The following is a 72,089-nucleotide window of genomic DNA, read 5'->3' as shown; positions in this document are numbered from 1 at the left end:
TCATATCAGAGGACATACATCACAAAGGGGATGGGAGTGAGGCAGGTAGGAGTAGCCTAAAAACAGAGGGCCCAAAGAATAAAAAAAGTGAGGAATCCAGGATTTGGAACCTCCCAGCAGGTGGCCGAGAGCACAGAAGCTATGGGATGCAGGCAGGAGTTAACTAACACCAGAGAGCCCACATCATGAAACTGTGAGCAACCCAGGCATTGGGACCTCAGAGCAGAAAGCCCACATCCCCATGGGGATGGGAACCTGACAGGAGTGTCCTGGCATCACTGGGCTCACATCAGAAAACGTGGGGAGCCCAGCAGTTAGAGCCTGATGCTAGAGGGCCGTCATCACCGAGGGCAGGAGGCTCCCAGCAGGTTCCATGTGCCAACAGAGGGCCCACGTCGCCAAGGTGATGTGTGCAAGTCAGGCAGGATTGACCTCACAGCAGAGGGCCTACCTCACAGAAGAGTGAGGAACCCAGCCAGGATAAGACTGTCACCAGAAGGCCCACATCACCAAGGGGATGGGAACCAGGCAGGAGTGTCCTCACACCAGTGGGGCCACATCATTGAAAGTTGCCTAACCCAGCACATGTGGCCTCAAACCAGAAGACCCACATCACGAAGGGGTTGCGAGTGAGGCAGGCAGGAGGAGCATCAAAACACAGGACCCATAGAATACAAAAGTTGAGGAATCGAGCAGTTGGAACCTCCCAGCAGGCAGCCAAGACCACAGAGGCTATGGGATCCAGGCCACAGTGAACTAACACCAGAGAGCCCACATCATGAAATTGTGATCAACCCAGCCGTTGGAACCTCAGAGCAGAAGGCCCACATCCCCATGGGGATGGGAACCTAAGAGGAGTGCTTGAGCAACACTGGGCTCACTAAGAAAAGTTGGGGAGCCCAGCAGTTAGGGCCTGACGTCAGAGGGCCCTCATCACAGAGCTGAGGAGGTTCCCAGCAGGGTCCAATTGCCACCAGAGGGCTCATGTCAACAAGGCGAGGTGAGCAACCCAGGCAAGAGTTACCTGATAGTAGAGGGCCCACCTCACAGATGGGTGAGGAACCCAGCCAGGATCAGACTCTCACCAGAGGGCCCACATCACAAAGGGGATGGGACCCAGTCAGGATTATCCTCACACCAGTGGGGCCTCATCATCTTAAGGTGAGGAACCCAGCACATGTGTCCTCAAACCAGAGGACCCACATCACCAAGGGCCTTGGAGTGAGGCAGGCAGGAGTAGCCTCACAACACAGGGCACATAATATAAAAAACGTGAGGATTCCAGCATTTAGACCTTCCAGCAGGCGGCCCAGAACACCGAGGCTATGGGATCCAGGCCACAGTGAACTCACAGCAGAGGGCCCACATCACAAAACTGTGAGCAACCCAGGAGTTGAGACCTCAGCGCAGAAGGACCACATCCCCATGGGAATGGGAACCTGGCTGGAGTGTCCTCGCACCACTGGGCGCACATCAGAAAATGTGGGGAGCCCACCATTTAGGGCCTGACGCCAGAGGGCCGTCATCACCGAGAGGAGGAGGCGCCCTGCACGCTCCAACTGCCACCAGAGGGCTCACGTCTCCAAGGTGACGTGTGCCAGCCAGGCAGGAGTGACCTCACAGCAGAGGGCCTACCTCACAGAACGTTGAGGAACCCAGCCAGGATTAGACTCTCGCCAGAGGGCCCACCTCACCAAGGGGATGGGAACCAGGCAGGAGTGTCCTCACACGAGTGGGGTCACATCATCGAAAGGTGAGGAACGCAGCACATGTGGCCTCAAGCCATAGGACAGTCATCACCAAGGGGCTGGCAGTGAGGCAGGCAGGAGGAGCCTCACAACAGAGGGCACATAGAATAAAAAAGTTGAGGAATCCAGCAGTTGGAACCTCCCAGCAGGCGGCTCAGAGCACCGATGATAAGGGATCCTTGCCGGAGTGAACTCACAGCAGAGGGCCCACATCATGGTACTGTGAGCAAGCCAGCCGTTTTGACCTCAGAGCAGAAGGCCCATATCGCCATGGGGATGGGAACCTGGCAAGAGTCTCCTCACTCACTTGGCGCACATCAGAAAATGTGGGGAGCCCAGCAGTTATGGCCTAAGGCAAGAGGGCCCTCATCACCGAGGGGAGGAGGATCCCAGCACACTCCAACTGCCACCAGAGGGCCCACGTCGCCAAGGTGACGTGTGCCAGACAGGCATGATTGACCTCACAGCAGAGGGTCCACCTCACAGAAGGGTGAGGAACCCAGCCAGGATCAGACTCTCACCTGAGGGCCCACATCAGCAAGGGGATGGGAACCAGTCAGGACTGTCTTCCCTCCAGTGGGGTCACATCATCGAAAGGTGCGGAACCCAGCACATGTGGCCTCAAATCAGAGGACACATATCACAAAGGGAATGGGAGTGAGGCAGGCAGGAGTAGCCTAAAAACAGAGGGCCCAAAGAATAAGAAAGGTGAGGAATCCAGCAGTTGGAACCTCCCAGCAGGCGGCCCAGAGCACAGAAGCTATGGGATGCAGGCAGGAGTGAACTAATACCAGAGAGCCCACATCATGAAACTGTGAGCAACCCAGGCTTTGGGACCTCAGAGCAGAAGGCCCACATCCCAATGGGGATGTGAACCTGGCTGGAGTGTCCTCGCACCACTGGGCGCACATCACAAAATGTGGGGAGCCCAGCAGTTAGGGCCTGACGCCAGAGGGCCCTCATCACCGAGGAGAGGAGGCTCCCAGCAGGCTCCAAGTGCCACCAGAGGGCTCATGTCCACAAGGCGAGGTGAGCAAGCCAGGCAGGAGTGACCTCACAGCAGACGGCCCACCTCACAGATGGGTGAGGAACCCAGCCAGGATCAGACTCTCAACAGAGGGCCCACATCACCAAGGGGATGTGAACCAGGCAGGAGTCTCCTAAGACCATTGGTCCCACATCATCGAAAGGTGAGGAACCCAGCACATGTGGCCTCAAACCAGACGACACACATCACGAAGGGGCTGGGAGTGAGGCAGGCAGGAGGATCCTCACAACAGAGGGCCCAAAAAATTAAAAAAGTGAGGAATCCAGCAGTTGGAACCTCCCAGCAGGCGGCCAAGAGCACAGAGGCTATGGGATCCAGGCCTCTGTGAACACCAGAGAGCCCACATCATGAAAATGTGAACAACCCAGCCGTTGGGACCTCAGAGCAGAAGGCCCACATCTCCATGGAGATGGGATCCTAAGAGGAGTGCCAAAGCATCACTGGGCTCCCTAAGAAAAGTTGGTGAGCCCAGCAGTTAGGGCCTGACGCAAGAGGGCCCTCATCACCGGGGGGAGGAGATTCCCAGCACGCTCCAACTGCCACCACACGGCTGACTTCACCAAGGCAATGTGTGCCAGCCATGCAGGAGTGACCTATCAGCAGAGGGTCTCCCTCACAGGTGGGTGAGGAACAAAGCCAGGAACAGACTCTCACCAGGGGGTCCACATAACCACGTGGATGAGAACCAGGCAGGAGTGTCCTCACACTAGTGGGGCCACATCATCGAAAGGTGAGGAACCCAGAAAAGGTGGCCACAAACCAGAGGACCCACATCACCAAGGGGTTGAGAGTGAGGTAGGTGTCTGGACGGGCATATTTAACACTCATTTCCCACCAGGAAGAGAAATTAACCAAAGGCTCAGCGTGCCCTGCCAGAAGCAGATTAGGGCCTGAAGCAGTCTTGCGGGTTTGCGGCCAGCTCACAAGAAAGCGAGTTGAAGAAAGGAGCTCAGGGGCCCTGTAATTCACAAACCTGGAGAGTTATAAATGACAGATAACGTCCAAAAATATATTGAAGTAAGGCTGCGAAGAGGACTTGAAAGTGGGGCAGAATTTCAGGAAACCGATTTCAGGAGGTAGACTGGATTTGCATTTAAAGCATAGGAAAAGAGGCAGAACATCGACAATGATGCACTTGGCCAAAAAGGGCGTATGCGTTTTTTCCTGAATATATTCAGGAAAAAACGCATACGCACTTTTTGGCCAACCAAGCAAGCTTGCAAAGGAAATCTGCACTACAATGAAGTCTCACTGCCCCCCGGTCAAAAGGGCTATCTGAAAAAAGTGTAAAATCCAGAAAGGCAGGACAGGCCATAGAGAACGGGAGCCTTGTTATGCTGATGGGCGGGATGTAAATTGCCAACAGCCACTCTGGAGAAGTGTATGGTGTTTCCTGAAACATCCAAAAAACAAAGCAACAGAGCCTAGGGCACTTCCACTTATGGTCCTATAGCTTAGGGAAATTAAAATCAAAAAGACACAGCCACCCCAAAGTTTGGGCCGGCTCTGTTTACAAGAACCTCGTTTAGGGTACAAGTTCAATATCACAGAAAGCGAAAAATGGATAAAGAAGTTGTGGTACTTACGTACAATGCAATATCACTCAGCAATGAAATCTATGTCATCAGGCCCGTAGCAGCATAATGAGTGGATTCAGGTACGATGATTCTAAGTGAAATAAGTCACACAGAAAAAGAAACATCATAAGATATCACTACTACACGGAATGTAAACTTGGCCAGACAAGAACTGAATTACAAAACAGAACAGGGCCTCAAATGTAGAAAACCAACTTATGCTTGCTTAAGGGGAAAGGTGAGTTGGGGTGCTTCATAAAACCAGAGATTGAAATTAGCACAGATACCGTTCCATAAGGCAAATATGTAATAGACAAGAGCTACTCCTTGCTCAACGAAGTGGACTCAACACCCCATATTAAACGCCTAAGAATATACCTGACTAGTAAGAATCTTAAAACCTATGGATTTATATGTCTCCGAAAGAGAATCAAGCGTGTGTACAGCGGCATAAGCGCAGCAGTGATAGGATTGGTGAGGTTCGGTGAGCAAATGCAGACCCTTTCAAGTCATATTGCATGGTACCCATTCCATGGGTCTCAACTCTCCAGGTTTAAGGGATTCTTCCTTCAGCTAAAACATGCATGTGGAACCCAGAGTATGATCCACCGTGTGATCGGAAAACGTGTTCAAATGTGTCTCAGTTTTCGTCCCCTGGTACTCGGGTGCAACATTCCAGATGCTTTACTAACACTGTCCCCACTTGGAGTGTCAGTGACTTTAACCTCCTGTTTGGCCCAGTTTGCAATTTCTGTGGAAAATGAACAGGAATAGGGAGAACCAATGAGAGACTAGGTGGAGGTGTCCGGACGGGCAAATTTAACTCTCATTTCCGACCAGGAAGAGGAATTAACCAAAGGCTCAGCGTGCCATGCCGGAACCACACTAGGGCCCGAAGCAATCCTGCGGTGTTGCGGCCAGCTCACAAGAAAGCGAGTTGAAGAAAGGAGCTCAGGGGCACTGTAATTCACAAACCTGCAGAGTTATAAATGACAGCCATCTTCCAAAAATATATTAAAGTAAGGCTGCCAAGAGGAGTTGAAAGTGGGGCAGAATTGCAGGAAACCGATTTCAGGAGGTAGACAGGAATTGCATGTAAAGCATAGGAAAAGAGGCAGAATGTCCACAATGATGCACTTGGCCAAAAAGGGCGTATGCGTTTTTTCCTGAATATATTCAGGAAAAAACGCATACGCCCTTTTTGGTCAACCAAGCAAGCTTGCAAAGGAAATCTGCACTACAATGAAGTCTCACTGCCCCCCGGTCAAAAGGGCCATCTGAAAAAAGTGTAAAATCCAGAAAGGCAGGACAGGCCATGGAGAACTGGGAGCCTTGTTATGCTGATGGGCGGGATGTAAATTGCCAACAGCCACTCTGGAGAAGTGTATGGTGTTTCCTGAAACATCCAAAAAACCAAGCAACAGAGCCTAGGGCATTTCCACTTATGGTCGTATAGCTTAGGGAAATAATAATCAAAAAGACACAGCCTCCCCAAAGTTTGGGATGGCTCTGTTTACAAGAACCTCGTTTACGGTACAAGTTGAATATCACAGAAAGCGAAAAATGGATAAAGAAATTGTGGTACTTACGTACAATGCAATATCACTCAGCAAAGAAATCTATGTCATCAGGCCCGTGACAGCATAATGAGTGGATTCAGGTATCATGATTCTAAGAGAAATAAGTCACACAGAAAAAGAAACATCATAAGATATCACTACTACACGGAATGTAAACTTGGCTACACAGGAACTGAATTACAAAACAGAACAGGGTGTCAAATGTAGAAAACCAACTTATGCTTGCTTAAGGGGAAAGGTGAGTTGGGGTGCGGCATAAAATCAGAGATTGAAATTAGCACAGATACTGTTCCATAAGCCAAATATGTAATAGACAAGAGCTACTCCTTGCTCAACGAAGTGGACTCAACACCCCATATTAAACGCCTAAGAATCTACCTGACTAGTAAGAATCTTAAAACCTATCGATTTATATGTCTCCGAAAGAGAATCAAGTGTGTGTACAGTGTCATAAACGCAGCAGTGATAGGATTGGTGAGGTTCGGTTAGCAAATGCAGACTCTTTGAAGTCATATTGCATGGTACCCATTCCATGGGTCTCAACTCTCCATGTTTAAGGGATTCTTCCTTCAGCTAAAACATGCATGTGGAACCCAGAGTATGATCCACCGTGTGATCGGGAAACGTGTTCAAATGTGTCTCAGTTTTCGTCCCCTGGTACTCGGGTGCAACATTCCAGACGCTTTACTAACACTCTCCCCACTTGGAGAGTCAGTGCCTTTAACCTCCTGTTTGGCCCAGTTTGCAATTTCTTCGGAAGATGAACAGGAATAAGGAGAAGCAATGGGAGACTATCTGTAGGTGTCTGGACGGGCAAATTTAACTCTCATTTCCCACCAGGAAGATAAATGAACCAAAGGCTTCGTGTGCCATGCTGGAACTAGATTAGGGCCTGAGGAGATCCTGCGGTGTTGCGGCCAGCTCACAAGAAAGTGAGTTGAAGAAAGGAGCTCAGGGGCACTGTAATTCAGAAACCTGCGGAGTTATAAATGACAGCTATCATCCAAAATTATACTGAAGTAAGGCTGCGAAGAGGACTTGAATGTGGGGCAGAATTGCTGGAAACTGATTTCAGAACGTACACGGGAGTAGCTCTTAAAGCATAGGAAAAGAGACAGAACTTGGAAAATAATGCACTTGGCAAAAAAGGGCATATGTGTTTTATCCAGAGCTCTCATAACTGAGGGGAGGAGATTCCCAGCAGGCTCCAAGTGCCACCTGAGGGCTCACATTGCCAAGGCAACTTGAGCATGCCAGGCAGGAGTTACCTCACAGCAGAGGTCCCACCTCACAGAAGGGTGAGAAACCCAGCCAACATCAGACTCTCACCAGAGGGCCCACATCACCAAGGGGATGGGAACCAGGCAGGAGTGTCTTCACATCAGTGGGGCCACATCATCGAAAGCTGAGGTACTCAGCACATGTGTCCTCAAACCAGAGGACCCACATCACCAAGGACCTCGGAGTGAGGCAGGCAGGATTAGCCTCACAACACTGGGCACATAGAATAAAAAAGTGAGGAATCCAGCAGTTGGAACCTCCCAGCAGGCGGCCCAGAGCACCGAGGCTATGGGATCCAGGCCACAGTGAACTCACAGAAGAGGGCCCATGTCATGAAACTGAGCAACCCAGCCATTGGGACCTCAGAGCAGGAGGCCCACATCCCCATGGGGATGGAATTCTGGTAGGAGTGTCCTCGCACCACTGAGAATGTATCAGAAAATTTTGGACGACCAGCAGTTAGGGCCTGACGCCAGAGGGCACTCATCACCGAGAAGAGGAGGCTCCCAGCAGGCTCCAACTGCCACCAGAGGGCTGACGTCACCAAGGCGATGTGTGCCAACCAGGCACGAATGACCTCACAGCAGAGGGCCCACCTCACAGAAGGGTGAGGAACACAGCCAGGATCAGACTCTCACCAGAGGGCCCACATCACCAAGGGGATGGGAACCAGGCAGGAGTGTCCCCACACCAGTGGGACAACATCATCGAAAGGTGAGGATCCCAGCACATGTGTCCTCAAACCAGAGGAACCACATCACCAAGGGGTTCGGAATGAGGCTGGCAGGACTGGCCTCATAACACAGGGTCCATAGAATATAAAAGTTGAGGAATCCAGCAGTTGGAACCTCCCAGCAAGTGGCCCAGAGCACCGAGGCTATGGGATCCAGGCCGCAGTGAACTCACAGCAGAGGGCCCACATCATGAACCTGTGAGCAGCCCAGCTGTTGGGACCTCAGAACAGAAGGCCCACATCCCCATTGGGATGGGAACCTGGCAGGAGTGGCTTTGCACCACTTAGCACATATCAGAAAATGTTAGGAGCCCAGCAGTTAGGGCCTGATGCCAGGGGGCCCTCATAACTGAGGGGAGGAGACTCCCAGCAGGTTCCAACTGCCAACAGAGGGACCACGTCTACAAGGTGGCATGCGCCAGCCAGGCAGTAGTGACCTCACAGCAGAGGGCCTATCTCACAGAAGGGTGAGGAACCGAGGCAGGATGAGACTCTCACCAGAGGGCCCACAACACCAAGGGGATGGGAACCAGTCAGGACTGTCCTCCCACCAGTGGGGCCACATCATTGAAAGGTGAGGAACCCAGCACATGTGGCCTCATATCAGAGGACATACATCACAAAGGGGATGGGAGTGAGGCAGGTAGGAGTAGCCTAAAAACAGAGGGCCCAAAGAATAAAAAAAGTGAGGAATCCAGCATTTGGAACCTCCCAGCAGGCGGCCGAGAGCACAGAAGCTATGGGATGCAGGCAGGAGTTAACTAACACCAGAGAGCCCACATCATGAAACTGTGAGCAACCCAGGCATTGGGACCTCAGAGCAGAAAGCCCACATCCCCATGGGGATGGGAACCTGACAGGAGTGTCCTGGCATCACTGGGCTCACATCAGAAAACGTGGGGAGCCCAGCAGTTAGAGCCTGATGCTAGAGGGCCGTCATCACCGAGGGCAGGAGGCTCCCAGCAGGTTCCATGTGCCAACAGAGGGCCCACGTCGCCAAGGTGATGTGTGCAAGTCAGGCAGGATTGACCTCACAGCAGAGGGCCTACCTCACAGAAGAGTGAGGAACCCAGCCAGGATAAGACTGTCACCAGAAGGCCCACATCACCAAGGGGATGGGAACCAGACAGGAGTGTCCTCACACCAGTGGGGCCACATCATTGAAAGTTGCCTAACCCAGCACATGTGGCCTCAAACCAGAAGACCCACATCACGAAGGGGTTGCGAGTGAGGCAGGCAGGAGGAGCATCACAACACAGGACCCATAGAATACAAAAGTTGAGGAATCGAGCAGTTGGAACCTCCCAGCAGGCAGCCAAGACCACAGAGGCTATGGGATCCAGGCCACAGTGAACTAACACCAGAGAGCCCACATCATGAAATTGTGATCAACCCAGCCGTTGGAACCTCAGAGCAGAAGGCCCACATCCCCATGGGGATGGGAACCTAAGAGGAGTGCTTGAGCAACACTGGGCTCACTAAGAAAAGTTGGGGAGCCCAGCAGTTAGGGCCTGACGTCAGAGGGCCCTCATCACAGAGCTGAGGAGGCTCCCAGCAGGGTCCAATTGCCACCAGAGGGCTCATGTCAACAAGGCAAGGTGAGCAACCCAGGCAAGAGTTACCTGATAGTAGAGGGCCCACCTCACAGATGGGTGAGGAACCCAGCCAGGATCAGACTCTCACCAGAGGGCCCACATCACAAAGGGGATGGGACCCAGTCAGGATTATCCTCACACCAGTGGGGCCTCATCATCTTAAGGTGAGGAACCCAGCACATGTGTCCTCAAACCAGAGGACCCACATCACCAAGGGCCTTGGAGTGAGGCAGGCAGGAGTAGCCTCACAACACAGGGCACATAATATAAAAAACGTGAGGATTCCAGCATTTAGACCTTCCAGCAGGCGGCCCAGAACACCGAGGCTATGGGATCCAGGCCACAGTGAACTCACAGCAGAGGGCCCACATCACAAAACTGTGAGCAACCCAGGAGTTGAGACCTCAGCGCAGAAGGACCACATCCCCATGGGAATGGGAACCTGGCTGGAGTGTCCTCGCACCACTGGGCGCACATCAGAAAATGTGGGGAGCCCACCATTTAGGGCCTGACGCCAGAGGGCCGTCATCACCGAGAGGAGGAGGCGCCCTGCACGCTCCAACTGCCACCAGAGGGCTCACGTCTCCAAGGTGACGTGTGCCAGCCAGGCAGGAGTGACCTCACAGCAGAGGGCCTACCTCACAGAACGTTGAGGAACCCAGCCAGGATTAGACTCTCGCCAGAGGGCCCACCTCACCAAGGGGATGGGAACCAGGCAGGAGTGTCCTCACACGAGTGGGGTCACATCATCGAAAGGTGAGGAACGCAGCACATGTGGCCTCAAGCCATAGGACAGTCATCACCAAGGGGCTGGCAGTGAGGCAGGCAGGAGGAGCCTCACAACAGAGGGCACATAGAATAAAAAAGTTGAGGAATCCAGCAGTTGGAACCTCCCAGCAGGCGGCTCAGAGCACCGATGATAAGGGATCCTTGCCGGAGTGAACTCACAGCAGAGGGCCCACATCTTGGTACTGTGAGCAAGCCAGCCGTTTTGACCTCAGAGCAGAAGGCCCATATCGCCATGGGGATGGGAACCTGGCAAGAGTCTCCTCACTCACTTGGCGCACATCAGAAAATGTGGGGAGCCCAGCAGTTATGGCCTAAGGCAAGAGGGCCCTCATCACCGAGGGGAGGAGGATCCCAGCACACTCCAACTGCCACCAGAGGGCCCACGTCGCCAAGGTGACGTGTGCCAGACAGGCATGACTGACCTCACAGCAGAGGGCCCACCTCACAGAAGGGTGAGGAACCCAGCCAGGATCAGACTCTCACCTGAGGGCCCACATCAGCAAGGGGATGGGAACCAGTCAGGACTGTCTTCCCTCCAGTGGGGTCACATCATCGAAAGGTGCGGAACCCAGCACATGTGGCCTCAAATCAGAGGACACATATCACAAAGGGAATGGGAGTGAGGCAGGCAGGAGTAGCCTAAAAACAGAGGGCCCAAAGAATAAGAAAGGTGAGGAATCCAGCAGTTGGAACCTCCCAGCAGGCGGCCCAGAGCACAGAAGCTATGGGATGCAGGCAGGAGTGAACTAATACCAGAGAGCCCACATCATGAAACTGTGAGCAACCCAGGCTTTGGGACCTCAGAGCAGAAGGCCCACATCCCAATGGGGATGTGAACCTGGCTGGAGTGTCCTCGCACCACTGGGCGCACATCACAAAATGTGGGGAGCCCAGCAGTTAGGGCCTGACGCCAGAGGGCCCTCATCACCCAGGAGAGGAGGCTCCCAGCAGGCTCCAAGTGCCACCAGAGGGCTCATGTCCACAAGGCGAGGTGAGCAAGCCAGGCAGGAGTGACCTCACAGCAGACGGCCCACCTCACAGATGGGTTAGGAACCCAGCCAGGATCAGACTCTCAACAGAGGGCCCACATCACCAAGGGGATGTGAACCAGGCAGGAGTCTCCTAAGACCATTGGTCCCACATCATCGAAAGGTGAGGAACCCAGCACATGTGGCCTCAAACCAGACGACACACATCACGAAGGGACTGGGAGTGAGGCAGGCAGGAGGATCCTCACAACAGAGGGCCCAAAAAATTAAAAAAGTGAGGAATCCAGCAGTTGGAACCTCCCAGCAGGCGGCCAAGAGCACAGAGGCTATGGGATCCAGGCCTCTGTGAACACCAGAGAGCCCACATCATGAAAATGTGAACAACCCAGCCGTTGGGACCTCAGAGCAGAAGGCCCACATCTCCATGGAGATGGGATCCTAAGAGGAGTGCCAAAGCATCACTGGGCTCCCTAAGAAAAGTTGGTGAGCCCAGCAGTTAGGGCCTGACGCAAGAGGGCCCTCATCACCGGGGGGAGGAGATTCCCAGCACGCTCCAACTGCCACCACACGGCTGACTTCACCAAGGCAATGTGTGCCAGCCATGCAGGAGTGACCTATCAGCAGAGGGTCTCCCTCACAGGTGGGTGAGGAACAAAGCCAGGAACAGACTCTCACCAGGGGGTCCACATAACCACGTGGATGAGAACCAGGCAGGAGTGTCCTCACACTAGTGGGGCCACATCATCGAAAGGTGAGGAACCCAGAAAAGGTGGCCACAAACCAGAGGACCCACATCACCAAGGGGTTGAGAGTGAGGTAGGTGTCTGGACGGGCATATTTAACACTCATTTCCCACCAGGAAGAGAAATTAACCAAAGGCTCAGCATGCCCTGCCAGAAGCAGATTAGGGCCTGAAGCAGTCTTGCAGGTTTGCGGCCAGCTCACAAGAAAGCGAGTTGAAGAAAGGAGCTCAGGGGCCCTGTAATTCACAAACCTGGAGAGTTATAAATGACAGATAACGTCCAAAAATATATTGAAGTAAGGCTGCGAAGAGGACTTGAAAGCGGGGCAGAATTTCAGGAAACCGATTTCAGGAGGTAGACTGGATTTGCATTTAAAGCATAGGAAAAGAGGCAGAACATCGACAATGATGCACTTGGCAACAAAGGGCGTATGAGTTTGTTCCTGAATATATTCAGGAAAAAACACATACGCCCTTTTTGGCAAACCAAGCAAGCTTGCAATGGAAATCCGAACTATGAGTGTCACTTCCCCCCGGTCTAAAGGGCCATCTGAGAAAAGTGTAAAATCCAGAAAGGCAAGACAGGCCATGGGGAAAAAGGAGCCTTGTTATGCTGATGGGCGGGATGTAAATTGCCAACAGCCACTCTGGAGAAGTGTATGGTGTTTCCTGATACATCTGAAAAACCAAGCAACAGAGTCTAGGGCATTTCCACTAATGGTCCTATAGCTTAGGGAAATTAAAATCAAAAAGACACAGCCACCCCAAAATTTGGGACGGCTCTGTTTACAGGAACCTCTTCTACAGTACGAGTTAAATATCCCAGAGAACAAATAATTGATAAAGAAGTTGCGGTACTTACGTACAACAGAATACCACTCAGCAATGAAATCTGTGTCACCAGGCCTGTACCAGCATAATGAGTGGATTGAGGCATGATGATTCTAAGTGAAATAAGTCACACAGAAAAAGAAACATCATAAGGTATCACTAATGCACGGAATGTAAACTTGGCTACACATGAACTGAATTACAAAACAGAACAGGGTCTCAAGATTAGAAAACCAACTTATGCTTGCTTAAGGGGAAAGGTGAGTTAAGGGGGTGCTGCATAAAACCAGAGTTTGAAATTAGCACAGATACCGTTCCATAAGCCAAATATGTAATAGACAAGACCTACCCCCTGCTCAACGAAATGGACTCAACAATGAGGTATCACCTCACACCTGTTAGAATGGGCATCATCTGAAAATCTACAAACAACAAATGCTGGAAAGGGTGTGGAGAAAAGGAACCCTCTTCCACTATTGTTGGGAATATAAATTGATACATTCACTATGGAGAACAATATGGAGTTTCTTAAGAAACTAATAATAGAATTACCATATGATACAGCAATCCCAGGACTGGACATATACCCAGACAAAACCATAAATCAAAAAGAGACATTCACCGCAATGTTCATTGCATCACTATTTACAATATCGAGGTAATGGAAGCAACCTAAATGCCCACAGACAGACGAATGCATAAAGCTGTGGTACATATATAAAATGGAATATTACTAAGCCATGAAAGGAATGAAATTGGGTCATTTGTAGAGACGTCGATGGATCTAGAGACTGTCATACAGAGTGAAGTAAGTCAGAAAGAGAAAAACAAATCTTGTATATTCATGCATATATGTGGAACCTAGAAAAACTGTACAGATTAACCGTTTTGCAAGGCATAAATAGAGCAACAGATATAGACAACAATCGTATGGACAACAAGGGGGGAAAGCTCTTGGAGGGGTGGTGGTGGGAGGAGTTGAGAGATTGGGATTGGCATGTAAACATTTATATGTATAAAATAGATAACCAATGAGAACCTGCTGTATAAAAATATAAAATAAAATTCAAAATTAAAAAGAAATAAAATTTAAAAAATAAAACAGAAAAAACAATTATTCCCTTCACATACATGTATTTATATGAATAAATTATTTCCATGCTTATATCTGTAAATACAAAAAAGAGGAATAAAATCTACCTTGAACCAAAAACGAAAAAGAGAAAAAAAAAAAACAGAACCCACCAGTTACTCAGAGGAAAACCGTATCAGGGCACTTGCTCCAGTTGTAAACAATTCTGAAGTTGGTCAGTGGTGGGGAATCGTCTCCCATTCAGCCAGCAGCCCCCACACAACAAGCGTCCTCATTGCAAAGCTGGGGCACCGTGCCGAGGCATCTGTGAGTAAACGTGAGCTGAGCCCCAGGCCAGTTGCTGCTGAACTGTTCCCGCCCTTCCCAGGTAAAACACCTGAATATATACAAGGACTTGAAAGCCTAGAGGAAGGGCCATGGAGCCACACGAGTGACAGCATGCCAGCTGACTTGGTGCCTGCAGGCCAGCCAGGATGGTCCTGGCCCTGGGTGCTCTTCTGGAAGATTTCCATTTCCCTGCCTGAGATACCCGTCCTGTCCCTGCCCCCACTGCTTTTTTCCTTCCTCACCTCTGCCCAGGGAGAAATTCCAGCAGCAGGTATGGGTGACACATCCTCTTCTTTAGCAGGTGGCAGCCTGGCAACTGCTGCAGAAAGTCCAGCAGAGCCCCACTCACACTGGGCCACCCACAAAGCCGTGGCCTCTCACTCCCTCCCACCAGCCCAGCCCCGAGACTGCTGACAGGGCAGAGAAAATGGCGTCAGGCACAGCTGCAGGGGCTTTTGCTGCCTGGAGTGGTATTTATATTGATCTCAACCCAGGCACACCTGGGGAGGGCTGGCCGGCATGGTAAGGCTGCCCAGGTAGCCAATCATCACACCTCAGGGGCTCACAGTTGCAGAAAATGGAACTTGCTGAACCGGCCAGGTCCAAGGAACAGGTGTGGGCTCCTGAGAGTCAGGATAGACAAGGGGCTGCAGCTTTGGCTTGTTTTCTAATCATTTTATCTGGCCCATGAGTGGGAGACAACTTCAAGAAAACCCTCTCCTAATGAGAGGAACCCAGGAGTCAGGGAGAGGAGGGGTGGGTGGTGGTTGGAGACAGAGGCCTGGTGCCCTGGGTGCAGTGGAAGTCTCTGGAAGACCAGGTGGAGGGAGGCCACACAGAGTGATGCCCAGGGTCACAGACCTGTCGGAGCTGCTGTTTGTTAGTTCAAGTCCTGCTCTGAGGTGCTCTGTGTCAGCTCTGAGCGACAGGTGAGCTGGGGGTGCTCTTCAATTAGGGCTATGTACACGGTTCCTGTGTGCCCAGCCCTGCCACGGTACCTGCAAGGGTAGCTCTGTATCCTGGGAGGGGCCTGACCATGAGAGCCCCGTGGGCTGGGTTGGGGGTGGGGTACCTGCCCAGGAGAGCTCCATATCCTGGGATTGGCCTGACCACGAGAGCCCCATGGGCTGCTGGGGACCTGGTAAAGGATGTCAGGACAGTCAGTGAAGCCACCGAGGATATACCTCCAGTTACTCCTGATTCCTACACCCTGCTGGTCATTCTACCAACCACCAGGACATGGTATTCTGTATTAGTCTTCAATGATGCCTTCTTTTGTATTCCATTAGCCCCAGAGTCACAAGAAATTTTGGCTTGTGAGTGGCAGGACTCAACATACAACTAAAACAATACTTCCGGGCCGTCTTGCCCCAAGGGTTCAAAAATTCCCACACCATCTTTGGGGAAAGCTTAGCTAACGACCGAAAAGTTCTACCTCTGGAAAAGGAAACCCTCCTTCAATATGCAGACGACATTCTGATCGCCAGCCCTACTAAGGAGGCCTCTGAACTACCAAGCCAATAAAGGATAGAAGTTGTCCAAGAAAAAGCTCAAATATCACAGACTGCAGTGACCTGCCTGGGCTTCATTCTCACACAAGGTCAGAGAAGCCCATCCCAGGAAAGGGAAGAAACCATTTGCAGCCTTACCCCTTTCTAAAACTAGAAGACAGCTTAGGGGTTCCTGGGGAGGCCAGGGTTTGCTGCTTCTGGATCCCTAACTACAGTCTACTAGCTGGGCCTCTATATGAAACACTGAAAGGAAAAGATGATGATCCTTTGGAACAGAATCCAGAAGTGGCCTTTCAAGAATGGAAAGAGCAGTCAATTCAGACCCTTGCCCTGGAACTCCCTAATTGAGCTAAACCCTTTGACCTTTCCATTCCCGGTGAAAGGTGAATCGCCATTGGAGAATTAGTGCAAAAACTGGGACCACTTGAAATGGAACAACGCAAGAATGCCATCCAGGTAGGATAAACTACAGTCACCAAGGGGCTTGGCCCACTGCCACATCTGGCCAAGATACTGGCGGTATCTAAAAACCTGGAAATCAGCAGCCCAAAAGGCCACCTCCCTCCTAAGGGAAAAGGACCCCACGTGGTGATCCTAATCACCAACCATGCCCTGAAGTTGCAGGGTTCGCTCCGTGGGCACACCGACCTCGAGTGAGGAGGCCCTCCAACTCCAACATCCAGAGAGATAACCGGGGGCAACAGGGCACCATGACGACTCGTGTGAACATCACTTGACCTGGAGTTTCTCTCATAAAACAACAATAGTGTGTCCCGAAGGAGTAGACTACTGCTTGCAGGACTTCCTGCACCCAGAGGGGAGCTAATAATCTTGGCGGGGGAACCGTATATCACACTGTCACCATAGAAAAGCCTACAGACACCGTGATGATGGTGGCCAATAAGACCGGCTGGACTCCTGTTTACTTCAAAAGGCTGTTAACTCAGTGGCCATCATGGTCCTTGATCACCACTGACCCTGGACTGTCTGGGAGTTGAGCGGGCAGGGCTCTGACACCTGGTGCTGTTTTTACGTTAATTCAGGGGCCTAATTGAAGAAAGAGCAGACTACTGGTCAGAGCATCTAGGCTGGCAGAAACGGTCAGCCTAAGGTGGCCGAACAAATGTGGGGCGGGGTGAAACCGGCCCCCACAGCGTCTCTGCACATCTCTTTCCTGGACCCTTAAAGGTCATTAGAATCTATAACACTTCCAATGCTGGTGCTCAGGCGGACGAGCAGGGAGGCAGGGGTCCTGGGGCCAATCAACGTCACCTGGAGGCTGCTGGGGAGAAGTTCTGACCCTCGTCCCCTGGTATGAGGGCTCCCAACTCAGCACTCAGCAGTTACAGAAGAAGGGTCTGCACCCTCAGCACTCCAAGAATGAGGAACGGGACAAAAGGCAGAGGAGGGGTTTGTCCCCAGCAAAGCCCATTAAAAATCCCTGGGAGATAAAAATAGAATCTGGGCAATAAAATCAAGTCTGACCTTTTTTTATCCTTTGTGCTTTGTCTAATTTCACGTGCTCCTAGGGTCCCGCATGCAGAGGTTCCACACCCGGCACTTCAGACCAGATTTCCTGGTGCAGAATGGCTGGGTCGACACCTCAGCTCCTGGGGCCCAGTGCAGACTCCGAGATATAGAGCCTGAGCTGCAGCCAACCCGGCCCTTGAGAGCTCCGCCCCCTCCCTCCCACTGACTCTGACAGGATCTCTACACAGCAGCCCAGCCCACAGCCCACGGGGTAGTGCATGCTCTCACCTCTCCATTCTCTGATGAAAATATAAAGTTTCCTTTGCTTGGGAACCAAACTCAGTCTCGATCTGTTGGCCCCAATGACACTGGGCAGGGGGACCCTTGTTGGGGTCCACTCTGGAGGATCAGTAACAGAAATTGAGACTATTGTAACTTCAATGAACAGATGTGTGAGCCAAAATGTAGTTAACATAGAACAGTTTATAAGGCTCGGGTAAAATAAGATGTTTCTAACACTTCCATTTGATATTTCCATCACTTTATTATAAGCAAGTTCAGTGAAAAGGTTTGTCTTATTTGTCAGGTCAATATTAGAGAAATGAAGTGATTTCTTTCCAAGGATGTACATCTAATAATCTTGGTTAAAGCTTCAATCTTGTTTTAAATGCTTTTCCATTGAAAATGATACCTCTCTTTCAGCTCCCCCATTTCTGAGAAGTATAAAATCTTATAATTTATTATCACCAAAGGGGAAAGGTGGGAGGAGGGATAAATTAACAGTTTGGAATTAACACATACACACTGCTATGTATAAAATAGATCATCAACAAGGAACTACTGTATAGCACAGGGAACTACACTCAATATTGTGCAATAACCTATAAGGGGAAATAATCGGAAAAAGAACAGATATTTTTATTGACATCATCTATCAATGACAGTTAAAGTGTAACCTAAGGGAAGCCGGTGGTGAGTGCTTCTGACCCTGAAGACTTCAGTCATCTAAAGTTTGGACTCTGCCTACTTCCCAAGGCCCTTAATGAACATATGTGTAGCCGTAGCTTAAAAAACTCCCCAGTTTGGGTTTCGGGGAGACACTGATTTTGAAAAAGCCCTGGTGTTCTCCTTACATGAATGGGACTCTTCCTACTGCTAAAACATGTCTGTCACATCCAGAGGATGGTATACCGTCTGATCGGGAAGAGTTTGGAAAAGGCATCTCATCTCCTCATCTCCTGGTGCTCGGGTTCACCCCTCCAGCGTCTTTACTAACAGTCTCCCCACTTGGAGATGTCAACACTGTCAACATCCCGTTGCGTACAGTTTGGAATTTGTCCAGAGGATGAAGCGGAAGGATGAGGAACAATGAGAGACAAGTCCTAGGTGTTCAGACAGGCACATGTCACTCTAATTTCCAATCAGGAAGATGAATTGACCAAAGGCTAGGGTTGCCCATGGAAACAGTATAGGGCTTGAGGAAATCCCACTGCTTTGTGGCCAGTTCCCATAAACACAAGTTGAACAATGGAACTCAGGGGCAGTAAAATTCACGAAACTGCAGAGTTGAAAATATCTATCACTGAAAAATGTCTTGAGGAAAGTCAGAGAAAAGGATTGGCAAGCAAGGGAGAATGGCAGGAAAGGGATTTGAGGAGGTAGAAAGGACTCGCCATTAAGCACAAGAAAAGGGGCTGAACATTGCCGACATTGCAGTTGGCCAAAAAGGCTGTATGCGTTTTTTTCTGTATATATTCAAGAAAAGGGCATACACTTTTTTAGCCAACCAAACAGGTGGGCACTGGAAATCAATACTACAAAAGATATCACTTCGCATCAGTCAGAAGAGCCATCCTCATAAAGTGTAAACGCCAGAAATGCAGGACAGGGCAAGGAGAAGAGGGAGCCCTGTGAGGCTTATAGTGGAAATGTATATTGCCAACGGCCATTCTGGAGAAGTGTATTGTGTTTACTAAAGCATCTAAAAAATGAGCTACAGAGCATAGGGCACTTGCACTCATGGGCGTATATCTTGGGAAAAACAAAAATCGAGAGGACACAGGCACCCCAATGTTTACTGCCTCTCTGTTTAAAAGATCCTCGACTAGGATATAACTTAAATGTCTCTGGAGGGAAAAAATGAATAGAGATGTTGTACTTATGTAGAGTGGAATATTACTCAGCCTGGAAATCAATGAAATATGGCCAGTTGTAACAACTCCGGAGGAGTTACGTATGATCATTCTAAGTGACATAATTCAAAAAGAAAAAGACACATATCATAAGATATCACTTAAAGGTGGAATCCAAAATGGCTACACATGAAATAAATTACAAAACAAAAACATAGTCAAATATGTAGAAAACACGCGTGAGGCTGCTAAACGGGAAAGGTGGGGAGGGGTGAGGCATCATCCAGGAGGTTGAAATTAGCAAAGATACCATTCCAAATACCAAACTGATAATCAACAAGGCCTACACGGTAGCTAAAAGAACTGCACTCAGCACACTCAAGTCACCGGAAAAGAATATCTATGACTGGTAAGAATCTGAAAAAGAATTTATTGATGTCTCTCTGTACGTGAATCAAGTGGATGTACAGCAGCAAGAAACAGAGCTTTGAAAATCAGCTGTAACCAATATAGTAATAAATTGAAAAAAATAAACGACAGAGAGACAGAGAAAACCTCTTACAACTTTTCCTCAGGGACGGTGATGCAACATGGATTGAACACATCTAGACCCACAGCAGGATGAGACATAAGGCTGGAAACTGTTCGCGCTAAGAGAAATGTGAGGTTGGGTGAGGAAATGCACACCCTTTAAAGTAATACTACCTGGTACCCATTCAATGGGTCCCAAATCTGCAGGTTCAAGGAATCTTCCTACAGCTAAAACATGCATGGAAAACCCAGAGGACTGTACACCATGTGATCGGGAGATGTGTCTAAAATGCACCTCATTTATCCTCTCCTGGTGCTCCTGTTCATCATTCCAGCCACGTTACTTAGAATCTCCCCACTTAGAGAATCAGCACATTTAAACTTCTGTTTCACACATTTTGCAAATTGTGAGGAGGATGAACGGGAACAGGGGGAACCAATGAGAGAATAGTTGTAGGGGTTTGGACGGGTACATGTCACTCTAATTTCCCATTAAGAATAAGAATTAAAAAAAGGCTCAGCCCGCCTCTCCAGAGCCAAAATAGGGCCTGAAGCAATCCTACGGTATTGAGGCCAGCTCACAAAAGAGCAACTTAAAAAATGGAGCTCAGGGTCACTGCAATTCACAAACCTGCAGAGTTATAAATGAAAACTAACGTCCAAAAATATGTTGAGGTAAGGCAAAGAAGAGGATCTGAATGCAAGACAGAATTGCAAGAAACAGATTTCAAGAGATAGATTGGACTCGCCTTTAAAGCACATGAAAAGCGACAGAATTTTGACAACGATGCGGTTGGCCCAAAAGGGAGTATGCGTTTTTTCCTGAATATATCCAGGAAAAAACGCATACGCACTTTATGGGCAACCAAGCAAGCAAGCAATGCAAATGTGCACAATAAAGAAGTCTCATTTCCCACTGGTCAAAAGGGCCATCCGAAAAAATTGTAAAAACCAGAAATGCAGGACAGGCCATGGAGAACAGGAAGCCTTTATACGCTGATGGACAGTGTGTGAACTGCCGAGAGCCACTCTGGAGAAGTGTATGGTGGTTCCTAAATCATCTAAAAAACAGAGCGACAGAGCATAGGGCACTTCCAATCACGGGAGTATATCTAGGGAAGTCTAAAAATCAACAAGACACAAGCACACCACAGTTTAGGGCTACTCTGTTTACAAGAACCTCAACTTCAGTACACCTTAAATATCCCAGGAAAGAGAACAATGGATAAAGAAAATGTGGTACTTATGTACAATGGAATATCTCTTCACCATGAAATCAATGTAATAAGGCTAGTAGAAGGATAAAGAGTGGATTGAGGTCCGATAATACTACTTGAAATAAGTCAAACAGAAAAAGAAACATATCATCAGATATCACTTATAGAGGGAGGATAAATATGGCTGCACAAAAAATGAATTACAAAACAGAACAGTGTCTCACATTTAGAAAACACACTTATGTCAGCTTAAGGGGAAAGGAGAGGTGGGGTGATGCATAAAACCAGAGTTTGAAATTAGCACAGATACCGTTCAATAAACCAAAATAGGTATCAGAAAAGATCTACACCTTGCTCAATGAACTGGCCTCAACACACCCTATACACCGCAGAGAAATATATCTGAGTAATAAGAATCTTAAAACCCATGTATTGATATCTCTCCATAAGGGAATCAAGTGTGCGCAGAGCGGCACAAACACAGCAGTGAAAATGAGCTAAACCCCTTTATAGAAATAAATTTTAAAACCAAAACGCAGAAACAATGAAAGAGAGAAAAATTCTTACAAAATTCGCTCAGGGGCTGTGATGCAACCTGGAATGACCACATATAAACCCACAGCTGGATAAGACATAAGGCTGGACACTTGGGGCTGAAAGGATTGGAGAGCTTTGGTGAGCAACTGCCAAAAGTTTAATGCAATACTTCATGCTACTTATTCCAAGGGTCCCAACACTCCAGGTTGAAGGGAATCTTCCTACAGCTAAACCATGCATGGGAAATCCAGCGGATGGTATACCATATGATCGGGAAAGGTTTCTAAAATGCACCTCATTTTCCTCTCCTGGGGCTCCGGATCAACATTCCAGCCACTTTACTAACAACATCTCCACATGGAGAGTCAATGCCTTTAAGTTCCGGTATCGCACAGTCTGCAGTTAGTGCGGAGGATGAATGGGAATAGGGGGAACCAGTGAGAAAATAGCTGTAGCGGTTTCAATGGGCACATGTCACTCTAATTTCACATCAGGAAGAAGAATTAACCAAAGGCGGAGCAAGGCGTCCCAGAAGAAGAATAGGGCCTGAAGAAATCCTGTGGATATGAGGCAAGATCACAAAAATAAGAGCAGAAAAATGGAGCTAAGGGCCACTGCAATTCAAAAACCTGCAGAGTTATAAAGGCCAACTATTTTCCAAACGTATATTGAGGTAAGGCTATGAAGAGGCACTGAGAGCAAGGCAGAACTGCAGGAAACCGATTTCAGGAGGTAGACTGGAATTGCATGTAAAGCATAGGAAAAGAGGCAGAACGTCCACAATGATGCACTTGGCCAAAAAGGGCGTATGCGTTTTTTCCTGAATATATTCAGGAAAAAACGCATAGGCCCTTTTTGGCCAAACAAGCAAGCTTGCAAAGGAAATATGCACTACAATGAAGTCTCACTTCCCCCCGGTCAAAAGGGACATCTGAAAAAAGTGTAAAACCCAGAAAGGCAGGACAGGCCATGGAGAACTGGGAGCCTTGTTATGCTGATGGGCGGGATGTAAATTGCCAAAAGCCACTCTGGAGAAGTGTATGGTGTTTCCTGAAACATCTAAAAAACAAAGCAACAGAGCCTAGGGCACTTCCACTTATGGTCCTATAGCTTAGGGAAATTAAATAAAAAAGACACAGCCACCACGAAGTTTGGGCCGGCTCTGTTTACAAGCACCTCCTTTAAGGTATAAATTCAATATCACAGAAAGTGAAAAATGCATAAAGAAGTTTTGGTACTTACGTACAATGCAATATCACTCAGCAATGAAATCTATGTCATCAGGCCCGTAGCAGCATAATGAGTGGATTCAGGTACAATGATTCTAAGTGAAATAAGTCACACAGAAAAAGAAACATCAAAAGTTATCACTAATACACGGAATGTAAACTTGGCTACACAGGAACTGAATTACAAAACAGAACAGGGTCTGAAATGTAGAAAACCAACGTATGCTTGCTTAAGGGGAAAGGTGAGTTGGGGTGCGGCATAAAACCAGAGATTGAAATTAGCACAGATACCGTTCCATAAGCCAAATATGTAATAGACAAGAGCTACTCCTTGCTCAACGAAGTGGACTCAACACCCCACATTAAAAGCCTAAGAATATACCTGACTAGTAAGAATCTTAAAACCTATGGATTTATATGTCTCCGAAAGAGAATCAAGCGTGTGTACAGCGGCATAAGCGCAGCAGTGATAGGATTGGTGAGGTTCGGTGAGCAAATGCAGACCCTTTGAAGTCATATTGCATGGTACCCATTCCATGGGTCTCAACTCTCCAGGTTTAAGGGATTCTTCCTTCAGCTAAAACATGCATGTGGAACCCAGAGTATGATCCACCGTGTGATCGGGAAACGTGTTCAAATGTGTCTCAGTTTTTGTCCCCTTGTACTCGGGTGCAACATTCCAAACGCTTTACTAACACTCTCCCCACTTGGAGAGTCAGTGCCTTTAACCTCCTGTTTGGCCCAGTTTGCAATTTCTGTGGAAAATGAACAGGAATAGGGAGAACCAATGAGAGACTAGCTGGAGGTGTCCGGACGGGCAAATTTAATTTTCATTTCCCACCAGGAAGAGGAATTAACCAAAGGCTCAGTGTGCCATGCCGGAACCACACTAGGGCCAGAAGGAATCCAGCGGTGTTGCGGCCAGCTCACAACAAAGCGAGTTGAAGAAAGGAGCTCAGGGGCACTTTAATTCACAAACCTGCAGAGTTTTAAATGACAGCTATCTTCCAAAAATATATTGAAGTAAGGCCGCCAAGAGGAGTTGAAAGCGTGGCAGAATTGCAGGAAACTGATTTCAGGAGGTACACTGGAATTGCATGTAAATCATAGGAAAAGAGGCTGAACGTCCAAAATGATGCACTTGGCCAAAAAGGGCGTATGCGTTCTTTCCTGAATATATTCAGGAAAAAACGCATACGCCCTTTTTGGCCAACCAAGCAAGCTTGCAAAGGAAATCTGCACTACAATGAAGTCTCACTGCCCCCCTGGTCAAAAGGGCCATCTAAAAAAAGTGTAAAATCCAGAAAGGCAGGACAGGCCATGGAGAACTGGGAGCCTTGTTATGCTGATGGGCGGGATGTAAGTTGCCAGCAGCCACACTGGAGAAGTGTATGGTGTTTCCTGAAACATCCAAAAAACAAAGCAACAGAGCCTAGGGCACTTCCACTTATGGTCCTATAGCTTAGGGAAATTAAAATAAAAAAGACACAGCCACCCCAAAGTTTGAGACGGCTCTGTTTACAAGAACCTCGTTTATGGTACAAGTTGAATATCGCAGAAAGCGAAAAATGGATAAAGAAGTTGTGGTACTTACGTACAATGCAATATCACTCAGCAATGAATTCTATGTCATCAGGCCCGTAGCAGCATAATGAGTGGATTCAGGTACGATGATTCTATGTGAAATAAGTCACACAGAAAAAGAAACATCATAAGATATCACTACTACAGGAATGTAAACTTGGCTACACAGGAACTGAATTACAAAACAGAACAGGGTCTCTAATGTAGAAAACCAACTTATTCTTGCTTAAGGGGAAAGGTGAGTTGGGGTGCGGCATAAAACCAGAGATTGAAATTAGCACAGATACCGTTCCATAAGCCAAATATGTAATAGACAAGAGCTACTCCTTGCTCAACGAAGAGGACACAACAACCCATATTAAACGCCTAAGAATATACCTGACTAGTAAGAATCTTAAAACCTATGGATTTATATGTCTCCGAAAGAGAATCAAGCGTGTGTACAGCGGCATAAGCGCAGCAGTGATAGGATTGGTGAGGTTCGGTGAGCAAATGCAGACCCTTTGAAGTCATATTGCATGGTACCCATTCCATGGGTCTCAACTCTCCAGGTTTAAAGGATTCTTCCTTCAGCTAAAACATGCATGTGGAACCCAGAGTATGATCCACCGTGTGATCGGGAAACGTGTTCAAATGTGTCTCAGTTTTCGTCCCCTGGTACTCGGGTGCAACATTCCAGACACATTATTAACATTCTCCCCACTTGGAGAGTGAGTGCCTTTAACCTCCTGTTTGGCCCAGTTTGCAATTTCTGTGGAAAATGAACAGGAATAGGGAGAACCAATGAGAGACTAGGTGGAGGTGTCTGGACGGGCAAATTTAACTCTCATTTCCCACCAGGTAGAGGAATTAACCAAAGTCTCAGCATTCCATGCCAGAACCAAACTAGGGTCTGAAGCAATCCTGCGGTGTTGCGGCCAGCTCACAAGAAAGCGAGTTGAAGAAAGGAGCTCAGGGGCACTGTAATTCACAAACCTGCAGAGTTATAAATGACAGCTATCTTCCAAAAATATATTGAAGTAAGGCTGCCAAGAGGAGTTGAAAGCGGGGCAGAATTGCAGGAAACCGATTTCAGGAGGTAGACTGGAATTGCATGTAAAGCATAGGAAAAGAGGCAGAACGTCCACAATGATGCACTTGGCCAAAAAGTGCGTATGCGTTTTTTCCGGAATATATTCAGGAAAAAACGCATACGCACTTTTTGGCCAACCAAGCAAGCTTGCAAAGGAAATCTGCACTACAATGAAGTCTCAATGCCCCTTGTTAAAAAGGGCTATCTGAAAAAAGTGTAAAATCCAGAAAGGCAGGACAGGCCATGGAGAACTAGGAGCCTTGTTATGCTGATGGGCGGGATGTAAATTTCCAGCAGCCACTCTGGAGTAGTGTATGGTGTTTCCAGAAACATCCAAAAAACAAAGCAACAGAGCCTAGGGCATTTCCACTTATGGTCCTATAGATTAAGGAAATTAAAATCAAAAACACACAGCCACCCCAAAGTTTGGGCCGGCTCTATTTACAAGAACCTCGTTTACGGTGCAAGTTCAATATCACAGAAAGCGAAAAATGGATAAAGAAGTTGTGGTACTTACGTACAATGCAGTATCACACAGCAATAAAATCTATGTCATCAGGCCCGTAGCAGTATAATGAGTGGATTCAGGTACGATGATTCTAAGTGAAATCAGTCACACAGAAAAAGAAACATCATAAGGTATCACTAACACACGGAATGTAAACTTGGCTACACAGGAACTGAATTACAAAACAGAACAGGGTATCAAATGTAGAAAACCAACTTATGCTTGCTTAAGGGGAATGGTGAGTTGGGGTGCTGCATGAAACCAGAGATTGAAATTGGCACAGATACCGTTCCATAAGCCAAATATGTAATAGACAAGAGCTACTCCTTGCTCAACGAAGTGGACTTAACACCCCATATTAAACGCCTAAGAATATACCTGACTAGTAAGAATCTTAAAACCTATGGATTTATATGTCTCCGAAAGAGAATCAAGCGTGTGTACAGCGGCATAAGCGCAGCAGTGATAGGATTGTTGAGGTTCGGTGAGCAAATGGAGACCCTTTGAAGTCATATTACATGGTACCCATTCCATGGGTCTCAACTCTCCAGGTTTAAGGGATTCTTCCTTCAGCTAAAACATACATGTGGAACCCAGAGTATGATCCGCCGTGTGATCGGGAAACGTGTTCAAATGTGCCTCAGTTTTCGTTCCCTGGTACTCGGGTGCAACATTCCAGATGCTTTACTAACACTCTCCCCACTTGGAGAGTCAGTGCCTTTAACCTCCTGTTTGGCCCAGTTTGCAATATCTGCGGAAGATGAACAGGAAGAGGGAGAACCAATGAGAGACTAGCTGGAGCTGTCAGGACGGGCAAATTTAACTCTCATTTCCCACCAGGAAGAGGAATTAACCAAAGGCTCAACATGCCATGCCGGAACCAAACTAGGGCCTGAAGCAATCCTGTGGTGTTGCGGCCAGCTCACAAGAAAGCGAGTTGAAGAAAGGAGCTAAGGGGCACTGTAATTCACAAAGCTGCAGAGTTATAAATGACAGCTATCGTCCAAAAATATATTGAAGGAAGGCTGCCAAGAGGAGTTGAAAGTGGGGCAGAATTGCAGGAAACCGATTTCAGTAGGTAGACTGGAATTGCATGTAAAGCATAGGAAAAGAGGCAGAACGTCCACAATGATGCACTTGGCCAAAAAGGGTGTATGCGTTTTTTCCTGAATATATTCAGGAAAAAACGCATACACCCTTTTTGGCCAACCAAGCAAGCTTGCAAAGGAAATCTGCACTACAATGAAGTCTCACTGCCCCCCTGTCAAAAAGGCCATCTGAAAAAAGTGTAAAATCCAGAAAGGCAGGACAGGGTATGGAGAACTGGGAGCCTTGTTATGCTGATGGGCGGGATGTAAATTGCCAACAGCCACTCTGGAGAAGTGTATGGTGTTTCCTGAAACATCCAAAAAACAAAGCAACAGAGCCTAGGGCACTTCCACTTATGGTCCTATAGCTTAGGGAAATTAAAATAAAAAAGACACAGCCACCCCAAATTTTGGACCGTCTCTGTTTACAACAACCTCGTTTATGGTACAAGTTCAATATCACAGAAAGCGAAAAATGGATAAAGAAGTTGTGGTACTTCCGTACAATGCAATTTCACTCAGCAATGAAATCTATGTCATCAGGCCGGTAGAAGCATAATGAGTGGATTCAGGTACAATGATTCTAAGTGAAATAAGTCACACAGAAAAAGAAACATCATAAGATATCACTACTACACAGAATGTAAACTTGGCTACAGAGGAACTGAATTACAAAACAGAAAATGGTCTCAAATGTAGAAAAGCAACTTATGCTTTCTTAAGGGGAAAGGTGAGTTAGGGTGCGGCATAAAACCAGAGATTGAAATTAGCACAGACACCGTTCCATAAGCCAAATATGTAATAGACAAGAGCTACTCCTTGCTCAACGAAGTGGACTCAACACCCCATATTAAACGCCTAAGAATATACCTGACAAGTAAGAATCTTAAAACCTATGGATTTATATGTCTCCGAAAGAGAATCAAGCATGTGTACAGTGGCATAAACGCAGCAGTGATAGGATTGGTGAGGTTCGGTGAGCAAATGCAGACTCTTTGAAGTCATATTGCATGGTACCCATTCCATGGGTCTCAACTCTCCAGGTTTAAGGGATTCTTCCTTCAGCTAAAACATGCATGTGGAACCCAGAGTATGATCCACCGTGTGATCGGGAAACGTGTTCAAATGTGTCTCAGATTTCGTCCCCTGGTACTCGGGTGCAACATTCCACACGCTTTACTAACACTCTCCCCACTTGGAGAGTGAGTGCCTTTAACCTCCTGTTTGGCCCAGTTTGCAATTTCTGCGTAAGATGAACAGGAATAGGGAGAACCAATGAGAGACTAGGTGGAGGTGTCTGGACGGGCAAATTTAACTCTCATTTCCCACCAGGAAGAGGAATTAACCAAAGGCTCAGCATGTCGTGCCGGAACCAAACAAGGGCCTGAAGCAATCCTGCGGTGTTGCGGCCAGCTCACAAGAAAGCGAGTTGAAGAAAGGGGCTCAGCGGCACTGTAATTCACAAACCTGCAGAGTTATAAATGACAGCTATCGTCCAAAAATATATTGAAGTAAGGCTGCCAAGAGGAGTTGAAAGCGGGGCAGAATTGCAGGAAACCGATTTCAGGAGGTAGACTGGAATTGCATGTAAAGCATAGGAAAAGAGGCAGAACGTCCACAATGATGCACTTGGCCAAAAAGGGCGTATGCGTTTTTTCCTGAATATATTCAGGAAAAAACGCATACGCCCTTTTTGGCCAACCAAGCAAGCTTGCAAAGGAAATCTGCCCTACAATGAAGTCTCACTGCCCCCCTGTCAAAAGGGCCATCTGAAAAAAGTGTAAAATCCAGAAAGGCAGGACAGGGTATGGAGAACTGGGAGCCTTGTTATGCTGATGGGCGGGATGTAAATTGCCAACAGCCACTCTGGAGAAGTGTATGGTGTTTCCTGGAACATCCAAAAAACAAAGCAACAGAGCCTAGGGCACTTCCACTTATGGTCCTATAGCTTAGGAAAATTAAAATCAAAAAGACACAGCCACCCCAAAGTTTGGGACGGCTCTGTTTACAAGAACCTCGTTTACGGTACAAGTTCAATATCACAGAAAGCGAAAAATGGATAAAGAAGATGTGGTACTTACGTACAATGCAATATCACTCAGCAATGAAATCTATGTCATCAGTCCAGTAGCAGCATAATGAGTGGATTCAGGTACGATGATTGTAAGTGAAATAAGTCACACAGAAAAAGAAACATCATAAGATATCACTAATACACGAAATGTAAACTTGGCTACAAAGGAACTGAATTACAAAACAGAACAGGGTCTCTAATGTAGAAAACCAACTTATTCTTGCTTAAGGGGAAAGGTGAGTTTGGGTGCTGCATAAAACCAGAGATTGAAATTAGCGCAGATACCGTTCCATAAGCCAAATATGTAATAGACAAGAGCTACTCCTTGCTCAGCGAAGAGGACACAACATACCATATTAAACGCCTAAGAATATACCTGACTAGTAAGAATCTTAAAACCTATGGATTTATATGTCTCCGAAAGAGAATCAAGCGTGTGTACAGCGGCATCAGCGCAGCAGTGATAGGATTGGTGAGGTTCGGTGAGCAAATGCAGACCCTTTGAAGTCATATTGCATGGTACCCATTCCATGGTTCTCAACTCTCCAGGTTTAAGGGATTCTTCCTTCAGCTAAAACATGCATGTGGAACCCAGAGTATGATCCACCGTGTGATCGGGAAACGTGTTCAAATGTGCCTCAGTTTACGTCCCCTGGTACTCGGGTGCAACATTCCAGACGCTTTACTAACACTCTCCCCACTTGGAGAGTCAGTGCCTTTAACCTCCTGTTTGGCCCAGTTTGCAATTTCTGCGGAAAATGAACAGGAATAGGGAGAACCAATGAGAGACTAGCTGGAGGTGTCTGGATGGGCAAATTTAACTCTCATTTCCCACCAGGAAGAGGAATTATCCAAAGGCTCAGCGTGCCATGCCGGAACCACACTAGGGCCTGAAGCAATCCTGCGGTGTTGCGGCCAGCTCACAAGAAAGCGAGTTGAAGAAAGGAGCTCAGGGGCACTGTAATTCACAAACCTGCAGAGGTATAAATGACAGCTATCTTCCAAAAATATATTGAAGGAAGGCTGCCAAGAGGACTTGAAAGCGGGGCAGAATTGCAGGAAACCGATTTCAGGAGGTAGACTGGAATTGCATGTAAAGCATAGGAAAAGAGGCAGAACGTCCACAATGATGCACTTGGCCAAAAAGTGCGTATGCGTTTTTTCCGGAATATATTCAGGAAAAAATGCATACGCAATTTTTGGCCAACCAAGCAAGCTTGCAAAGGAAATCTGCACTACAATGAAGTCTCAATGCCCCTTGTTAAAAAGGGCTATCTGAAAAAAGTGTAAAATCCAGAAAGGCAGGACAGGCCATGGAGAACTAGGAGCCTTGTTATGCTGATGGGCGGGATGTAAATTGCCAGCAGCCACTCTGGAGTAGTGTATGGTGTTTCCAGAAACATCCAAAAAACAAAGCAACAGAGCCTAGGGTATTTCCACTTATGGTCCTATAGAATAGGGAAATTAAAATCAAAAACACACAGCCACCCCAAAGTTTGGGACGGCTCTGTTTACAAAAACCTCGTTTGCGGTACAAGTTCAATATCACAGAAAGCGAAAAATGGATAAAGAAGTTGCGGTACTTACGTACAATGCAGTATCACACAGCAATAAAATCTATGTCATCAGGCCCATAGCAGTATAATGAGTGGATTCAGGTACGATGATTCTAAGTGAAATAAGTCACACAGAAAAAGAAACATCATAAGGTATCACTAACACACGGAATGTAAACTTGGCTACACAGGAACTGAATTACAAAACAGAACAGGGTCTCAAATGTAGAAAACCAACTTATGCTTGCTTAAGGGGAATGGTGAGTTGGGGTGCTGCATGAAACCAGAGATTGAAATTGGCACAGATACCGTTCCATAAGCCAAATATGTAATAGACAAGAGCTACTCCTTGCTCAACGAAGTGGACTCAACACCCCATATTAAACGCCTAAGAATATACCTGACTAGTAAGAATCTTAAAACCTATGGATTTATATGTCTCCGAAAGAGAATCAAGCGTGTGTACAGCGGCATAAGCGCAGCAGTGATAGCATTGTTGAGGTTCGGTGAGCAAATGGAGACTCTTTGAAGTCATATTGCATGGTACCCATTCCATGGGTCTCAACTCTCCAGGTTTAAGGGATTCTTCCTTCAGCTAAAACATGCATGTGGAACCCAGAGTATGATCCACCGTGTGATCGGGAAACGTGTTCAAATGTGTCTCAGTTTTCGTCCCCTGTTACTCGGGTGCAACATTCCAGACGCTTTACTAACACTCTCCCCACTTGGAGAGTCAGTGCCTTTAACCTCCTGTTTGGCCCAGTTTGCAATTTCAGTGGAAAATGAACAGGAATAGGGAGAACCAATGAGAGACTAGGTGGAGGTGTCTGGACGGGCAAATTTAACTCTCATTTCCCACCAGGAAGAGGAATTAACCAAAGGCTCAGCATGCCGTGCCGGAACCAAACTAGGGCCTGAAGCAATCCTGCGGTGTTGCGGCCAGCTCACAAGAAAGCGAGTTGAAGAAAGGAGCTCAGGGTCACTGTAATTCACAAACCTGCAGAGTTATAAATGACAGCTTTCGTCCAAAAATATATTGAAGGAAGGCTGCCAAGAGGACTTGAAAGCGGGGCAGAATTGCAGGAAACCGATTTCAGGAGGTAGACTGGAATTGCATGTAAAGCATAGGAAAAGAGGCAGAACGTCCACAATGATGCACTTGGCCAAAAAGCGCGTATGCGTTTTTTCCGTAATATATTCAGGAAAAAACGCATACGCCCTTTTTGGCCAACCAAGCAAGCTTGCAAAGGAAATCTGCACTACAATGATGTCTCACTGCCCCCAGGTCAAAAGGGCTATCTGAAAAAAGTGTAAAATCCAGAAAAGCAGGACAGGCCATGGAGAACTGGGAGCCTTGTTATGCTGATGGGCGGGATGTAAATTGCCAGCAGCCACTCTGGAGAAGTGTATGTTGTTTCCTGAAACATCCAAAAAACAAAGCAACAGAGCCTAGGGCACTTCCACTTATGGTCCTATAGCTTAGGGAAATTAAAATGAAAAAGACACAGCCACCCCAAAGTTTGGGCCGGCTCTGTTTACAAGCACCTCGTTTACGGTACAAGTTCAATATCACAGAAAGCGAAAAATGGATAAAGAAGTTGTGGTAATTACGTACAATGCAATATCACTCAGCAATGAAATCTATGTCATCAGGCCAGTAGCAGCATAATGAGTGTATTCAGGTACGATGATTCTAAGTGAAATTAGTCCCACAGAAAAAGAAACATCATAAGATATCACTACTACACGGAATGTAAACTTGGCTACACAGGAACTGAATTACAAAACAGAACAGGGTCTCAAATGTAGAAAACCAACTTATGCTTGCTTAAGGGGAAAGATGAGTTGGGGTGCTGCATAAAACCAGAGATTGAAATTATCACAGATACCATTCCGTAAGCCAAATAAGTAATAGACAAGAATTACTCCTTGCTCAACGAAGTGGACTCAACACCCCATAATAAACGCCTAAGAATATACGTGACTAGTAAGAATCTTAAAACCTATGGATTTATATATCTCCAAAAGAGAATCAATCATGTGTACAGCGGCATAAACGCAGCAGTGATAGGATTGGTGAGGTTCGGTGAGCAAATGCAGACCCTTTGAAGTCATATTGCATGGTACCCATTCCATGGGTCTCAACTCTGCAGGTTTAAGGGATTCTTCCTTCAGCTAAACATGCATGTGGAACACAGAGTATGATCCACTGTGTGATCGGGAAACGTGTTCAAATGTGTCTCAGTTTTCGTCCCCTTTTACTCGGGTGCAACATTCCAGATACTTTACTAACACTCTCCCCACTTGGAGAGTCAGTGCCTTTAACCTCCTGTTTGGCCCAGTTTGCAATTTCTGCGTAAGATGAACAGGAATAGGGAGAACCAATGAGAGACTAGGTGGAGGTGTCTGGACGGGCAAATTTAACTCTCATTTCCTACAAGGAAGAGGAATTAACCAAAGGCGCAGCGTGGCATGCCAGAAGCACACTAGGGCCTGAAGCAATCCTGCGGTGTTGCGGCCAGCTCACAAGATAGCGAGTTGAAGGAAGGAGCTCAGGGGCACTGTAATTCACAAACCTGCAGAGTTATAAATGACAGCTTTCGTCCAAAAATATATTGAAGGAAGGCTGCCAAGAGGACTTGAAAGCGGGTCAGAATTGCAGGAAACCGATTTCATGAGGTAGACTGGAATTGCATGTAAAGCATAGGAAAAGAGGCAGAACGTCCACAATGATGCACTTGGCCAAAAAGGTCGTATGCGTTTTTTCCGGAATATATTCAGGAAAAAACGCATACGCCCTTTTTGGCCAACCAAGCAAGCTTGCAAAGGAAATCTGCACTACAATGAAGTCTCACTGCCCCCTGGTCAAAAGGGCTATCTGAAAAAAGTGTAAAATACAGAAAGGCAGGACAGGCCATGGAGAACTGGGAGCCTTGTTATGCTGATGGGCGGGATGTAAATTGCCAACACCCACTCTGAAGAAGTGTATGTTGTTTCCTGAAACATCCAAAAAACAAAGCAACAGAGCCTAGGGCACTTCCACTTATGGTCCTATAGCTTAGGGAAATTAAAATCAAAAAGACACAGCCACCCCAAAGTTTGGGACGGCTCTGTTTACAAGAACCTCGTTTACGGTACAAGTTGAATATCACAGAAAGCGAAAAATGGATAAAGAAGTTGTGGTACTTACGTACAATGCAATATCACTCAGCAATGAAATCTATGTCATCAGGCCCGTAGCAGCATAATGAGTGGATTCAGGTACGATGATTCTAAGTGAAAGAAGTCACACAGAAAAAGAAACATCATAAGATATCACTACTACACGGAATGTAAACTTGGCTACACAAGAACTGAATTACAAAACAGAACAGGGTGTCAAATGTAGAAAACCAACTTATGCTTGCTTAAGGGGAAAGGTGAGTTGGGATGCTGCATAAAACCAGAGATTGAAATTAGCACAGATACCGTTCCATAAGCCAAATATGTAATAGACAAGAGCTACTCCTTGCTCAACGAAGTGGACTCAACACCCCATATTAAACCCCTAAGAATATACCTGACTAGTAAAAATCTACCTGACTAGTAAGAATCTTAAAACCTATGGATTTATATGTCTCCGAAAGACAATCAAGCGTGTGTACAGCGGCATAAACGCAGCAGTGATAGGACTGGTGAGGTTCGGTGAGCAAATGCAGACCCTTTGAAGTCATTTTGCATGGTACCCATTCCATGGGTCTCAACTCTCCATGTTTAAGGGATTCTTCCTTCAGCTAAAACATGCATGTGGAACCCAGAGTATGATCCACCATGTGATCGGGAAACGTGTTCAAATGTGTCTCAGTTTTCGTCCCCTGGTACTCGGGTGCAACATTCCAGACGCTTTACTAACACTCTCCCCACTTGGAGAGTCAGTGCCTTTAACCTCCTGTTTGGCCCAGTTTGCAATTTCTGTGGAAAATGAACAGGAATAGGGAGAACCAATGACAGACTAGGTGGAGGTGTCCGGACGGGCAAATTTAACTCTCATTTCCCACCAGGAAGAGGAATTAACCAAAGGCTCAGCGTGCCATGCCTGAACCACACTAGGGCCAGAAAGAATCCTGCGGTGTTGCGGCAGCTCATAAGAAAGCGAGTTGAAGAAAGGAGCTCAGGGGCACTGTAATTCACAAACCTGCAGAGTTATAAATGACAGCTATCTTCCAAAAATATATTGAAGTAAGGCTGCCAAGAGGAGTTGAAAGCGGGGCAGAATTGCAGGAAACCGATTTCAGGAGGTAGACTGGAATTGTATGTAAAGCATAGGAAAAGAGGCAGAACGTCCACAATGATGCACTTGGCCAAAAAGGGCGTATGCGTTTTTTCCTGAATATATTCAGGAAAAAACGCATACGCCCTTTTTGGCCAACCAAGGAAGCTTGCAAAGGAAATCTGCACTACAATGAAGTCTCACTGCCCCCCGGTCTAAAGGGCCATCCGAAAAAAGTGTAAAATCCAGAAAGGCAGGACAGGCCAAGGAGAACTAGGAGCCTTCTTATGCTGATGGACGGGATGTAAATTGCCAGCAGCCACTCTGGAGAAGTGTATGGTGTTTCCTGAAACATCCAAAAAATAAAGCAACAGAGTCTAGGGCACTTCCACTTATGGTCCTATAGCTTAGGGAAATTAAAATCAAAAAGACACAGCCACCCCAAAGTTTGGGACGGCTCTGTTTACAAGAACCTCGTTTACAGTACAAGTTCAATATCACAGAAAGCGAAAAATGGATAAAGAAGTTGGGGTACTTACGTACAATGCAATATCACTCAGCAATGAAATCTATGTCATCAGGCCCGTAGCAGCATAATGAGTGGATTCAGGTACGATGATTCTAAGTGAAATAAGTCACACAGAAAAAGAAACATCATAAGATATCACTACTACACGGAATGTAAACTTGGCTACACAAGAACTGAATTACAAAACAGAAAAGGGTTTCAAATGTAGAAAACCAAGTTATGCTTGCTTAAGGGGAAAGGTGAGTTCGGGTGCTGCATAAAACCAGAGATTGAAAGTAGCACAGATACCGTTCCATAAGTCAAATATGTAATAGACAAGAGCTACTCCTTGCTCAACGAAGTGGACTCAACACCCCATATTAAACGCCTAAGAATATACCTGACTAGTAAGAGTCTACCTGACTAGTAAGAATCTTAAAACCTATGGATTTATATGTCTCCGAAAGAGAATCAAGCAGGTGTACAGCGGCATAAACGCAGCAGTGATAGGATTGGTGAGGTTCGGTGAGCAAATGCAGACCCTTTGAAGTCATATTGCATGGTACCCATTCCATGGGTCTCAACTCTCCATGTTTAAGGGATTCTTCCTTCAGCTAAAACATGCATGTGGAACCCAGAGTATGATCCACCGTGTGATCGGGAAACGTGTTCAAATGTGTCTCAGTTTCGTCCCCTGGTACTCGGGTGCAACATTCCAGACGCTTTACTAACACTCTCCCCACTTGGAGAGTCAGTGCCTTTAACCTCCTGTTTGGCCCAGTTTGCAATTTCTGTGGAAAATGAACAGGAATAGGGAGAACCAATGAGAGACTAGGTGGAGGTGTCTGAACGGGCAAATTTAACTCTCATTTCCCACCAGGAAGAGGAATTAACCAAAGGCTCAGCATGCCAAGCCGGAACCAAACTAGGGCCTGAAGCAATCCTGCGGTGTTGCGGCCAGCTCACAAGAAAGTGAGTTGAAGAAAGGAGCTCAGGGGCACTGTAATTCACAAACCTGAAGAGTTATAAATGACAGCTATCTTCCAAAAATATATTGAAGTAAGGCTGCCAAGAGGAGTTGAAAGCGGGGCAGAATTGCAGGAAACCGATTTCAGGAGGTAGACTGGAATTGCATGTAAAGCAAAGGAAAAGAGGCAGAACGTCCACAATGATGCACTTGGCCAAAAAGGGCGTATGCGTTTTTTCCTGAATATATTCAGGAAAAAACGCATACGCCCTTTTTGGCCAACCAAGCAAGATTGCAAAGGAAATCTGCACTACAATGAAGTCTCACTGCCCCCGAGGTCAAAAGGGCCATCTGAAAAAAGTGTAAAATCCAGAAAGCCAGGACAGGCCATGGAGAACTGGGAGCCTTGTTATGCTGATGGGCGGGATATAAATTGCCAGCAGCCACTCTGGAGAAGTGTATGGTGTTTCCTGAAACATCCAAAAAACAAAGCAACAGAGCCTAGGGCACTTCCACTTATGGTCCTATAGATTAGGGAAATTAAAATCAAAAGACACAGCCACCCCAAAGTTTGGGACGGCTCTGTTTACAAGAACCTCGTTTACGGTACAAGTTCAATATCACAGAAAGCGAAAAATGGATAAAGAAATTGTGGTACTTACGTACAATGCAATATCACTCAGCAATGAAATCTATGTCATCAGGCCCGTAGCAGCATAATGAGTGGATTCAGGTACGATGATTCTAAGTGAAATAAGTCACACAGAAAAAGAAACATCATAAGATATCACTAATACACGGAATGTAAACTTGGCTACACAGGAACTGAATTACAAAACAGAACAGGGTGTCAAATGTAGAAAACCAACTTATGCTTGCTTAAGGGGAAAGGTGAGTTGGGGTGCTGCATAAAACCAGAGATTGAAATTAGCACAGATACCGTTCCATAAGCCAAATATGTAATAGACAAGAGCTACTCCTTGCTCAACGAAGTGGACTCAACACCCCATATTAAACGCCTAAGAATATACCTGACTAGTAAGAATCTTAAAACCTATGGATTTATATGTCTCCGAAAGAGAATCAAGCGTGTGTACAGCGGCATAAACGCAGCAGTGATAGGACTGGTGAGGTTCGGTGAGCAAATGCAGACCCTTTGAAGTCATATTGCATGGTACCCATTCCATGGGTCTCAACTCTCCATGTTTAAGGGATTCTTCCTTCAGCTAAAACATGCATGTGGAACCCAGAGTATGATCCACCGTGTGATCGGAAAACGTGTTCAAATGTGTCTCAGTTTTCGTCCCCTGGTACTCGGGTGCAACATTTCAGACGCTTTACTAACACTCTCCCCACTTGGAGAGTCAGTGCCTTTAACCTCCTGTTTGGCCCAGTTTGCAATTTCTGTGGAAAATGAACAGGAATAGGGAGAACCAATGAGAGACTAGGTGGAGGTGTCTGGACGGGCAAATTTAACTCTCATTTCTCACCAGGAAGAGGAATTAACCAAAGGCTCAGCATGCCGTGCTGGAAACAAACTAGGGCCTGAAGCAATCCTGCGGTGTTGCGGCCAGCTCACAAGAAAGCGAGTTGAAGAAAGGAGCTCAGGGGCACTGTAATTCACAAACCTGCAGAGTTATAAATGACAGCTATCTTCCAAAAATATATTGAAGTAAGGCAGCCAAGAGGAGTTGAAAGCGGGGCAGAATTGCAGGAAACCGATTTCAGGAAGTAGACTGGAATTGCATGTAAAGCATAGGAAAAGAGGCAGAATGTCCACAATGATGCACTTGGCCAAAAAGGGCGTATGCGTTTTTTCCTGAATATATTCAGGAAAAAACGCATACGCACTTTTTGGACAACCAAGGAAGCTTGCAAAGGAAATCTGCACTACAATGAAGTCTCACTGCCCCCTGGTCAAAAGGGCCATCTGAAAAAAGTGTAAAATCCAGAAAGGCAGGACAGGCCATGGAGAACTGGGAGCCTTGTTATGCTGATGGGCGGGATGTAAATTGCCAGCAGCCACTCTGGAGAAGTGTATGGTGTTTCCTGAAACAGCGAAAAAACAAAGCAACAGAGCCTAGGGCACTTCCACTTATGGTCCTATAGATTAGGGAAATTAAAATCAAAAAGACACAGCCACCCCAAAGTTTGGGACGGCTCTGTTTACAAGAACCTCGTTTACGGTACAAGTTCAATATCACAGAAAGCGAAAAATGGATAAAGAAATTGTGGTACTTACGTACAATGCAATATCACTCAGCAATGAAATCTATGTCATCAGGCCCGTAGCAGCATAATGAGTGGATTCAGGTACGATGATTCTAAGTGAAATAAGTCACACAGAAAAAGAAACATCATAAGATATCACTAATACACGGAATGTAAACTTGGCTACACAGGAACTGAATTACAAAACAGAACAGGGTGTCAAATGTAGAAAACCAACTTATGCTTGCTTAAGGGGAAAGGTGAGTTGGGGTGCTGCATAAAACCAGAGATTGAAATTAGCACAGATACCGTTCCATAAGCCAAATATGTAATAGACAAGAGCTACTCCTTGCTCAACGAAGTGGACTCAACACCCCATATTAAACGCCTAAGAATATACCTGACTAGTAAGAATCTTAAAACCTATGGATTTATATGTCTCCGAAAGAGAATCAAGCGTGTGTACAGCGGCATAAACGCAGCAGTGATAGGACTGGTGAGGTTCGGTGAGCAAATGCAGACCCTTTGAAGTCATATTGCATGGTACCCATTCCATGGGTCTCAACTCTCCATGTTTAAGGGATTCTTCCTTCAGCTAAAACATGCATGTGGAACCCAGAGTATGATCCACCGTGTGATCGGGAAACGTGTTCAAATGTGTCTCAGTTTTCGTCCCCTGGTACTCGGGTGCAACATTCCAGAAACTTTACTAACACTCTCCCCACTTGGAGAGTCGGTGCCTTTAACCTCCTGTTTGGCCCAGTTTGCAATTTCTGTGGAAAATGAACAGGAATAGGGAGAACCAATGAGAGACTAGGTGGAGGTGTCTGGACGGGCAAATTTAACTCTCATTTCCCACCAGGAAGAGGAATTAACCAAAGGCTCAACATGCCATGCCGGAACCAAACAAGGGCCTGAAGCAATACTGTGGTGTTGCGGCCAGCTCACAAGAAAGCGAGTTGAAGAAAGGAGCTCAGGGGCACTGTAATTCACAAACCTGCAGAGTTATAAATGACAGTTATCTTCCAAAAATATATTGAAGTAAGGCTGCCAAGAGGAGTTGAACGTGGGGCAGAATTGCAGGAAACCGATTTCAGGAGGTAGACTGGAATTGCATGTAAAGCATAGGAAAAGAGGCAGAACGTTCACAATGATGCCCTTGGCCAAAAAGGGCATATGTGTTTTTTCCTGAATATATTCAGGAAAAAACGCATACGCCCTTTTTGGCCAACCAAGCAAGCTTGCAAAGGAAATCTGCACTACAATGAAGTCTCAGTGCCCCTTGGTCAAAAGGGTCATCTGAAAAAAGTGTAAAATCCAGAAAGGCAGGACAGGCCATGGAGAACTGGGAGCCTTGTTATGCTGATGGGCGGGATGCAAATTGCCAGCAGCCACTCTGGAGAAGTGTATGGTGTTTCCTGAAACATCCAAAAGACAAAGCAACAGAGCCTAGGGCACTTCCACTTATGGTCCTATAGCTTAGGGAAATTAAAATAAAAAAGACACAGCCACCCCAAAGTTTGGGACGGCTTTGTTTACAAGAACCTCGTTAACGTTACAAGTTCAATATCACAGAAAGCGAAAAATCGATAAAGAAGTTGTGGTACTTACGTACAATGCAATATCACTCAGCAATGAAATCTATGTCATCAGGCCCGTAGCAATATAATGAGTGGATTCAGGTACGATGATTCTAAGTGAAATATAAGTCACACAGAAAAAGAAACATCATAAGATATCACTACTACACGGAATGTAAACTTGGCTACACAAGAACTGAATTACAAAACAGAACAGGGTGTCAAATGTAGAAAACCAACTAATGCTTGCTTAAGGGAAGGGTGAGTTGGGGTGCTGCATAAAACCAGAGATTGAAATTAGCACAGATACCGTTCCATAAGCCAAATATGTAATAGACAAGAGCTACTCCTTGCTCAACGAAGTGGACTCAACACCCCATATTAAACCCCTAAGAATATACCTGACTACTAAGAATCTACCTGACTAGTCAGAATCTTAAAACCTATGGATTTATATGTCTCCGAAAGAGAATCAAGTGTGTGTACAGTGGCATAAATGCAGCAGTGATAGGATTGGTGAGGTTCGGTGAGCAAATCCAGGCCCTTTGAAGTCATATTGCATGGTACCCATTCCATGGGTCTCAACTCTCCAGGTTTAAGGGATTCTTCCTTCAGCTAAAACATGCATGTGGAACCCAGAGTATGATCCACCGTGTGATCGGGAAACGTGTTCAAATGTGTCTCAGTTTTCGTCCCCTGGTACTCGGGTGCAACATTCCAGACGCTTTATTAACACTCTCCCCACTTGGAGAGTCAGTGCCTTTAACCTCCTGTTTGGCCCAGTTTGCAATTTCTGTGGAAAATGAACAGGAATAGGGAGAACCAATGAGAGACTAGGTGGAGGTGTCCGGACGGGGAAATTTAACTCTCATTTCCCACCAGGAAGAGGAAATAACCAAAGGCTCAGCGTGACATGCCAGAACCACACTAGGGCCAGAAGCAATCCTGCGGTGTTGCGGCCAGCTCACAAGAAAGCGAGTTGAAGAAAGGAGCTCAGGGGCACTGTAATTCACAAACCCGCAGAGTTATAAATGACAGCTATCTTCCAAAAATATATTGAAGTAAGGCAGCCAAGAGGAGTTGAAAGCCTGGCAGAATTACCGGAAACCGATTTCAGGAGGTAGACTGGAATTGCATGTAAAGCATAGGAAAAGAGGCAGAATGTCCACAATGATGCACTTGGCCAAAAAGGGCGTATGCGTTCTTTCCTGAATATATTCAGGAATATATTCAGGAAAAAACGCATACGCCATTTTTGGCCAACCAAGGAAGCATGCAAAGGAAATCTGGACTACAATGAAGTCTCACTGCCCCCCGGTCAAAAGGGCCATCTGAAAAAAGTGTAAAATCCAGAAAGGCAGGACAGTCCATGGAGAACTGGGAGCCTTGTTATGCTGATGGGCGGGATGTAAATTGCCAGCAGCCACTCTGGAGAAGTGTATGGTGTTTCCTGAAACATCCAAAAAACAAAGCAACAGAGCCTAGGGCACTTCCACTTATGGTCCTATAGCTTAGGGAAATTAAAATCAAAAAGACACAGCCACCCCAAAGTTTGGGACGGTTCTGTTTACAATAACCTCGTTTACCGTACAAGTTCAATATCACAGAAAGCGAAAAATGGATAAAGAAGTTGTGGTACTTACGTACAATGCAATATCACTCAGCAATGAAATCTATGTCATCAGGCCCGTAGCAGCATAATGAGTGGATTCAGGTACGATGATTCTAAGTGAAATAAGTCACACAGAAAAAGAAACATCATAAGATATCACTACTACACGGAATGTAAACTTGGCTACACAAGAACTGAATTACAAAACAGAACAGGGTATCAAATGTAGAAAACCAACTTATGCTTGCTTAAGGGGAAAGGTGAGTTGGGGTGCTTCATAAAACCAGAGATTGAAATTAGCACAAATACCGTTCCATAAGCCAAATATGTAATAGACAAGAGCTACTCCTTGCTCAACGAAGTGGACTCAACACCCCATATTAAACGCCTAAGAATATACCTGACTAGTAAGAATCTTAAAACCTATGGATTTATATGTCTCCGAAAGAGAATCAAGCGTGTGTACAGCGGCATAAACACAGCAGTGATAGGACGGGTGAGGTTCGGTGAGCAAATGCAGACCCTTTGAAGTCATATTGCATGGTACCCATTCCATGGGTCTCAACTCTCCATGTTTAAGGGATTCTTCCTTCAGCTAAAACATGCATGTGGAACCCAGAGTATGATCCACCATGTGATCGGGAAACGTGTTCAAATGTGTCTCAGTTTTCATCCCCTGGTACTCGGGTGCAACATTCTAGACGCTTTACTAACACTCTCCCCACTTGGAGAGTCAGTGCCTTTAACCTCCTGTTTGGCCCAGTTTGCAATTTCTGTGGAAAATGAACAGGAATAGGGAGAACCAATGAGAGACTAGGTGGAGGTGTCCGGACGGGCAAATTTAACTCTCATTTCCCACCAGGAAGAGGAATTAACCAAAGGCTCAGCGTGCCATGCCGGAACCACACTAGGGCCAGAAAGAATCCTGCAGTGTTGCGGCAGCTCATAAGAAAGCGAGTTGAAGAAAGGAGCTCAGGGGCACTGTAATTCACAAACCTGCAGAGTTATAAATGACAGCTATCTTCCAAAAATATATTGAAGTAAGGCTGCCAAGAGGAGTTGAAAGCAGGGCAGAATTGCAGGAAACCAATTTCAGGAGGTAGACTGGAATTTTATGTAAAGCATAGGAAAAGAGGCAGAACGTCCACAATGATGCACTTGGCCAAAAAGGGCGTATGCGTTTTTTCCTGAATATATTTGGGAAAAAACGCATACGCCCTTTTTGGCCAACCAAGCAAGCTTGCAAAGGAAATCTGCACTACAATGAAGTCTCACTGCCCCCCGGTCAAAAGGGCCATCCGAAAAAAGTGTAAAATCCAGAAAGGCAGGACAGGCCAAGGAGAACTAGGAGCCTTCTTATGCTGATGGACGGGATGTAAATTGCCAGCAGCCACTCTGGAGAAGTGTATGGTGTTTCCTGAAACATCCAAAAAATAAAGCAACAGAGTCTAGGGCACTTACACTTATGGTCCTATAGCTTAGGGAAATTAAAATCAAAAAGACACAGCCACCCCAATGTTTGGGACGGCTGTGTTTACAAGAACCTCGTTTACAGTACAAGTTCAATATCACAGAAAGCGAAAAATGGATAAAGAAGTTGTGGTACTTACGTACAATGCAATATCACTCAGCAATGAAATCTATGTCATCAGGCCCGTAGCAGCATAATGACTGGATTCAGGTACGATGATTCTAAGTGAAATAAGTCACACAGAAAAAGAAACATCATAAGATATCACTACTACACGGAATGTAAACTTGGCTACACAAGAACTGAATTACAAAACAGAACAGGGTGTCAAATGTAGAAAACCAACTTATGCTTGCTTAAGGGGAAAGGTGAGTTGGGGTGCTGCATAAAACCAGAGATTGAAAGTAGCACAGATACCGTTCCATAAGCCAAATATGTAATAGACAAGAGCTACTCCTTGCTCAACGAAGTGGACTCAACACCCCATATTAAACGCCTAAGAATATACCTGACTAGTAAGAGTCTACCTGACTAGTAAGAATCTTAAAACCTATGGATTTATATGTCTCCGAAAGAGAATCAAGCATGTGTACAGCGGCATAAACGCAGCAGTGATAGGATTGGTGAGGTTCGGTGAGCAAATGCAGACCCTTTGAAGTCATACTGCATGGTACCCATTCCATGGGTCTCAACTCTCCAGGTTTAAGGGATTCTTCCTTCAGCTAAAACATGCATGTGGAACCCAGAGTATGATCCACCGTGTGATCGGGAAACGTGTTCAAATGTGTCTCAGTTTTCATCCCCTGGTACTCGGGTGCAACATTCCAGACGCTTTACTAACACTCTCCCCACTTGGAGAGTCAGTGCCTTTAACCTCCTGTTTGGCCCAGTTTGCAATTTCTGTGGAACATGAACAGGAATAGGGAGAACCAATGAGAGACTAGGTGGAGGTGTCTGGACGGGCAAATTTAACTCTCATTTCTCACCAGGAAGAGGAATTAACCAAAGGCTCAGCGTGCCATGCGGAACCACACTAGGGCCCGAAGCAATCATGCGGTGTTGCGGCCAGCTCACAAGAAAGCGAGTTGAAGAAAGGAGCTCAGGGGCACTGTAATTCAAAAACCTGCAGAGTTATAAATGACAGCTATCTTCCAAAAATATATTGAAGTAAGGCAGCCAAGAGGAGTTGAAAGCGGGGCAGAATTGCAGGAAACCGATTTCAGGAAGTAGACTGGAATTGCATGTAAAGCATAGGAAAAGAGGCAGAATGTCCACAATGATGCACTTGGCCAAAAAGGGCGTATGCGTTTTTTCCTGAATATATTCAGGAAAAAACGCATACGCACTTTTTGGACAACCAAGCAAGCTTGCAAAGGAAATCTGCACTACAATGAAGTCTCACTGCCCCCTGGTCAAAAGGGCCATCTGAAAAAAGTGTAAAATCCAGAAAGGCAGGACAGGCCATGGAGAACTGGGAGCCTTGTTATGCTGATGGGCGGGATGTAAATTGCCAGCAGCCACTCTGGAGAAGTGTATGGTGTTTCCTGAAACATCGAAAAAACAAAGCAACAGAGCCTAGGGCACTTCCACTTATGGTCCTATAGATTAGGGAAATTAAAATCAAAAAGACACAGCCACCCCAAAGTTTGGGACGGCTCTGTTTACAAGAACCTCATTTACGGTACAAGTTCAATATCACAGAAAGCGAAAAATGGATAAAGAAATTGTGGTACTTACGTACAATGCAATATCACTCAGCAATGAAATCTATGTCATCAGGCCCGTAGCAGCATAATGAGTGGATTCAGGTACGATGATTCTAAGTGAAATAAGTCACACAGAAAAAGAAACATCATAAGATATCACTAATACACGGAATGTAAACTTGGCTACACAGGAACTGAATTACAAAACAGAACAGGGTGTCAAATGTAGAAAACCAACTTATGCTTGCTTAAGGGGAACGGTGAGTTGGGGTGCTGCATAAAACCAGAGATTGAAATTAGCACAGATACCATTCCATAAGCCAAATATGTAATAGACAAGAGCTACTCCTTGCTCAACGAAGTGGACTCAACACCCCATATTAAACGCCTAAGAATATACCTGACTAGTAAGAATCTTAAAACCTATGGATTTATATGTCTCCGAAAGGGAATCAAGCGTGTGTACAGCGGCATAAACGCAGCAGTGATAGGACTGGTGAGGTTCGGTGAGCAAATGCAGACCCTTTGAAGTCATATTGCATGGTACCCATTCTATGGGTCTCAACTCTCCATGTTTAAGGGATTCTTCCTTCAGCTAAAACATGCATGTGGAACCCAGAGTATGATCCACCGTGTGATCGGGAAACGTGTTCAAATGTGTCTCAGTTTTCGTCCCCTGGTACTCGGGTGCAACATTCCAGACACTTTACTAACACTCTCCCCACTTGGAGAGTCGGTGCCTTTAACCTCCTGTTTGGCCCAGTTTGCAATTTCTGTGGAAAATGAACAGGAATAGGGAGAACCAATGAGAGACTAGGTGGAGGTGTCTGGACGGGCAAATTTAACTCTCATTTCCCACCAGGAAGAGGAATTAACCAAAGGCTCAACATGCCATGCCGGAACCAAACTAGGGCCTGAAGCAATACTGTGGTGTTGCGGCCAGCTCACAAGAAAGCGAGTTGAAGAAAGGAGCTCAGGGGCACTGTAATTCACAAACCTGCAGAGTTATAAATGACAGTTATCTTCCAAAAATATATTGAAGTAAGGCTGCCAAGAGGAGTTGAACGTGGGGCAGAATTGCAGGAAACCAATTTCAGGAGGTAGACTGGAATTGCATGTAAAGCATAGGAAAAGAGGCAGAACGTTCACAATGATGCCCTTGGCCAAAAAGGGCATATGTGTTTTTTCCTGAATATATTCAGGAAAAAACGCATACGCCCTTTTTGGCCAACCAAGCAAGCTTGCAAAGGAAATCTGCACTACAATGAAGTCTCAGTGCCCCTTGGTCAAAAGGGTCATCTGAAAAAAGTGTAAAATCCAGAAAGGCAGGACAGGCCATGGAGAACTGGGAGCCTTGTTATGCTGATGGGCGGGATGTAAATTGCCAGCAGCCACTCTGGAGAAGTGTATGGTGTTTCCTGAAACATCCAAAAGACAAAGCAACAGAGCCTAGGGCACTTCCACTTATGGTCCTATAGCTTAGGGAAATTAAAATAAAAAAGACACAGCCACCCCAAAGTTTGGGACGGCTTTGTTTACAAGAACCTCGTTAACGGTACAAGTTCAATATCACAGAAAGCGAAAAATGGATAAAGAAGTTGTGGTACTTACGTACAATGCAATATCACTCAGCAATGAAATCTATGTCATCAGGCCCGTAGCAATATAATGAGTGGATTCAGGTACGATGATTCTAAGTGAAATATAAGTCACACAGAAAAAGAAACATCATAAGATATCACTACTACACGGAATGTAAACTTGGCTACACAAGAACTGAATTACAAAACAAAACAGGGTGTCAAATGTAGAAAACCAACTAATGCTTGCTTAAGGGAAGGGTGAGTTGGGGTGCTGCATAAAACCAGAGATTGAAATTAGCACAGATACCGTTCCATAAGCCAAATATGTAATAGACAAGAGCTACTCCTTGCTCAACGAAGTGGACTCAACACCCCATATTAAACCCCTAAGAATATACCTGACTACTAAGAATCTACCTGACTAGTCAGAATCTTAAAACCTATGGATTTATATATCTCCGAAAGAGAATCAAGAGTGTGTACAGTGGCATAAGTGCAGCAGTGATAGGATTGGTGAGGTTCGGTGAGCAAATCCAGGCCCTTTGAAGTCATATTGCATGGTACCCATTCCATGGGTCTCAACTCTCCAGGTTTAAGGGATTCTTCCTTCAGCTAAAACATGCATGTGGAACCCAGAGTATGATCCACCATGTGATCGGGAAACGTGTTCAAATGTGTCTCAGTTTTCGTCCCCTGGTACTCGGGTGCAACATTCCAGACGCTTTACTAACACTCTCCCACTTGGAGAGTCAGTGCCTTTAACCTCCTGTTTGGCCCAGTTTGCAATTTCTGTGGAAAATGAACAGGAATAGGGAGAACCAATGACAGACTAGGTGGAGGTGTCCGGACGGGGAAATTTAACTCTCATTTCCCACCAGGAAGTGGAAATAACCAAAGGCTCAGCGTGCCATGCCAGAACCACACTAGGGCCAGAAGCAATCCTGCGGTGTTGCGGCCAGCTCACAAGAAAGCGAGTTAAAGAAAGGAGCTCAGGGGCACTGTAATTCACAAACCCGCAGAGTTATAAATGACAGCTATCTTCCAAAAATATATTGAAGTAAGGCAGCCAAGAGGAGTTGAAAGCGGGGCAGAATTACCGGAAACCGATTTCAGGAGGTAGACTGGAATTGCATGTAAAGCATAGGAAAAGAGACAGAACGTCCACAATGATGCACTTGGCCAAAAAGGGCGTATGCGTTTTTTCCTGAATATATTCAGGAATATATTCAGGAAAAAACGCATACGCCCTTTTTGGCCAACCAAGGAAACATGCAAAGGAAATCTGCACTACAATGAAGTCTCACTGCCCCCCGGTCAAAAGGGCCATCTGAAAAAAGTGTAAAATCCAGAAAGGCAGGACAGTCCATGGAGAACTGGGAGCCTTGTTATGCTGATGGGCGGGATGTAAATTGCCAGCAGCCACTCTGGAGAAGTTTATGGTGTTTCCTGAAACATCCAAAAAACAAAGCAACAGAGCCTAGGGCACTTCCACTTATGGTCCTATAGCTTAGGGAAATTAAAGTCAAAAAGACACAGCCACCCCAAAGTTTGGGACGGCTCTGTTTACAATAACCTCGTTTACCGTACAAGTTCAATATCACAGAAAGCGAAAAATGGATAAAGAAGTTGTGGTACTTACGTACAATGCAATATCACTCAGCAATGAAATCTATGTCATCAGGCCCGTAGCAGCATAAGGAGTGGATTCAGGTACGATGATTCTAAGTGAAATAAGTCACACAGAAAAAGAAACATCATAATATATCACTACTACACGGAATGTAAACTTGGCTACACAAGAACTGAATTACAAAACAGAACAGGGTATCAAATGTAGAAAACCAACTTATGCTTGCTTAAGGGGAAAGGTGAGTTGGGGTGCTTCATAAAACCAGAGATTGAAATTAGCACAGATACCGTTCCATAAGCCAAATATGTAATAGACAAGAGCTACTCCTTGCTCAACGAAGTGGACTCAACACCCCATATTAAACGCCTAAGAATATACCTGACTAGTAAGAATCTTAAAACCTATGGATTTATATGTCTCCGAAAGAGAATCAAGCGTGTGTACAGCGGCATAAACACAGCAGTGATAGGACGGGTGAGGTTCGGTGAGCAAATGCAGACCCTTTGAAGTCATATTGCATGGTACCCATTCCATGGGTCTCAACTCTCCAGGTTTAAGGGATTCTTCCTTCAGCTAAAACATGCATGTGGAACCCAGAGTATGATCCACCATGTGATCGGGAAACGTGTTCAAATGTGTCTCAGTTTTCATCCCCTGGTACTCGGGTGCAACATTCTAGACGCTTTACTAACACTCTCCCCACTTGAAGAGTCAGTGCCTTTAACCTCCTGTTTGGCCCAGTTTGCAATTTCTGTGGAAAATGAACAGGAATAGGGAGAACCAATGAGAGACTAGGTGGAGGTGTCCGGACGGGCAAATTTAACTATCATTTCCCACCAGGAAGAGGAATTAACCAAAGGCTCAGGGTGCCATGCCGGAACCACACTAGGGCCAGAAAGAATCCTGCAGTGTTGCGCAGCTCATAAGAAAGCGAGTTGAAGAAAGGAGCTCAGGGGCACTGTAATTCACAAACCGGCAGAGTTATAAATGACAGCTATCTTCCAAAAATATATTGAAGTAAGGCTGCCAAGAGGAGTTGAAAGCGGGGCAGAATTGCAGGAAACCGATTTCAGGAGGTAGACTGGAATTGTATGTAAAGCATAGGAAAAGAGGCAGAATGTCCACAATGATGCACTTGGCCAAAAAGGGCGTATGCGTTTTTTCCTGAATATATTTGGGAAAAAACGCATACGCCCTTTTTGGCCAACCAAGCAAGCTTGCAAAGGAAATCTGCACTACAATGAAGTCTCACTGCCCCCCGGTCAAAAGGGCCATCCGAAAAAAGTGTAAAATCCAGAAAGGCAGGACAGGCCAAGGAGAACTAGGAGCCTTCTTATGCTGATGGACGGGATGTAAATTGCCAGCAGCCACTCTGGAGAAGTGTATGGTGTTTCCTGAAACATCCAAAAAATAAAGCAACAAAGTCTAGGGCACTTACACTTATGGTCCTATAGCATAGGGAAATTAAAATCTAAAAGACACAGCCACCCCAATGTTTGGGAAGGCTGTGTTTACAAGAACATCGTTTACATTACAAGTTCAATATCACAGAAAGCGAAAAATGGATAAAGAAGTTGTGGTACTTACGTACAATGCAATATCACTCAGCAATGATATCTATGTCATCAGGCCCGTAGCAGCATAATGACTGGATTCAGGTACGATGATTCTAAGTGAAATAAGTCACACAGAAAAAGAAACATCATAAGATATCACTACTACACGGAATGTAAACTTGGCTACACAAGAACTGAATTACAAAACAGAACAGGGTGTCAAATGTAGAAAACCAACTTATGCTTGCATAAGGGGAAAGGTGAGTTGGGGTGCTGCATAAAACCAGAGATTGAAAGTAGCACAGATACCGTTCCATAAGCCAAATATGTAATAGACAAGAGCTACTCCTTGCTCAACGAAGTGGACTCAACACCCCATATTAAACGCCTAAGAATATACCTGACTAGTAAGAGTCTACCTGACTAGTAAGAATCTTAAAACCTATGGATTTATATGTCTCCGAAAGACAATCAAGCATGTGTACAGCGGCATAAACGCAGCAGTGATAGGATTGGTGAGGTTCGGTGAGCAAATGCAGACCCTTTGAAGTCATACTGCATGGTACCCATTCCATGGGTCTCAACTCTCCAGGTTTAAGGGATTCTTCCTTCAGCTAAAACATGCATGTGGAACCCAGAGTATGATCCACCGTGTGATCGGGAAACGTGTTCAAATGTGTCTCAGTTTTCATCCCCTGGTACTCGGGTGCAACATTCCAGACGCTTTACTAACACTCTCCCCACTTGGAGAGTCAGTGCCTTTAACCTCCTGTTTGGCCCAGTTTCCACTTTCTGTGGAACATGAACAGGAATAGGGAGAACCAATGAGAGACTAGGTGGAGGTGTCTGGACGGGCAAATTTAACTCTCATTTCCCACCAGGAAGAGGAATTAACCAAAGGCTCAGCATGCCATGCGGAACCACACTAGGGCCCGAAGCAATCATGCGGTGTTGCGGCCAGCTCACAAGAAAGCGAGTTGAAGAAAGGAGCTCAGGGGCACTGTAATTCAAAAACCTGCAGAGTTATAAATGACAGCTATCTTCCAAAAATATATTGAAGTAAGGCTGCCAAGAGGAGTTGAAAGCGGGTCAGAATTGCAGGAAACCGATTTCATGAGGTAGAGTGGAATTGCATGTAAAGCATAGGAAAAGAGGCAGAACGTCCACAATGATGCACTTGGCCAAAAAGGTCGTATGCGTTTTTTCCGGAATATATTCAGGAAAAAACGCATACGCCCTTTTTGGCCAACCAAGCAAGCTTGCAAAGGAAATCTGCACTGCAATGAAGTCTCACTGCCCCCTGGTCAAAAGGGCTATCTGAAAAAAGTGTAAAATCCAGAAAGGCAGGACAGGCCATGGAGAACTGGGAGCCTTGTTATGCTGATGGGCGGGATGTAAATTGCCAACACCCACTCTGAAGAAGTGTATGTTGTTTCCTGAAACATCCAAAAAACAAAGCAACAGAGCCTAGGGCACTTCCACTTATGGTCCTATAGCTTAGGGAAATTAAAATCAAAAAGACACAGCCACCCCAAAGTTTGGGCCGGCTCTGTTTACAAGAACCTCGTTTACGGTACAAGTTGAATATCACAGAAAGCGAAAATGGATAAAGAAGTTGTGGTACTTACGTACAATGCAGTATCACACAGCAATGAAATCTATGTCATCAGGGCCGTAGCAGCAAAATGAGTGGATTCAGGTAAGATGATTCTAAGTGAAATAAGTCACACAGAAAAAGAAACATCATAAGGTATCACTAACACACGGAATGTAAACTTGGCTACACAGGAACTGAATTACAAAACAGAACAGGGTCTCAAATGTAGAAAACCAACTTATGCTTGCTTAAGGGGAATGGTGAGTTGGGGTGCTGCATGAAACCAGAGATTGAAATTGGCACAGATACCGTTCCATAAGCCAAATATGTAATAGACAAGAGCTACTCTTTGCTCAACGAAGTGGACTCAACACCCCATATTAAACGCCTAAGAATATACCTGACTAGTAAGAATCTGAAAACCTATGGATTTATATGTCTCCGAAAGAGAATCAAGCGTGTGTACAGCGGCATAAACGCAGCAGTGATAGGATTGGTGAGGTTCGGTGAGCAAATGCAGACCCTTTGAAGTCATATTTCATGGTACCCATTCCATGGGTCTCAACTCTCCAGGTTTAAAGGATTCTTCCTTCAGCTAAAACATGCATGTGGAAACCAGAGTATGATCCACCGTGTGATCAGGAAACGTGTTCAAATGTGTCTCAGTTTTCGTCCCCTGGTACTCGGGTGCAACATTCCAGACGCTTTATTAACACTCTCCCCACTTGGAGAGTCAGTGCCTTTAACCTCCTGTTTGGCCCAGTTTGCAATTTCTGTGGAAAATGAACAGGAATAGGGAGAACCAATGAGAGACTAGGTGGAGGTGTCTGGACGGGCAAATTTAACTCTCATTTCTCACCAGGAAGAGGAATTAACCAAAGGCTCAGCATGCCATGCCGGAACCAAACTAGGGTCTGAAGCAATCCTGCGGTGTTGCGGCCAGCTCACAAGAAAGCGAGTTGAAGAAAGGAGCTCAGGGTCACTGTAATTCACAAACCTGCAGAGTTATAAATGACAGCTATCTTCCAAAAATATATTGAAGGAAGGCTGCCAAGAGGAGTTGAAAGCGGGGCAGAATTGCAGGAAACCGATTTCAGGAGGTAGACTGGAATTGCATGTAAAGCATATGAAAAGAGGCAGAACGTCCACAATGATGCACTTGGCCAAAAAGGGCGTATGCGTTTTTTCCAGAATATATTCAGGAAAAAAAGGATACGCCCTTTTTGGCCAACCAAGCAAGCTTGCAAAGGAAATCTGCACTACAATGAAGTCTCACTGCCCCTTGTTCAAAAGGGCTATCTGAAAAAAGTGTAAAATCCAGAAAGGCAGGACAGGCCATGGAGAACTGGGAGCCTTGTTATGCTGATGGGCGGGATGTAAATTGCCAGCAGCCACTCTGGAGTAGTGTATGGTGTTTCCAGAAACATCCAAAAAACAAAGCAACAGAGCCTAGGGCATTTCCACATATGGTCCTATAGCTTAGGGAAATTAAAATCAAAAAGACACAGCCACCCCAAAGTTTGGGCCGGCTCTGTTTACAAGAACCTCGTTTACGGTACAAGTTGAATATCACAGAAAGCGAAAAATGGATAAAGAAGTTGTGGTACTTACGTACAATGCAGTATCACACAGCAATGAAATCTATGTCATCAGGGCCGTAGCAGCATAATGAGTGGATTCAGGTAAGATGATTCTAAGTCACACTGAAAAAGAAACATCATAAGGTATCACTAACACACGGAATGTAAACTTGGCTACACAGGAACTGAATTACAAAACAGAACAGGGTCTCAAATGTAGAAAACCAACTTATGCTTGCTTAAGGGGAATGGTGAGTTGGGGTGCTGCATGAAACCAGAGATTGAAATTGGCACAGATACCGTTCCATAAGCCAAATATGTAATAGACAAGAGCTACTCCTTGCTCAACGAAGAGGACACAACACCCAATATTAAACGCCTAAGAATATACCTGACTAGAAAGAATCTTAAAACGTATGGATTTATATGTCTCCGAAAGAGAATCAAGCGTGTGTACAGCGGCATAAACGCAGCAGTGATAGGATTGGTGAGGTTCGGTGAGCAAATGCAGACCCTTTGTAGTCATATTTCATGGTACCCATTCCATGGGTCTCAACTCTCCAGGTTTAAAGGATTCTTCCTTCAGCTAAAACATGCATGTGGAACCCAGAGTATGATCCACCGTGTGATCAGGAAACGTGTTCAAATGTGTCTCAGTTTTCGCCCCCTGGTACTCGGGTGCAACATTCCAGACGCTTTATTAACACTCTCCCCCCTTGGAGAGTGAGTGCCTTTAACCTCCTGTTTGGCCCAGTTTGCAATTTCTGTGGAAAATGAACAGTAATAGGGAGAACCAATGAGAGACTAGGTGGAGGTGTCTGGACGGGCAAATTTAACTCTCATTTCCCACCAGGAAGAGGAATTAACCAAAGGCTCAGCATGCCATGCCGGAACCAAACTAGGGTCTGAAGCAATCCTGCGGTGTTGCGGCCAGCTCACAAGAAAGCGAGTTGAAGAAAGGAGCTCAGGGGCACTGTAATTCACAAACCTGCAGAGTTATAAATGACAGCTATCTTCCAAAAATATATTGAAGGAAGGCTGCCAAGAGGAGTTGAAAGCGGGGCAGAATTGCAGGAAACGGATTTCAGGAGGTAGACTGGAATTGCATGTAAAGCATAGGAAAAGAGGCAGAACGTCCACAATGATGCACTTGGCCAAAAAGGGCGTATGTGTTTTTTCCGGAATATATTCAGGAAAAAACGCATACGCCCTTTTTGGCCAACCAAGCAAGCTTGCAAAGGAAATCTGCACTACAATGAAGTCTCACTGCCCCTTGTTCAAAAGGGCTATCTGAAAAAAGTGTAAAATCCAGAAAGGCAGGACAGGCCATGGAGAACTGGGAGCCTTGTTATGCTGATGGGCGGCATGTAAATTGCCAGCAGCCACTCTGGAGTAGTGTATGGTGTTTCCAGAAACATCCAAAAAACAAAGCAACAGAGCCTAGGGCATTTCCACATATGGTCCTATAGCTTAGGGAAATTAAAACCAAAAAGACACAGCCACCCCAAAGTTTGGGCCGGCTCTGTTTACAAGAACCTCGTTTACGGTACAAGTTGAATATCACAGAAAGCGAAAAATGGATAAAGAAGTTGTGGTACTTACATACAATGCAGTATCACACAGCAATGAAATCTATGTCACCAGGGCCGTAGCAGCATAATGAGTGGATTCAGGTAAGATGATTCTAAGTCACACTGAAAAAGAAACATCATAAGGTATCACTAACACACGGAATGTAAACTTGGCTACACAGGAACTGAATTACAAAACAGAACAGGGTCTCAAATGTAGAAAACCAACTTATGCTTGCTTAAGGGGAATGGTGAGTTGGGGTGCTGCATGAAACCAGAGATTGAAATTGGCACAAATACCGTTCCATAAGCCAAATATGTAATAGACAAGAGCTACTCCTTGCTCAACGAAGTGGACTCAACACCCCATATTAAACGCCTAAGAATACACCTGACTAGTAAGAATCTTAAAACCTATGGATTTATATGTCTCCGAAAGAGAATCAAGCAGGTGTACAGCGGCATAAGCGCAGCAGTGATAGGATTGGTGAGGTTCGATGAGCAAATGCAGACCCTTTGAAGTCATATTGCATGGTACCCATTCCATGGGTCTCAACTCTCCAGGTTTAAGGGATTCTTCCTTCAGCTAAACATGCATGTGGAACACAGAGTATGATCCACCGTGTGATCGGGAAACGTGTTCAAATGTGTCTCAGTTTTTGTCCCCTGGTACTCGGGTGCAACATTCCAGACGCTTTACTAACACTCTCCCCACTTGGAGAGTCAGTGCCTTTAACCTCCTGTTTGGCCCAGTTTGCAATTTCTGTGGAAAATGAACAGGAATAGGGAGAACCAATGAGAGACTAGGTGGAGGTGTCTGAACGGGCAAATTTAACTCTCATTTCCCACCAGGAAGAGGAATTAACCAAAGGCTCAGCATGCGAAGCCGGAACCAAACTAGGGCCTGAAGCAATCCTGCGGTGTTGCGGCCAGCTCACAAGAAAGCGAGTTGAAGAAAGGAGCTCAGGGGCACTGTAATTCACAAACCTGCAGAGTTATAAATGACAGCTATCTTCCAAAAATATATTGAAGTAAGGCAGCCAAGAGGAGTTGAAAGCGGGATAGAATTGCAGGAAACCGATTTCAGGAGGTAGACTGGAATTGCATGTAAAGCAAAGGAAAAGAGGCAGAACGTCCACAATGATGCACTTGGCCAAAAAGGGCGTATGCGTTTTTTCCTGAATATATTCAGGAAAAAACGCATACGCCCTTTTTGGCCAACCAAGCAAGATTGCAAAGGAAATCTGCACTACAATGAAGTCTCACTGCCCCCGAGGTCAAAAGGGCCATCTGAAAAAGTGTAAAATCCAGAAAGCCAGGACAGGCCATGGAGAACTGGGAGCCTTGTTATGCTGATGGGCGGGATGTAAATTGCCAGCAGCCACTCTGGAGAAGTGTATGGTGTTTCCTGAAACATCCAAAAAACAAAGCAACAGAGCCTAGGGCACTTCTACTTATGGTCCTATAGATTAGGGAAATTAAAATCAAAAAGACACAGCCACCCCAAAGTTTGGGACGGCTCTGTTTACAAGAACCTCGTTTACGGTACAAGTTCAATATCACAGAAAGCGAAAAATGGATAAAGAAGTTGTGGTACTTACGTACAATGCAATATCACTCAGCAATGAAATCTATGTCATCAGGCCCATAGCAGCATAATGAGTGGATTCAGGTACGATGATTCTAAGTGAAATAAGTCACACAGAAAAAGAAACATCATAAGATATCACTAATACACGGAATGTAAACTTGGCTACACAGGAACTGAATTACAAAACAGAACAGGGTGTCAAATGTAGAAAACCAACTTATGCTTGCTTAAGGGGAAAGGTGAGTTGGGGTGCTGCATAAAACCAGAGATTGAAATTAGCACAGATACCGTTCCATAAGCCAAATATGTAATAGACAAGAGCTACTCCTTGCTCAACGAAGTGGACTCAACACCCCATATTAAACGCCTAAGAATATACCTGACTAGTAAGAATCTTAAAACCTATGGATTTATATGTCTCCGAAAGAGAATCAAGCGTGTGTACAGCGGCATAAATGCAGCAGTGATAGGATTGGTGAGGTTTGGTGAGCAAATGCAGACCCTTTGAAGTCATACTGCATGGTACCCATTCCATGGGTCTCAACTCTCCATGTTTAAGGGATTCTTCCTTCAGCTAAAACATGCATGTGGAACCCAGAGTATGATCCACCGTGTGATCAGAAAACGTGTTCAAATGTGTCTCAGTTTTCGTCCCCTGGTACTCGGGTGCAACATTCCAGACGCTTTACTAACACTCTCCCCACTTGGAGAGTCAGTGCCTTTAACCTCCTGTTTGGCCCAGTTTGCAATTTCTGTGGAAAATGAACAGGAATAGGGAGAACCAATGAGAGACTAGGTGGAGGTGTCTGGACGGGCAAATTTAACTCTCATTTCTCACCAGGAAGGGGAATTAACCAAAGGCTCAGCATGCCGTGCTGGAAACAAACTAGGGCCTGAAGCAATCCTGCGGTGTTGCGGCCAGCTCACAAGAAAGCGAGTTGAAGAAAGGAGCTCAGGGGCACTGTAATTCACAAACCTGCAGAGTTATAAATGACAGTTATCTTCCAAAAATATATTGAAGTAAGGCTGCCAAGAGGAGTTGAACGTGGGGCAGAATTGCAGGAAACCGATTTCAGGAGGTAGACTGGAATTGCATGTAAAGCATAGGAAAAGAGGCAGAACGTTCACAATGATGCCCTTGGCCAAAAAGGGCATATGTGTTTTTTCCTGAATATATTCAGGAAAAAACGCATACGCCCTTTTTGGCCAACCAAGCAAGCTTGCAAAGGAAATCTGCACTACAATGAAGTCTCAGTGCCCCTTGGTCAAAAGGGTCATCTGAAAAAAGTGTAAAATCCAGAAAGGCAGGACAGGCCATGGAGAACTGGGAGCCTTGTTATGCTGATGGGCGGGATGTAAATTGCCAGCAGCCACTCTGGAGAAGTGTATGGTGTTTCCTGAAACATCCAAAAGACAAAGCAACAGAGCCTAGGGCACTTCCACTTATGGTCCTATAGCTTAGGGAAATTAAAATAAAAAAGACACAGCCACCCCAAAGTTTGGGACGGCTTTGTTTACAAGAACCTCGTTAACGGTACAAGTTCAATATCACAGAAAGCGAAAAATGGATAAAGAAGTTGTGGTACTTACGTACAATGCAATATCACTCAGCAATGAAATCTATGTCATCAGGCCCGTAGCAATATAATGAGTGGATTCAGGTACGATGATTCTAAGTGAAATATAAGTCACACAGAAAAAGAAACATCATAAGATATCACTACTACACGGAATGTAAACTTGGCTACACAAGAACTGAATTACAAAACAGAACAGGGTGTCAAATGTAGAAAACCAACTAATGCTTGCTTAAGGGAAGGGTGAGTTGGGGTGCTGCATAAAACCAGAGATTGAAATTAGCACAGATACCGTTCCATAAGCCAAATATGTAATAGACAAGAGCTACTCCTTGCTCAACGAAGTGGACTCAACACCCCATATTAAACCCCTAAGAATATACCTGACTAGTAAGAATCTACCTGACTAGTCAGAATCTTAAAACCTATGGATTTATATGTCTCCGAAAGAGAATCAAGTGTGTGTACAGTGGCATAAATGCAGCAGTGATAGGATTGGTGAGGTTCGGTGAGCAAATCCAGGCCCTTTGAAGTCATATTGCATGGTACCCATTCCATGGGTCTCAACTCTCCAGGTTTAAGGGATTCTTCCTTCAGCTAAAACATGCATGTGGAACCCAGAGTATGATCCACCGTGTGATCGGGAAACGTGTTCAAATGTGTCTCAGTTTTCGTCCCCTGGTACTCGGGTGCAACATTCCAGACGCTTTATTAACACTCTCCCCACTTGGAGAGTCAGTGCCTTTAACCTCCTGTTTGGCCCAGTTTGCAATTTCTGTGGAAAATGAACAGGAATAGGGAGAACCAATGAGAGACTAGGTGGAGGTGTCCGGACGGGGAAATTTAACTCTCATTTCCCACCAGGAAGAGGAAATAACCAAAGGCTCAGCGTGCCATGCCAGAACCACACTAGGGCCAGAAGCAATCCTGCGGTGTTGCGGCCAGCTCACAGGAAAGCGAGTTAAAGAAAGGAGCTCAGGGGCACTGTAATTCACAAACCCGCAGAGTTATAAATGACAGCTATCTTCCAAAAATATATTGAAGTAAGGCAGCCAAGAGGAGTTGAAAGCCTGGCAGAATTACCGGAAACCGATTTCAGGAGGTAGACTGGAATTGCATGTAAAGCATAGGAAAAGAGGCAGAACGTCCACAATGATGCACTTGGCCAAAAAGGGCGTATGCGTTCTTTCCTGAATATATTCAGGAATATATTCAGGAAAAAACGCATACGCCCTTTTTGGCCAACCAAGGAAGCTTGCAAAGGAAATCTGCACTACAATGAACTCTCACTGCCCCCTGGTCAAAAGGGCCATCTGAAAAAAGTGTAAAATCCAGAAAGGCAGGACAGGCCATGGAGAACTGGGAGCCTTGTTATGCTGATGGGCGGGATGTAAATTGCCAGCAGCCACTCTGGAGAAGTGTATGGTGTTTCCTGAAACATCGAAAAAACAAAGCAACAGAGCCTAGGGCACTTCCACTTATGGTCCTATAGATTAGGGAAATTAAAATCAAAAAGACACAGCCACCCCAAAGTTTGGGACGGCTCTGTTTACAAGAACCTCGTTTACGGTACAAGTTCAATATCACAGAAAGCGAAAAATGGATAAAGAAATTGTGGTACTTACGTACAATGCAATATCACTCAGCAATGAAATCTATGTCATCAGGCCCGTAGCAGCATAATGAGTGGATTCAGGTACGATGATTCTAAGTGAAATAAGTCACACAGAAAAAGAAACATCATAAGATATCACTAATACACGGAATGTAAACTTGGCTACACAGGAACTGAATTACAAAACAGAACAGGGTGTCAAATGTAGAAAACCAACTTATGCTTGCTTAAGGGGAAAGGTGAGTTGGGGTGCTGCATAAAACCAGAGATTGAAATTAGCACAGATACCGTTCCATAAGCCAAATATGTAATAGACAAGAGCTACTCCTTGCTCAACGAAGTGGACTCAACACCCCATATTAAACGCCTAAGAATATACCTGACTAGTAAGAATCTTAAAACCTATGGATTTATATGTCTCCGAAAGGGAATCAAGCGTGTGTACAGCGGCATAAACGCAGCAGTGATAGGACTGGTGAGGTTCGGTGAGCAAATGCAGACCCTTTGAAGTCATATTGCATGGTACCCATTCCATGGGTCTCAACTCTCCATGTTTAAGGGATTCTTCCTTCAGCTAAAACATGCATGTGGAACCCAGAGTATGATCCACCGTGTGATCGGGAAACGTGTTCAAATGTGTCTCAGTTTTCGTCCCCTGGTACTCGGGTGCAACATTCCAGACACTTTACTAACACTCTCCCCACTTGGAGAGTCGGTGCCTTTAACCTCCTGTTTGGCCCAGTTTGCAATTTCTGTGGAAAATGAACAGGAATAGGGAGAACCAATGAGAGACTAGGTGGAGGTGTCTGGACGGGCAAATTTAACTCTCATTTCCCACCAGGAAGAGGAATTAACCAAAGGCTCAACATGCCATGCCGGAACCAAACTAGGGCCTGAAGCAATACTGTGGTGTTGCGGCCAGCTCACAAGAAAGCGAGTTGAAGAAAGGAGCTCAGGGGCACTGTAATTCACAAACCTGCAGAGTTATAAATGACAGTTATCTTCCAAAAATATATTGAAGTAAGGCTGCCAAGAGGAGTTGAACGTGGGGCAGAATTGCAGGAAACCGATTTCAGGAGGTAGACTGGAATTGCATGTAAAGCATAGGAAAAGAGGCAGAACGTTCACAATGATGCCCTTGGCCAAAAAGGGCATATGTGTTTTTTCCTGAATATATTCAGGAAAAAACGCATACGCCCTTTTTGGCCAACCAAGCAAGCTTGCAAAGGAAATCTGCACTACAATGAAGTCTCAGTGCCCCTTGGTCAAAAGGGTCATCTGAAAAAAGTGTAAAATCCAGAAAGGCAGGACAGGCCATGGAGAACTGGGAGCCTTGTTATGCTGATGGGCGGGATGTAAATTGCCAGCAGCCACTCTGGAGAAGTGTATGGTGTTTCCTGAAACATCCAAAAGACAAAGCAACAGAGCCTAGGGCACTTCCACTTATGGTCCTATAGCTTAGGGAAATTAAAATAAAAAAGACACAGCCACCCCAAAGTTTGGGACGGCTTTGTTTACAAGAACCTCGTTAACGGTACAAGTTCAATATCACAGAAAGCGAAAAATGGATAAAGAAGTTGTGGTACTTACGTACAATGCAATATCACTCAGCAATGAAATCTATGTCATCAGGCCCGTAGCAATATAATGAGTGGATTCAGGTACGATGATTCTAAGTGAAATATAAGTCACACAGAAAAAGAAACATCATAAGATATCACTACTACACGGAATGTAAACTTGGCTACACAAGAACTGAATTACAAAACAGAACAGGGTGTCAAATGTAGAAAACCAACTAATGCTTGCTTAAGGGAAGGGTGAGTTGGGGTGCTGCATAAAACCAGAGATTGAAATTAGCACAGATACCGTTCCATAAGCCAAATATGTAATAGACAAGAGCTACTCCTTGCTCAACGAAGTGGACACAACACCCCATATTAAACCCCTAAGAATATACCTGACTAGTAAGAATCTACCTGACTAGTCAGAATCTTAAAACCTATGGATTTATATGTCTCCGAAAGAGAATCAAGTGTGTGTACAGTGGCATAAATGCAGCAGTGATAGGATTGGTGAGGTTCGGTGAGCAAATCCAGGCCCTTTGAAGTCATATTGCATGGTACCCATTCCATGGGTCTCAACTCTCCAGGTTTAAGGGATTCTTCCTTCAGCTAAAACATGCATGTGGAACCCAGAGTATGATCCACCGTGTGATCGGGAAACGTGTTCAAATGTGTCTCAGTTTTCGTCCCCTGGTACTCGGGTGCAACATTCCAGACGCTTTATTAACACTCTCCCCACTTGGAGAGTCAGTGCCTTTAACCTCCTGTTTGGCCCAGTTTGCAATTTCTGTGGAAAATGAACAGGAATAGGGAGAACCAATGAGAGACTAGGTGGAGGTGTCCGGACGGGGAAATTTAACTCTCATTTCCCACCAGGAAGAGGAAATAACCAAAGGCTCAGCGTGCCATGCCAGAACCACACTAGGGCCAGAAGCAATCCTGCGGTGTTGCGGCCAGCTCACAAGAAAGGGAGTTAAAGAAAGGAGCTCAGGGGCACTGTAATTCACAAACCCGCAGAGTTATAAATGACAGCTATCTTCCAAAAATATATTGAAGTAAGGCAGCCAAGAGGAGTTGAAAGCGGGGCAGAATTGCAGGAAACCGATTTCAGGAGGTAGACTGGAATTGCATGTAAAGCATAGGAAAAGAGGCAGAACGTCCACAATGATGCACTTGGCCAAAAAGGGCGTATGCGTTCTTTCCTGAATATATTCAGGAATATATTCAGGAAAAAACGCATACACCCTTTTTGGCCAACCAAGGAAGCATGCAAAGGAAATCTGCACTACAATGAAGTCTCACTGCCCCCCGGTCAAAAGGGCCATCTGAAAAAAGTGTAAAATCCAGAAAGGCTGGACAGTCCATGGAGAACTGGGAGCCTTGTTATGCTGATGGGCGGGATGTAAATTGCCAGCAGCCACTCTGGAGAAGTGTATGGTGTTTCCTGAAACATCCAAAAAACAAAGCAACAGAGCCTAGGGCACTTCCACTTATGGTCCTATAGCTTAGGGAAATTAAAATGAAAAAGACACAGCCACCCCAAAGTTTGGGACGGCTGTGTTTACAATAACCTCGTTTACCGTACAAGTTCAATATCACAGAAAGCGAAAAATGGATAAAGAAGTTGTGGTACTTACGTACAATGCAATATCACTCAGCAATGAAATCTATGTCATCAGGCCCGTAGCAGCATAATGAGTGGATTCAGATACGATGATTCTAAGTGAAATAAGTCACACAGAAAAAGAAACATCATAAGATATCACTACTACACGGAATGTAAACTTGGCTACACAAGAACTGAATTACAAAACAGAACAGGGTATCAAATGTAGAAAACCAACTTATGCTTGCTTAAGGGGAAAGGTGAGTTGGGGTGCTTCATAAAACCAGAGATTGGAATTAGCACAGATACCGTTCCATAAGCCAAATATGTAATAGACAAGAGCTACTCCTTGCTCAACGAAGTGGACTCAACACCCCATATTAAACGCCTAAGAATATACCTGACTAGTAAGAATCTTAAAACCTATGGATTTATATGTCTCCGAAAGAGAATCAAGCGTGTGTACAGCGGCATAAACACAGCAGTGATAGGACGGGTGAGGTTCGGTGAGCAAATGCAGACCCTTTGAAGTCATATTGCATGGTACCCATTCCATGGGTCTCAACTCTCCATGTTTAAGGGATTCTTCCTTCAGCTAAAACATGCATGTGGAACCCAGAGTATGATCCACCATGTGATCGGGAAACGTGTTCAAATGTCTCTCAGTTTTCATCCCCTGGTACTCGGGTGCAACATTCTAGACGCTTTACTAACACTCTCCCCACTTGGAGAGTCAGTGCCTTTAACCTCCTGTTTGGCCCAGTTTGCAATTTCTGTGGAAAATGAACAGGAATAGGGAGAACCAATGAGAGACTAGGTGGAGGTGTCCGGACGGGCAAATTTAACTCTCATTTCCCACCAGGAAGAGGAATTAACCAAAGGCTCAGCGTGCCATGCCAGAACCACACTAGGGCCAGAAAGAATCCTGCAGTGTTGCGGCAGCTCATAAGAAAGCGAGTTGAAGAAAGGAGCTCAGGGGCACTGTAATTCACAAACCTGCAGAGTTATAAATGACAGCTATCTTCCAAAAATATATTGAAGTAAGGCTGCCAAGAGGAGTTGAAAGCGGGGCAGAATTGCAGGAAACCGATTTCAGGAGGTAGACTGGAATTGTATGTAAAGCATAGGAAAAGAGGCAGAACGTCCACAATGATGCACTTGGCCAAAAAGGGCGTATGCGTTTTTTCCTGAATATATTTGGGAAAAAACGCATACGCCCTTTTTGGCCAACCAAGCAAGCTTGCAAAGGAAATCTGCACTACAATGAAGTCTCACTGCCCCCCGGTCAAAAGGGCCATCCGAAAAAAGTGTAAAATCCAGAAAGGCAGGACAGGCCAAGGAGAACTAGGAGCCTTCTTATGCTGATGGACGGGATGTAAATTGCCAGCAGCCACTCTGGAGAAGTGTATGGTGTTTCCTGAAACATCCAAAAAATAAAGCAACAGAGTCTAGGGCACTTACACTTATGGTCCTATAGCTTAGGGAAATTAAAATCAAAAAGACACAGCCACCCCAATGTTTGGGACGGCTGTGTTTACAAGAACCTCGTTTACAGTACAAGTTCAATATCACAGAAAGCGAAAAATGGATAAAGAAGTTGTGGTACTTACGTACAATGCAATATCACTCAGCAATGAAATCTATGTCATCAGGCCCGTAGCAGCATAATGACTGGATTCAGGTACGATGATTCTAAGTGAAATAAGTCACACAGAAAAAGAAACATCATAAGATATCACTACTACACGGAATGTAAACTTGGCTACACAAGTACTGAATTACAAAACAGAACAGGGTGTCAAATGTAGAAAACCAACTTATGCTTGCTTAAGGGGAAAGGTGAGTTGGGGTGCTGCATAAAACCAGAGATTGAAAGTAGCACAGATACCGTTCCATAAGCCAAATATGTAATAGACAAGAGCTACTCCTTGCTCAACGAAGTGGACTCAACACCCCATATTAAACGCCTAAGAATATACCTGACTAGTAAGAGTCTACCTGACTAGTAAGAATCTTAAAACCTATGGATTTATATGTCTCCGAAAGAGAATCAAGCATGTGTACAGCGGCATAAACGCAGCAGTGATAGGATTGGTGAGGTTCGGTGAGCAAATGCAGACCCTTTGAAGTCATACTGCATGGTACCCATTCCATGGGTCTCAACTCTCCAGGTTTAAGGGATTCTTCCTTCAGCTAAAACATGCATGTGGAACCCAGAGTATGATCCACCGTGTGATCGGGAAACGTGTTCAAATGTGTCTCAGTTTTCATCCCCTGGTACTCGGGTGCAACATTCCAGACGCTTTACTAACACTCTCCCCACTTGGAGAGTCAGTGCCTTTAACCTCCTGTTTGGCCCAGTTTGCAATTTCTGTGGAACATGAACAGGAATAGGGAGAACCAATGAGAGACTAGGTGGAGGTGTCTGGACGGGCAAATTTAACTCTCATTTCCCACCAGGAAGAGGAATTAACCAAAGGCTCAGCGTGCCATGCGGAACCACACTAGGGCCCGAAGCAATCATGCGGTGTTGCGGCCAGCTCACAAGAAAGCGAGTTGAAGAAAGGAGCTCAGAGGCACTGTAATTCACAAACCTGCAGTTATAAATGACAGCTATCGTCCAAAATATATTGAAGGAAGGCTTCCAAGAGGACTTGAAAGCGGGGCAGAATTGCAGGAAACCGATTTCAGGAGGTAGACTGGAATTGCATGTAAAGCATAGGAAAAGGGGCAGAACGTCCACAATGATGCACTTGGCCAAAAAGGGCGTATGCGTTTTTTCCTGAATATATACAGGAAAAAACGCATACGCCCTTTTTGGCCAACCAAGCAAGCTTGCAAAGGAAATCTGCACTACAATGAAGGATCACTGCCCCCCGGTCAAAAGGGCTATCTGAAAAAAGTGTAAAATCCAGAAAGGCAGGACAGGCCATGGAGAACTGGGAGCCTTGTTATGCTGATGGGCGGCATGTAAATTGCCAGCAGCCACTCTGGAGTAGTGTATGGTGTTTCCAGAAACATCCAAAAAACAAAGCAACAGAGCCTAGGGCATTTCCACATATGGTCCTATAGCTTAGGGAAATTAAAACCAAAAAGACACAGCCACCCCAAAGTTTGGGCCGGCTCTGTTTACAAGAACCTCGTTTACGGTACAAGTTGAATATCACAGAAAGCGAAAAATGGATAAAGAAGTTGTGGTACTTACATACAATGCAGTATCACACAGCAATGAAATCTATGTCACCAGGGCCGTAGCAGCATAATGAGTGGATTCAGGTAAGATGATTCTAAGTCACACTGATAAAGAAACATCATAAGGTATCACTAACACACGGAATGTAAACTTGGCTACACAGGAACTGAATTACAAAACAGAACAGGGTCTCAAATGTAGAAAACCAACTTATGCTTGCTTAAGGGGAATGGTGAGTTGGGGTGCTGCATGAAACCAGAGATTGAAATTGGCACAAATACCGTTCCATAAGCCAAATATGTAATAGACAAGAGCTACTCCTTGCTCAACGAAGTGGACTCAACACCCCATATTAAACGCCTAAGAATACACCTGACTAGTAAGAATCTTAAAACCTATGGATTTATATGTCTCTGAAAGAGAATCAAGCGTGTGTACAGCGGCATAAGCGCAGCAGTGATAGGATTGGTGAGGTTCGATGAGCAAATGCAGACCCTTTGAAGTCATATTGCATGGTACCCATTCCATGGGTCTCAACTCTCCAGGTTTAAGGGATTCTTCCTTCAGCTAAACATGCATGTGGAACACAGAGTATGATCCACCGTGTGATCGGGAAACGTGTTCAAATGTGTCTCAGTTTTCGTCCCCTGGTACTCGGGTGCAACATTCCAGACGCTTTACTAGCACTCTCCCCACTTGGAGAGTCGGTGCCTTTAACCTCCTGTTTGGCCCAGTTTGCAATTTCTGCGTAAGATGAACAGGAATAGGGAGAACCAATGAGAGACTAGGTGGAGGGGTCTGGACGGGCAAATTAAAATCTCATTTCCCACCAGGAAGAGGAATTAACCAAAGGCTCAGCGTGCCATGCCAGAAGCACACTAGGGCCTGAAGCAATCTTGCGGTGTTGCGGCCAGCTCACAAGAAAGCGAGTTGAAGAAAGGAACTCAGGGGCACTGTAATTCACAAACCTGCAGAGTTATAAATGACAGCTTTCGTCCAAAAATATATTGAAGGAAGGCTGCCAAGAGGACTTGAAAGCGGGGCAGAATTGCAGGAAACCGATTTCAGGAGGTAGACTGGAATTGCATGTAAAGCATAGGAAAAGAGGCAGAACGTCCACAATGATGCACTTGGCCAAAAAGGGCGTATGCGTTTTTTCCGGAATATATTCAGGAAAAAACGCATACGCCCTTTTTGGCCAACCAAGCAAGCTTGCAAAGGAAATCTGCACTACAATGAAGTCTCACTGCCCCCTGGTCAAAAGGGCCATCTGAAAAAAGTGTAAAATCCAGAAAGGCAGGACAGGCCCTGGAGAACTGGAAGACTTGTTATGTTGATGGGCGGGATGTAAATTGCCAGAAGCCACTCTGGAGAAGTGTATGGTGTTTCCTGAAACATCCAAAAAACAAAGCAACAGAGCCTAGGGCATTTCCACTTATGGTCCTATAGCTTAGGGAAATTAAAATCAAAAAGACACAGCCACCCCAAAGTTTGGGCCGGCTCTGTTTACAAGAACCTCATTTACGGTACAATTTGAATATCACAGAAAGCGAAAAATGGATAAAGAAGTTGTGGTAATTACGTACAATGCAATATCACTCAGCAATGAAATCTATGTCATCAGGCCCGTAGCAGCATAATGAGTGGATTCAGGTACGATGATTCTAAGTGAAATAAATCACACAGAAAAAGAAACATCATAAGATATCACTACTACACGGAATGTAAACTTGGCTACACAAGAACTGAATTACAAAACAGAACAGGATGTCAAATGTAGAAAACCAACTTATGCTTGCTTAAGGGGAAAGGTGAGCTGGGGTGCTGCATAAAACCAGAGATTGAAATTAGCACAGATACCGTTCCGTAAGCCAAATTAGTAATAGACAAGAATTACTCCTTGCTCAGCGAAGTGAACTCAACACCCCATAATAAACGCCTAAGAATATACCTGACTAGTAAGAATCTTAAAACCTATGGATTTATATGTCTCCAAAAGAGAATCAATCGTGTGTACAGCGGCATAAACGCAGCAGTGATAGGATTGGTGAGGTTCGGTGAGCAAATGCAGACCCTTTGAAGTCATATTGCATGGTACCCATTCCATGGGTCTCAACTCTCCAGGTTTAAGGGATTCTTCCTTCAGCTAAACATGCATGTGGAACACAGAGTATGATCCACCGTGTGATCGGGAAACGTGTTCAAATGTGTCTCAGTTTTCGTCCCCTGGTACTCGGGTGCAACATTCCATACACTTTACTAACACTCTCCCCACTTGGAGAGTCAGTGCCTTTAACCTCCTGTTTGGCCCAGTTTGCAATTTCTGCGTAAGATGAACAGGAATAGGGAGAACCAATGAGAGACTAGGTGGAGGTGTCTGGACGGGCAAATTTAACTCTCATTTCCCACCAGGAAGAGGAATTATCCAAAGGCTCAGCATGCCGTGCCGGAACCAAACTAGGGTCTGAAGAAATCCTGCGGTGTTGCGGGCAGCTCACAAGAATGTGAGTTGAAGAAAGGAGCTCAGGGGCACTGTCATTCACAAACCTGCAGAGTTATAAATGACAGCTATCTTCCAAAAATATATTGAAGTAAGGCTGCCAAGAGGAGTTGAAAGCGGGGCAGAATTGCAGGAAACCGATTTCAGGAGGTAGACTGGAATTGCATGTAAAGCATAGGAAAAGAGGCAGAACGTCCACAATGATGCCTTTGGCCAAAAAGGGCGTATGCGTTTTTTCTGGAATATATTCAGGAAAAAACGCATACGCCCTTTTTGGCCAACCAAGCAAGCTTGCAAAGGAAATCTGCACTACAATGAAGTCTCACTGCCCCCAGGTCAAAAGGGCTATCTGAAAAAAGTGTAAAATCCAGAAAGGCAGGACAGGCCATGGAGAACTGGGAGCCTTGTTATGCTGATGGGCGGGATGTAAATTGCCAACAGCCACTCTGGAGAAGTGTATGGTGTTTCCTGAAACATCTAAAAAACAAAGCAACAGAGCCTAGGGCACTTCCACTTATGGTCCTATAGCTTAGGGAAATTAAAATCAAAAAGACACAGCCACCCCAAAGTTTGGGCCGGCTCTGTTTACAAGAACCTCGTTTACGGTACAAGTTTAATATCACAGAAAGCAAAAAATGGAAAAAGAAGTTGTGGGAATTACGTACAATGCAATATCATTCAGCAATGAAATCTATGTCATCAGGCCCGTAGCAGCATAATGAGTGGATTCAGGTACGATGATTCTAAGTGAAATAAGTCACACAGAAATAGAAATATCATAAGGTATCACTAATACACGGAATGTAAACTTGGCTACACAAGAACTGAATTACAAAACAGAACAGGGTCTCAAAAGTAGAAACCCAACTTATGCTTGCTTAAGTGGAAAGGTGAGTTGGGGTGGTGCATAAAACCAGAGATTGAAATTAGCACAGATACCGTTCCATAAGCCAAATATGTAATAGACAAGAGCTACTCCTTGCTCAACGAAGTCGAATCAACACCCCATATTAATCGCCTAAGAATATACCTGACTAGTACGAAACTTAAAACCTATGGATAAATATGTCTCCGAAAGAGAATCAAGCGTGTGTACAGCGGCATAAGCGCAGCAGTGATAGGATTGGTGAGGTTCGATGAGCAAATGCAGACCCTTTGAAGTCATATTGCATGGTACCCATTCCATGGGTCTCAACTCTCCAGGTTTAAGGGATTCTTCCTTCAGCTAAAACGTGCATGTGGAACCCAGAGTATGATCCACCATGTGATCGGGAAACGTGTTCAAATGTGCCTCAGTTTTCGTTCCCTGGTACTCGGGTGCAACATTCCAGACGCTTTACTAACACTTTCCCCACTTGGAGAGTCAGTGCCTTTAACCTCCTGTTTGGCCCAGTTTGCAATTTCTGCGGAAGATGAACAGGAAGAGGGAGAACCAATGAGAGACTAGCTGGAGCTGTCAGGACGGGCAAATTTAACTCTCATTTCCCACCAGGAAGAGGAATTAACCAAAGGCTCAGCATGCGATGCCGGAACCAAACTAGGGCCTGAAGCAATCCTGCGGTGTTGCGGCCAGCTCACAAGAAAGTGAGTTGAAGAAAGGAGCTCAGGGTCACTGTCATTCACAATCCTGCAGAGTTATAAATGACAGCTATCATCCGAAAATATATTGAAGGAAGGCTGCCAAGAGGAGTTGAAAGCGCGGCAGAATTGCAGGAAACCGATTTCAGGAGGTAGACTGGAATTGCATGTAAAGCATAGGAAAAGAGGCAGAACGTCCACAATGATGCACTTGGCCAAAAAGGGCATATGTGTTTTTTCCTGAATATATACAGGAAAAAATGCATACGCCCGTTTTGGCCAACCAAGCAAGCTTGCAAAGGAAATCTGCACTACAATGAAGTCTCACTGCCCCCCGGTCAAAAGGGCTATCTGAAAAAAGTGTAAAATCCAGAAAGGCAGGACAGGCCACAGAGAACTGGGAAACTTGTTATGCTGATGGGCGGGATGTAAATTGCCAGCAGCCACTCTGGAGAAGTGTATGGTGTTTCCTGAAACATCCAAAAAACAAAGCAACAGAGCCTAGGGCACTTCCACTTATGGTCCTATAGCTTAGGGAAATTAAAATAAAAAAGACACAGCCACCCCAAATTTTGGGCCGGCTCTGTTTACAACAACCTCGTTTACGGTACAAGTTCAATATCACAGAAAGCGAAAAATGGATAAAGAAGTTGTGGTACTTACGTACAATGCAATATCACTCAGCAATGAAATCTATGTCATCAGGCCGGTAGCAGCATAATGAGTGGATTCAGGTACGATGATTCTAAGTGAAATCAGTCACACAGAAAAAGAAACATCATAAGATATCACTACTACACGGAATGTAAACTTGGCTACACAGGAACTGAATTACAAAACAGAAAATGGTCTCAAATGTAGAAAACCAACTTATGCTTGCTTAAGGGGAAAGGTGAGTTGGGGTGCGGCATAAAACCAGAGATTGAAATTAGCACAGATACCGTTCCATAAGCCAAATATGTAATAGACAAGAGCTACTCCTTGCTCAACGAAGTGGACTCAACACCCCTTATTAAACGCCTAAGAATATACCTGACTAGTAAGAATCTTAAAACCTATGGATTTATATGTCTCCGAAAGAGAATCAAGCATGTGTATAGTGGCATAAACGCAGCAGTGATAGGATTGGTGAGGTTCGGTGAGCAAATGCAGACTCTTTGAAGTCATATTGCATGGTACCCATTCCATGGGTCTCAACTCTCCAGGTTTAAGGGATTCTTCCTTCAGCTAAAACATGCATGTGGAACCCAGAGTATGATCCACCGTGTGATCGGGAAACGTGTTCAAATGTGTCTCAGATTTCGTCCCCTGGTACTCGGGTGCAACATTCCACACGCTTTACTAACACTCTCCCCACTTGGAGAGTCAGTGCCTTTAACCTCCTGTTTGGCCCAGTTTGCAATTTCTGTGGAAAATGAACAGGAATAGGGAGAACCAATGAGAGACTAGGTGGAGGTGTCTGAACGGGCAAATTTAACTCTCATTTCCCACCAGGAAGAGGAATTAACCAAAGGCTCAACATGCCATGCCGGAACCAAACTAGGGCCTGAAGCAATCCTGTGGTGTTGCGGCCAGCTCACAAGAAAGCGAGTTGAAGAAAGGAGCTAAGGGGCCCTGTAATTCACAAACATGCAGAGTTATAAATGACAGCTATCGTCCAAAAATATATTGAAGGAAGGCTGCCAAGAGGAGTTGAAAGTGGGGCAGAATTGCAGGAAACCGATTTCAGGAGGTAGACTGGAATTGCATGTAAAGCAAAGGAAAAGAGGCAGAACGTCCACAATGATGCACTTGGCCAAAAAGGGGGTATGCGTTTTTTCCTGAATATATTCAGGAAAAAACGCATACGCCCTTTTTGGCCAACCAAGCAAGCTTGCAAAGGAAATATGCACTACAATGAAGTCTCACTGCCCCCCTGTCAAAAAGGCCATCTGAAAAAAGTGTAAAATCCAGAAAGGCAGGACAGGGTATGGAGAACTGGGAGCCTAGTTATGCTGATGGGCGGGATGTAAGTTGCCAGCAGCCACTCTGGAGAAGTGTATGGTGTTTCCTGAAACATCCAAAAAACAAAGCAACAGAGCCTAGGGCACTTCCACTTATGGTCCTATAGCTTAGGGAAATTAAAATAAAAAAGACACAGCCACCCCAAATTTTGGGCCGGCTCTGTTTACGACAACCTCGTTTACGGTACAAGTTCAATA

Source organism: Leucopleurus acutus, assembly GCF_964270905.1.
Source record: "Leucopleurus acutus genome assembly, chromosome: 4".
In the NCBI taxonomy this organism is placed as follows: domain Eukaryota; kingdom Metazoa; phylum Chordata; class Mammalia; order Artiodactyla; family Delphinidae; genus Leucopleurus; species Leucopleurus acutus.
Note: the sequence above shows the minus strand (reverse complement) of the source record.